General features: G+C 38.6%; 5 protein-coding genes, 1 long non-coding RNA gene and 1 pseudogene across 8 annotated transcripts in view; 3 read left to right on the forward strand and 4 right to left on the reverse strand.

The window, feature by feature from the left end:
* The first annotated feature begins 1,559 nt into the window (after nt 1-1,559).
* LOC146467532 (uncharacterized) lies at nt 1,560-7,370 on the forward strand. The gene is made up of 6 exons (XM_085125742.1): nt 1,560-1,917; nt 2,591-2,632; nt 4,840-4,910; nt 5,513-5,638; nt 6,116-6,322; nt 6,710-7,370. Exons 1-6 carry the CDS (start codon nt 1,664-1,666, stop codon nt 7,189-7,191), a joined length of 1,182 nt encoding a protein of 393 aa, XP_084981868.1. The 5' UTR covers nt 1,560-1,663; the 3' UTR covers nt 7,192-7,370.
* Nucleotides 7,371-8,009: 639 nt separating this feature from the next.
* LOC146467533 (uncharacterized) lies at nt 8,010-14,441 on the forward strand. Its single transcript, XM_085125808.1, has 3 exons — nt 8,010-9,192; nt 12,592-12,712; nt 13,652-14,441. Exons 1-3 carry the CDS (start codon nt 9,093-9,095, stop codon nt 13,908-13,910), a joined length of 480 nt encoding a protein of 159 aa, XP_084981934.1. The 5' UTR covers nt 8,010-9,092; the 3' UTR covers nt 13,911-14,441.
* Nucleotides 14,442-16,455: 2,014 nt separating this feature from the next.
* LOC146467534 (uncharacterized) lies at nt 16,456-26,282 on the forward strand. Of its 2 annotated transcripts, none has more exons than XM_085125822.1 (3): nt 16,456-16,985; nt 23,601-23,783; nt 25,188-26,282. In XM_085125822.1, the coding sequence occupies exons 1-3, from the start codon at nt 16,562-16,564 to the stop codon at nt 25,238-25,240; spliced, it is 660 nt and encodes a 219-aa protein (XP_084981948.1). In that variant the 5' UTR covers nt 16,456-16,561; the 3' UTR covers nt 25,241-26,282. The 2 variants fall into 2 exon arrangements, with proteins under 2 accessions (XP_084981948.1, XP_084981946.1); XM_085125820.1 differs by lacking the exon at nt 16,456-16,985 and adding an exon at nt 20,168-20,952.
* Nucleotides 26,283-30,183: 3,901 nt separating this feature from the next.
* On the reverse strand, nt 30,184-30,597 carry LOC146467535 (uncharacterized). The gene is made up of 2 exons (XR_014867712.1): nt 30,469-30,597; nt 30,184-30,407 (listed from the first exon to the last, which is right to left on the reverse strand). It is a non-coding gene; the product is annotated as an uncharacterized LOC146467535 (long non-coding RNA).
* Nucleotides 30,598-31,659: 1,062 nt separating this feature from the next.
* LOC146467536 (adenylosuccinate synthetase isozyme 2-like) lies at nt 31,660-45,189 on the reverse strand. The gene is made up of 16 exons (XM_085125794.1): nt 44,956-45,189; nt 42,830-42,897; nt 41,710-41,744; nt 40,413-40,475; nt 40,276-40,326; nt 40,100-40,151; nt 39,133-39,178; nt 38,406-38,467; nt 38,226-38,258; nt 37,648-37,696; nt 37,215-37,341; nt 36,487-36,641; nt 35,573-35,697; nt 34,758-34,855; nt 33,466-33,615; nt 31,660-32,773 (listed from the first exon to the last, which is right to left on the reverse strand). The coding sequence occupies exons 1-16, from the start codon at nt 45,103-45,105 to the stop codon at nt 32,721-32,723; spliced, it is 1,317 nt and encodes a 438-aa protein (XP_084981920.1). The 5' UTR covers nt 45,106-45,189; the 3' UTR covers nt 31,660-32,720.
* An 8,931-nt stretch (nt 45,190-54,120) lies between these two features.
* LOC146467537 (uncharacterized) lies at nt 54,121-63,785 on the reverse strand. Its single transcript, XM_085125834.1, has 5 exons — nt 63,306-63,785; nt 59,155-59,228; nt 56,190-56,306; nt 55,104-55,310; nt 54,121-54,786 (listed from the first exon to the last, which is right to left on the reverse strand). Exons 1-5 carry the CDS (start codon nt 63,605-63,607, stop codon nt 54,305-54,307), a joined length of 1,182 nt encoding a protein of 393 aa, XP_084981960.1. The 5' UTR covers nt 63,608-63,785; the 3' UTR covers nt 54,121-54,304.
* Nucleotides 63,786-70,114: 6,329 nt separating this feature from the next.
* LOC146467538 (uncharacterized) overlaps nt 70,115-70,954 on the reverse strand; it is a 10,053-nt pseudogene continuing 9,213 nt past the window's right edge. The window contains exon 5 of the transcript XR_014867719.1: nt 70,115-70,766. The product of XR_014867719.1 is annotated as an uncharacterized LOC146467538 (transcript). The remainder of the gene's footprint in view (nt 70,767-70,954) is intronic.

Genomic DNA, 70,954 nt, shown 5'->3' on the forward strand with positions numbered 1-70,954 from the left:
CAGCAAAACAGTTGGTCAAAGCAAGGAAAGAGTGAAGCCCGCATTCCACGAGGCGAAGAAAGCGGGAAAGAAAGCTGTTGGGGCGTCATATATCGTTCAATGTTTACACCTTTTATCTAACAACGTTTTTTGAATAGAGTGTACTCAGATTACAAAGGAATGTTCTGTTTTTAAAAATCTCGTTTTTCCTGCTTTTATACCCAGCCTTTAGATGGTGTCTAATCCTTTGACTCTAGCCTACTTAAATTCCAGGTAATTAAACCGAAGTTGTTCAGCAAGAGCCTTCACCTTCCACCAATTATTTTCGTCCGCCGTTGATCAAGATTAGCATACTGTTCAGCAATTTCGACCTCATTACAAATACGTCAAAAATTATGTTTGCGTTGAGCCGACGGAACAAACATAAGTTTCTTCATTATTTACTTTTAAATCATAACACAATGGTGTCATTGAATCTCCATCAAAATGAGATCGAAACGCGCTCCCAGCCATCAATTTTAGTTCCTTCCTACATCGCGCCGCAGCAGCCAGTGAATCGTCATTCTGATCCATCTTTGGTATAGTGTGTGTGTTACTGAACAACAGAGGCTCAATCGCATCTCGCAATTTATAACATCGTCCTTCATCTCTTCTTGCAACGAAAATGTCAATGGAAATATAACTTTATTCTGTTTATTCCATTTGTACTACATCGCATTTATTTCAACTCGTTCAACTTGTGCAAAAGTAAACAATCTACCAAGAAATGAAAATGTAGTGGTGGCGTTCAAGAGAACGAAAGAGAAGAAAGAAGTCACCATCGTGTGCCCACGTCCAGCTGTGAGTCCATTTCTCCAAAAAACCTTGAATTTGGTCATTTCGATTCGTGATGTTTTTTTCTAAAGAGGACGGCCAAAACGCTCGTGCACAGCTATTGTTTTCGTTCATTCTGAACCTTTTGTTATGAGACGTTTGCCGTCGTCGTCGTCTTTGCTTAAGAGAGACCTTTAGATTCTAGTACGAGTGAGTGCGACTGCGAGTTTTACCAACAGACAAAGAGCGCGCGCGAGTGAACCAGTGTCATTTCTACGGGAAAACGAGACAGCCGTCGTCATTTTACTATGACGGCTACCGAGTGAGAACGGCCTAGTGGCGAAAAGAAGTCCTCGAAACGTAGGCGATCTCGTCTTTTTGGAATCACGAAGGGCATAGTTATCATCAAAACAACTTGGTTATAAAGTTCGTCGCTCACACGGAGTAAAATAAAGCTTACTGGGATTTCTTCGCTAAAAACTTGAAATCAATTTCGCATTGGCACTCTACTTCTGATCTACTCGTACTAGAATCTAAAGTCTCTCGTTAGCATCCCGAATCCTGCTTCGACATGGGAACTCTTCCTGCCTCCTGCGGGCGAAACCTTGACGAATGAAAACTGCTTTCAAAATTGCAAATTCACCAACAGCCACGTATATTGTGACTATATTGACATTTGTCACGATAAATTTTTGTATTGTTCAAATGCTGAAACGTCACACTGAACGAGAAAAAATTCTCGCCCATGACTCTGTATCCTTCCACATCGACACAAAACAACTTTCTTGTGTTGGAGATTAGAGAAAGAAAGTTATTTTGTTTTTCTCGGCCTGAATCTCGTTCGAGTAACTGAAAGCCCATTCTGTTCGCAATGACATTGTCTGTGATTACACTTCGGGGCGGTCTGCGTTTCATGATTGTTTTAATGATGTGTTGTGCTATTCTGGCTCACATCTCTGCCATGGATGAAACTCTGGAAGGACAGCGTCGAGTAGAAGCTGATAGCGCCGCTGAAACAGGTGAACTGAAACAGTCCTTGTTGTACCGTGGACGAAGAGCAGTTCGCAAAAATTCGACCCCCAACCTGACGGAAGTTGAAAAACGATTGAAATCTATGGAAGAAAGGTACGTTGGATTAATTTCATAGTTTTCAAATTTTGAATGACCGTAAATTCTACCATCTGCCGAGCAGATCCCATTTCAAACACGAATAAAGATACATATAAAGCTAGGGCAATTTAAATTTATGTAGAGTATAAGCTAATTATCAACTACATTGATTCAGAGACATTCAAGCCTCTCGGTTTTGTTGAAAGAGATTTAGGTGAAATATCTGAAAATACCTTAGATGTAAAGGAGCGATATTTCCTTACTAAAGCGGCTGACATTGTGTATAAGTATGTTCGCAACATACTTTAACATAGAAAACTATTTCATGCATTTTCGGAAGCCAAGAATCCCAGCTAAGTTTTAACGTGGAGAGAAATTTCCGACCACATGTTCTACAATAGTCTTGGTTGCATTTCCTTAAGTAAATCCATCTCCTAATCAACTATTCAGCTAGTTATGAAATTCAAATATTCCCGAAAGAGGCTTCTAAATTTTGCAGGGAATGTCGACGATCTGTTAGGGCTGCATAGCCAACGTCCTTTTGCTATAATTCGATTAATCCATGTAGGCGTGTTTTGACAAAGTCAACGAGCTTTGCTAAAGGGTAAGCATTCATGAAACCAACATATGATGAAATTAATATTGAGGCAAGTAGAAATATCCTGACACCCTGATCTCTCTTTTAAAGGTACAACGAGAGTACCAAAAGATTGGAAGAAATGGAAAAAAGGTATGAAACTCATATCAATAAAAAGCTTGCTTCTTTATTTTCGGTTCTAAGGTGATTTTCGTACTGATGCTTATAAACTTTAATTTAAAAAGATGCTTTCTCGCCAAGCAAGTCTGAAGCGCATAAAATGAGTATGTGGTAAATATTACCAACATTTTATCTCCTCTCAACAAGCTCTACACTCCTACTGAAGCTTGTTTCCTCTTAGAATAACAAATCTGGCTTGCCAATGAGAGCGCGCTGATTAATTGCTGCCAAAATTCTGAAGTTTCTCGTTGATTTATCAACCCCTTTCTCCAATAGAACACCTAGGCTGTAAACTTGAAATCCAAAACATTAGTTTATTAATACAAAGAATCACCTTTCCGCAAAAGTTAGATTTACCCTGGAATATAGGGAACAGCAACACGTGCAGGAAATTTTTGTTAGAAAAGATTAAGGATTTATCCAGTCTCAAAGTACTGCTCATAAAAGTCCAGTTGATTAGTCACATTTAAGAATTTTACACAAAGATTGAAAATGTGTGGTAACACCAAAGGCTAAGGGAATTGCTGCTAAGATTTCATCCTCAGACTCAAAAAGTTATAATCACCTTGTACACCATAATAAACGGTACTGCCCAGTAGGTTTCATCCGAGGATTTCATCCGCAGACTTAGAAGCGAGAACCACCTAGTACTGACAGCAGAATAAAGGCACAGGCTTAAAACGGAAGGTACACCTTTTCAGGCATATGTAATTAAAAAGTTCACTGGGAAAAAGACTAGTACTGCTCACTTCACACATCCGATGAAGATTTGTAACATCTTATGATATACAGAAAATTACAGCTCGATAGGTTTCATTTGCATTCACTGAATTTTATCCACAGACTCAAACCTTAGAACCACTTCAAACGCATCATTGCCATTGGGCAACATCGCAGAAAATTTATATCCAAAGCTATTAAATAAATCCACAGACCCAGAAGGGGAACTATAAATTACTCCTCAATGGATTTCATGTTGGAATGGTCACATTTTAAGATTTCATCAACAGAGTAAAAAAGCCAGTACAGCATATAAAACAGCGCAACAGGAACGTACTGCTCAGTAGCTTTCATTTGGATCACACTTTAGGATTTCATCAACAGAGTAAAAAAGCTAGAACCACCCAGTACAGCATATAAAACAGCGCAACAGGAAAGTACTGCTCAGTAGCTTTCAGTTTGGTCACACGGCTTTAGGATTTCATCCTCAAAATCAAACGCTAGAACCACTTTGTACAGCATAATAAACAGCACCACAGAAAAGTACTGCTCAGTAGCTTTCATTTGGATCACACTTTAGGATTTCATCAACAGAGTAAAAATGCTAGAACCACCCAGTACAGCATATAAAACAGCGCAACAGGAAAATACTGCTCAGTAGCTTTCATTTTGGTCACACTTTAGGATTTCATCCTCAAACTCAAACGCTAAAACCACTTTGTACAGCATAATAAACAGCACCACAGAAAAGTACTGCTCAGTAGCTTTCATTTGGATCACGCTTTAGGATTTCATCCTCAAACTCAAACGTTAGAACCACTCTTCCATTATAATACTTTAGTCTTTGTTACTTAAAATTACTTTTCAATGGCTATCATTTAAAAGAAAAATCTTCGGATTTTATCCACAGAATTAGACATGCTCACAGCCACCCCTGTACACAAGATAATATTTAACAGCTGTGCAGGAAAGTACAAGTCAATGAAAGATTTCATACACAAACTCGAAAGCTAGAACCACCCTGTGTAGCACACCAAACATCAACCACAGGAAAGAAGTGTATAGTAACTTTAATTTTGTTGAATGATCACACATTAGAATTTCATCCAAAAAGTCAAACATTAGAGCCACAAATTCATCAAGAATTTCTTTCTACTTTAGAGTTTTGAACGATTTTAATTTGCCTTCCTGCCTAGCTAACGAATTAAAAAGACCTATGCCTAACGCGATTTTTAATAGGAATCTAAATAAATTTTATGTGACTTGTATTACGTTGGTGTGTATATTTTTATGGTAGATCCTAATTTTTATATCTTATTCTAGGGGATTTTTTAAACTTGTTTATGTTGCTTGTTTTTATTTTTATTGTAGAGGACCCCCCTGAAAGCCACTTTTTAGTGAGGAAGGCCTTCTCTTAAAAGATGTATTTTATTATTATTATAAACATGTTTTTTCTGCAGATTTGATGCCTTGCTGCGTTTGCCACCTCGATCAAGCGACTCTTATGGGTCCCTTCTGATCTACCTTCTAGGTTGGTATATATAACTTACCTAACTATGTCCTTCTTTTATTAGATAAGGAGATTAGTTTCTTGTGGGAACAATACTTTGATGAAGCCTGTGACTGAAAACATTTGAAAGCTTCATACTTCATTGCAAACTCATTGAAGCATCGCTGCAACTAAAAAATACTCTTCCAAGCACACAAAATGACCAAGTATACAGCACTTAGAAAATATGAAGAGGGTTGTAAAATGAATGATTTGTCGAAGTTAGTCACTCCCAGTCAGCCTTTAACTCATAAAAACAAACCTGCGAAAGAAGGAAGGAAAAAGAAAGAAAGAAATAAAAGAAAAGAAAAATAAAACAGAAGGGTAAACAAAGAGAACTAAAGAAAAAAGAAAGAAAGAAGGAAAGAGCAAAAGGAACAAGAGAATGGGAAGAAAACAAAAGAAAACAAAAAAGAAAGAAAGAAAGAAAGAAAAGAAACGCAATAAAAGAAAGTAACAAAGTACAGCAAAGAAACGAAAGAAAGAAAAGAAAAGTAAAAATCAAAAATAAAGAAAAAATAGACACACTATTTGGTGATCAGTTGTTGTTTTTGTGGTATGAAGTTTATTTCTTGTTGTGACAGGACAACATGGCCAAAACTCTGGAAACAAACAAATGGGACCACCTGGACCCCCTGGACCAAAAGGAGACCCTGGTCAGGCTGGAAAAACTGGCTCAAAAGGAGAAACTGGACTGACCGGTGCAAAAGGTACACGAAGGAAATCTATAATCTTAAAACAGGAGCTTTCAAAGAATAAATTTATCCCCAAAAGTAAGTTTTTGCAAACTAAACGTTGAAGGGCCTGATGAAGCAGTGACCTGTAATAATCACTACCAACACACCGAGTCAACTTCATTTTCAGCGCTGAAGAAAAATCCTGAACTAGTAGGTTGTTGAAATCAAAACAAACAAAAACTGAACCAAATAAAACTAAACCAGGAATAAAATAAAATAAAGCAGCCCAACCAGGCAAAAACCGACAGAAAAAAAAATACAGAAAGTTAAACAAACCAAACCAGACAAGACAAAACAACAACAAAAACAACGCAAATCAACAGGCAAACGAGAAAATCAGATTTTAAAATTATTGTTATGCGACTAGGTAAAAAAGCTGGTTTGAGTACATCATCAAAATTTGTTCCAAATCTACAAAATATTTAACCATCCAGTATGATTTGGTTACAGGAGAACCGGGAAATTCAGGTAGTGGCAAGCCGCGTCCAGGCCCCCCTGGGCCTAAAGGAGACCAGGGAGCTGCTGGTAGGAATGGTGCCCAGGGACCTCAAGGAGCAAAAGGAGAAAAGGGGAAAGACGGAACTGGGCAGTCTGGGGTGAAGTATGTTCGCTGGGGAAGGACCAAATGTCCCAGTGGTGCTGAAAAAGTCTATACAGGTAAGGCGATTAGCAATTGATTTCATTTCAAGAGTAAGGTTTTGCAACGCTGATTGTTAAGAACATTTTTTACCAATAACATTCGCTTTCATATTTTATAATACAGGGGCGTAGTGTTATTTCTTGCATGTTTTTCATTAAACTCATTCACTACCAAGCTCAAGAACTGGGGTATTAATTAAGGCCACCGGAAGTCATACTTTAATTCGAAATAGAGGATTCGAGATGACCGAGTTGAAAATAGCCATTATCAAATCACTGGTAAAATAGTAAGTTAATCCAAGAGAAGCTGGGGTTAGTTTACCGGAACAGTTCAATTCTCTCGAACATACTTTCCTTTAGTTCTTACTATCATGTCACGATGATTTTCTTTGACCTTGTTTGTAGGTATAATGGGTGGAGAATGGCACAGCCACTATGGTGGTGGAGCGAACTACCTTTGTCTTCCTAAGGATCCAATTTATGACAAGTACAAAGATGGCAGCCAAGGCGGGGCATTCATATACGGCACTGAGTATGAAGTCAGTGCTTACAATGGCGATCCTTTTCAGAGAACCATTCACGACCATGAAGCACCTTGTGTTGTCTGCTTCGTCAAGTCACGTGGCTCAATGCTGATGATGCCCGCTCGGAATGTCTGTCCATCTGGATGGACCGAAGAGTATCATGGGTACCTGATGGCTGAGCGACACAGCCACAAGCATTCAAGTGACTTCGTCTGTGTTGATGGCGACCCGGAGTATGTTCGTAATACATTTGCCAACAAGAATGGTGCCTTGCTGTACCCTGTGGAAGGCGTATGTGGGTCACTCCCATGCAAACCATATGTCGCTGGTCGTGAGTTGACATGCGCTGTGTGCACCAAGTGATGAGAGTCGACGACTCTTCAAAAGAAAGGATTAACTTGTGATTTAAAAAACAGTGTGATTTGTATTTGCAACATGGGACTTAAGTGAAGGAAGCAAGTGAAATAGAGAACTGACCATAGCAGCAGAAATGTAGAGTAAAGCGAAAACTGAATAAACGTAACATGAAATCAAAAAGATTAAAGTTTTCTTTCCTTGAAACGTTTTCTCCAGTCCTTAAAAGCCGTGTTCTGGTCAGCATTTCATGCATAATCGACACCTTCATCTTCTGTTGGTCGAATCTGATTAGACCACCTTTAACGGAAAAGGCAGATCACATTTGGACGCAATATCAAACAATCTACACCTAAGTGAAGATCTCAGTGACCAGTCCAAGCTTTAAAACTTCAAACACTGATCTCCCAGTCCAATTAACACCAAAAGCCAAGATTGTGTTGGCACTGATATGACCAACATCGTTTACGCAGCACTAGAGTAAGCCAAGTTTAAGCCAGTCAAGCATGTGATAGCATGATACGCTTTGATAGGTTTCTGGCCTCACGTGCGCTGTGTAGGGTACTATAACACTGATAACTTCCGTTTTTGGTGAACCCGCTGTTTTGACATTGTACCCCTCCGCCGCTTGTCGCACTCACCATACTGGGGGGGGGGGGGGGGGGGCGGAAATGGGTATACCTCTTCCTCTTAACACGTTTTTAGTAGGCCTGGAACAGGCTTCCTTTTTGGCTCCAAAGTTTGGGACATTTTCATTTGACATCTTGGCTAATCAGAGTGGCTCATATAAATTATTCGCAATTTATCATTTTGTCAATTTGTGGCAAGCTATCGTAAACATATGCATACATGATTATGTCGGCTAAGAGAATATGACCATAAAGGCTAAAAGCAACTAACTGCATCATTAAAACGAATTACGGAGTGATAAAAAATTCTCCCTCATGCAAATTCGCCAACACAAACTCGTCCACAGGAAAGATGTAAGCTTTTGGTTGCACACGATTAAAGAACGAGATACCTTTTAAACTTGTATTGGGGCCTTCAGTTACAAGTTGCGATAGGATGTCTGCATATGCAGGCGACTTTTTAAACAAAAATGGAGAGCATTTTTCCTTGCAGCCGAAGCATTCAAGGTCACGGTTGTTTAAAGCGCAGGTAACTCTATCCAGTCATTGGATCTGAATCGCTATCAATGGGTAAAATGTATTCCAAGCAATACATTTTATCCGCTGGATAGCAAATTATCCGCTGGATAAAGTTATCCGCCTCTTTTAACAACTGGCGGCAGGTGGAGAAGTCTTAGCAATCGGATTCTTATTTGAAATTTTCGTCTATGTTCTCTGAACCCGCTTTTCTCTCTGAGTTTGGCGGCTGGTACTACGTGTTGTTTCCTCAGTCACTGGTCCAAAACTGAGTCTTGCTCGACGAAAGTTGCCTCCTTAGACTGTAAACAGCGCTAGAGGGCAACTTGAGAACAAGAACAACTGATGACAGTTTCCCGGGCGGCTACATGAAATCCCTTCTAGCTGCCAAAGTAACTCCGTGCTGAGTTTGAAACACTTCCTTCAAAGTAGGTTCGGAAAATTTAGTTCTTAGCTGATAATTTCCAATCTTCATCTCACCTACTTGTTTTTCATGATCAAAGTCTTGATATTCCCGGGAGAAATCTTAAAACAGTTAATCATGTAGGCAGAGCTTGGATGAGGCGTTGATCCACCTGCTATCAGAAGTCAGAGGCTGAAATCATTTGACCGTTTTTTCCGACAGCAAAATAGTGAATTTTTAGTCTCTTGTGACAACAGACAATGAAATCATCGTCTGTTTTACTGAAAGTCGACAACGTGTACTTTACAAGGCAAAGATTTCAACGAGAAGCGTTTAACACTGAATTTCCCCAGTTATGAGCAATGGAAACAAATATTTTCAAAGTATTTTTTATCCTCTTCATCGTTGCTGGTGATGTGATTGTTCTCAGGGCTGGTTACCTTGGTAAGAGCCACTTAAAAGGTGAGAATTCTCCCACGCTTATTATTTCAGTTGTTTTAGAAACTTGAAAGTGCATAAACCGCATCAATGATCAGAATCAATCGTTTTACTTGAAAACTGAAGAATAATTCATCACTTAGTGGCGAATTGAAGACTTCGGGAATGGCTGCGTTTGTCAACAACTTCACTGTGTTATTGCAGTTACGCGCTGAAAAATTTTGTATCTTAACCAATTGTTTAAAATTATTCAACGAAATCAGAAAGTTAGTCCCTCTGGCCATTTGAAACCGTACCCGGCTTCTTTTTAGTGTAAAATAAAATCGTTATTACTTTATGATGACTGATCCAAGTTTCTGTAAAATGAAATCGTTACTTTTTTTAGATCACTGATCCGATCTTGAAAGCACATCTATAAGCGAATTAATTTAAACACTGATGGTCAGAGATCTTTTAATGTAACACCCACATTTTATTCGTCAGACGTCGTCATGTCTGTTGTTACATTTAACAAAACTGAACCAGTAGGAAGCGTACGCTTTTTTTTTTTACCATTCTTTAATATAAATTGTAGTTCCGAACATAGGAAAAGCTAAAAGTGTTACTTAGCCAGAATTTGCGTAAACAAAACCTAAAAAATTTTGCCCAGTTTTGTTATAAATCACTGCCAAGGGAGCAGTAATTTTTTATTGTTTATCCTTTATCCCCTGATTCCTCTTCAAGTATGCACCCCCAAATGGACACCCCAATTTCCAACCTCGTTCCCAAGGCTTTTTCCATGTAAAATTGGGGGAGCTCTGGGGACGAGGTTGCCCTAGCCTGTGAACAGGTTCCCAAGTAGGATACAATGCGAAAAGGAAAATTGGCGAGCCGGGGGTATGGGGCGAGAAGGGAAGAAAGGGTTATTGCTCCAGCGCCCCCCCCCCCCCCCCTCTCCGAGCTCGATTTTTGTCTTCACCTTATACCCCACTTGGGAAGCTTGTCCAATTTCCTGTACCTCTCCGCCCACCCCACCGTCTCCAACCCTTCTATCCTCAACACACAAATCATTTTCTCATATCGATAATTTTTTGTGTACTTGGGAGTGTGAAAAGGCTTAAAGTGCCCATATCGGAAAATTTTTTATTTTCTTATCTGAATCTAAACATCACCCTAAGAACTTCAGTGGAAAAATTTTTCGATTTGCATAAAACGCGAATTTTTTATGAATTTTACAAATCTTTAAAATCCTATTTTATTGCGGTCCACCCGCCCCGCTGATGAGAATGCCGACAGGCTCACAATAGGGCCACGTGACATGGTCTGTGACGTACATTCAGGAACTCTCGAGTCTATGCACTCACTTGACCTTCAGTAAAGTACATTCGCGGCAGAAAGAAAATCATCAGATTCACCGGTAGGAAGGAAAAACTTAGCTCCAAATAAGTATATTCCATGGCAGAAAACTTATCTGACACGGAAAGTGAGCAAACCGCTGAAGAAAGCAGCTAGGACGAATTTGAAAGCGTCGAAGTCGAGGCGATAGATGGCGTCCACGAGACAAGTAATACGTGTGAAGATGATGATACACTCGAACCGTACGCGGACGAGCCGATAGCAGACGAAGAATGGCTAAAAAGATATCGCAAGGAACAAGAGGAGAAGCGACGACTCGAGGAAGATTTAACGAAACGCTTGGAGAATAGAGTGCGTGTTTATAGTGGATGGTAAAGTTCTCACCTTGCATTTTGCATACGCGCTCTTCATTATCATCTGTCAAAACTATGGCCAAGTACTCACAAACATTCGAACGAATTATTTTCCATGTAGATGTACTTGTGGTAACTGTAGCCGTGATCTGCTAGCAAATATCAGCGAGTGCTACTGCTGCAAGGAACTCGAAGGCAATTGGGAAGCGCTGACTAGCGACATTGTTCTCGCGGAACTACAGGAAGGACACGTGTTGAACTGTGATAATAATAGCTTGTCTCGTTCTCTGAAATTTCGGCCGTAAATTTAATTGTAGGATGGAAGTTGTTAGCTTGTCCAATGAACAGGTTAATTTCCTTTTTGTCACTGTCCCACAGTTTAAAAAATTCATTGTATCTTTTAGGCGCATACGTCTTGCGAAATGTTCGAATTCTAACAAGAGTTGACGTCTAATGTAATTCGTGTCTGTCACCGGTGTCGGGACAAATTTGAGCCCTCTAGAAATAACGCTAACAGGCTGTCGCTAAGTTGTTTGTTTGAAAAATTCTTCATGAATTTCTCGTGTTTTTCTCTTTGTATCTCAATCCATTTTTTTGCCAATTTTTTTCTGCGCTCTTTGCGCTTGTTATTTGTTTTGTGCCCTTTTTTATTTTGAACCCCCGTTGTGGTGGTTAGGTTTTCAGAGATAAAGCTGTTATACTTTTCAACATTTTTATTGTTTGCAGAATTCTGCAACACATGTGTGTACAATATTTGTTTGAGCTCGTTGAATTCTTGCTGCAGTTTATCTACCTTATCTACATCGTGGTTTACAATGTTTTCTGTGTCCGCCGAGTGCGACCGTTCTCGCATCGATCTATTTACATCAGTGGTAGCATTTGTGCTAGTAGTTTTTGAGAGCTTGGTCTCAACGAAACTTCGCGGATCTCACGATCTATGAGAATATATACCAAAACAATTACGCTATATTTTATAAAACTTGCGACTGAGTTAACAGTGAGGTCAAACTATAAACCTCAGAAGGTTACAACGCTTAGAATGTCACAAGCGGGTGTGAATATTCAGCATCGAAAGCTTACCATTCGCTTTTCCCTGCTCCTCTTCGAAGGTGTCTCTCGGTCTTCGTCTTCCTTTCGCTTAGCTGTTTTAAAGGATAAACACAAACGCGATGTCATCCTACTTCAGTTCACGTTTTAAGTTTAAACCTGAATTCATCAGCCTTGTGAAATCTTCGTCATTGAAGTGCATCGAGCACAAGGACGAGGTCTTTCCAGGCGCGCGTCCACATCTTCCTCCGCTCCAGCATAAAATCGATCCATTTCTTTCGCCTCCTCAGTCTTTGCGGGCATGTAGTGCCAAAGAAAGGAATCCTGTGCATGCTTATTCCATTTGCTTCGTCTTTGATGTTTCCACATCTCGCTGCAACACATCTTTCCGGCATTTTCGAGAAACGTGCAGAAATACCGCGACTTGTTTTCAGTGAGATCCAGAGAAAGGCTGAAGTCACGTGTTCCTGAATCTACGTCACAGCTCTTGCTAAACCGAGAGGAGACTAATGCGAATCCTGGGCCAAAATGGCGGCAAATTTGAACGTCTTATAAAATTCATAAAAAATTCGCGTTTTATGCAAATCGAAAAATTTTTTCACTGAAGTTCTTAGGGTGATGTTTAGATTCAGATAAGAAAATAAAAAATTTTCCGATATGGGCACTTTAAAGAATCCTCTCTCCCCAGATCACCTGCGCGTTCGAAGAGGTTTCCGTTCATATTTCTACAATTACTTGGATGAAATTGCCATGGCAACGTGTGCAGCTATTCCAAGCAACGGACCAGGCCTCATATACGCAGTCAGACGGTAATGAATTCAACTTAGTACAATCATGTTTTTACCAAAAAAGGAGGTGTGCTTTCCTGTGACGCTGTTTCTTCAGTTTCAATGTTCCTTAGCTTGGTTCACAATGATTCACAATTTTCAGTATGGAAGAAAACTTAGACTAAATCTTAAAGTTGTATTATTCCAGTAAAAGGATGAGAGCACTACGTCCAAGATATTACATACATTTCAAAGTGGTTCGAGGCTTGGGTCAGTGGATGAAATCAGAATGTCCGTCATTTTCTGACCGATACACTTTGAAGCAGTACTTGCATGTGATATGGTTTCTTATTTATCTGTGCAAGGTGGCCCGTAACTTTCGAATCTATTTATTAAATCCGTAGTTGTGACCATTAAAAAGTGGCTATTACCTGTCTCTCAATAAAAGTTTAGTGTACTATGCACTCATATTTGTCAATTGAAGCTAAGTTTGATAATTACCCTCCTTGCTCTCAGTCCGGTCTTTGCCATGAGATATGGATCAAGTGATAAAGCGAGGGTCAGGAAATTTTAAATGTTGTTATGATCTTGTGATGTAAATACCCCGATGCCATTTCAATAACTTGTAATTATTGTAGTAGGTAAATTAGTTACTGATTTTATGATGATAATGATGGTAGTTTTGTATTTGTATCTTTTTCTTTTTGGCACGGCCCCATCAGCTTTCCAGCTTTAATTTCTGCCGTGGATTAATAAAGGTATTGGTTGATTGGTTGATCGAAATGAAGTGACGTCACACATCAAACTGATCGGAAGATCGCGCTCCCCTTAAATTGCAAACCTGCGATTCTCTTCGTTTGATAGTGTTATTGAGGGTAGCGAACGAGGCTGGTTCATTACACAAACCTTCAGAGCAATACGCAGGACGAAACGCGCACAAAGTACTTCCTTAAATTTCCTTTCCTTTTCGTTTTGTTTCAGAACCTGTGGCGAGAAGGACGATTGTAAGCACATCTGTACAGATCCCAAACTGCGTCAACAGGGACCAAAAGATGTGCAGGATCTCACTTGGGACTGCACTGAGTCCATACACGTTTACAAACGACAGCCGTCACTGGCAGATAATTTTGATGATTATACAGATTCTCACAAACTAGGCTTGGCTGTTTTCCGCCATCATTCATGCACCGTGTCCAAATGCGGTCCGAACTATTGCTGTTGTAGAGCTGTTGCGTTGTAAAAGCAACAAATTGGAAGAGTTCTTTCTGATTTTGTATTTCGTGAACAATCGCGTAGACTGATAGAATTTGAATATCGTTTTGGGTAAGCAATCAGACTGGAAGATCTCAAGCTTTTTGGAATACCTTCACTGGACTGGAGAAGGGAGGAGAATATCATCTATAAATGGAGTCTGGTAACTGCTCGACTTCACAGAAATACAGAAATCCATTACAGATATTCCTTTATTCCAATTAAATAGGAGAAGAAACGTTTTGCAACTAATTGTGCGTAATGAAACTCTGTAGCATAATATATGTCCACTTCTGATGACTTGATCATTCTACTTCAAACCGATTTGAACTTTCCTCGACGCCAATCTAGACTATCTACTGGCCACTACGTTAACGCAGGGACAGTGAACTGTGCACGCGGCTGGTCACATGACCTTCCTCCCCCCCAATGAGGAAGATCCCGATGTCTATACAAACACTGGCTAATTAACTTCGAAAAATATATTCGTTTCTTGACTTGTCACGTGACATGAAGACTGCTCAATTAAACAATATTAAATGCAGTACTGACAAACCTCGCAATTTTCTTTCCTTCCTCCAGACGTTTGTATATTCACTCTTTACTTCATAAATTTTCCCCCTGTTTTTTACAGAACAGAAATTCTATTACAAGTTACTGTCCAAAATCGTTCTGGATGATATCCATGAAATTAGCAAGTTTATCTTCCGTTTCGATCCGAATAAAACTGCTGTAAACATTTACCACTCTTCAGACCTGCTTCAAAAATGTGAGATAAGCACAATCATAAGCACAGGTCAATAAGAAAAATTGTTTACGAACCAGTGCAAGACGCTCAGAGCTTAGGACTTTTTGGCAGATACCGATACCAATGCAAATACTCGGGGTCTCGCTGAAAACGCAATATTTGCGAGAAATATCGGCTCCTTCGATCCCTTTCGATACTGTTCACGTGACCACTCACTTGAATACTGAAGACTATGGCCGCTTGGCCAATCAAATCCCCGAAATTGCATTATACAATGATCCAGTTTTTAATAAATAAATAATATGCCCTGGGGGTATCTAAATTATTAATATAAAGGACCACGTTGGGTCCACCCCTTGCACTTTACTCTAGACCGCCGTTTGGAATAGATCTAGCAACCCGCCCTCCCACCCAGCGAGGAATCATAGGGTTTTTTTGAGTGCATCCTTCAGACTCTTCGTCTGGTTTGGGCTTGTCCCAAGCCAGAGCGATTCCCCATACGTTATTTACATTTCATGAATAACAATACCCAGGGGCAGAATATTATATTATTTTAGTGCTGAAAATCCATGTTTTTCCGTTTGTGTATGTTTTGTTGTACTGAGGTATTGTACTGTTGTATTAAAGTAAGTATTACAGCCCTGCAACTTACTGTGGTCTCGGTAGCTCGTTTGTTACCTTGGTGACGACGTAAACGTTTGGCATGCCTACCATTTTTGGTGTGTAGGTGATACAGTCTTGGATGATGATCGACGTCACAATATTGGTATTGATAAAATGCCAAATATCTTATCGTACTCGTATCCGATCGATTTGCAAAATCTGGTATCGAAACACCCTTCTATGCTTACGCTTGTCTCACACCTGGTCTTTCTCTGCCTCGTCCCTGGTCAATCGCCAACGCATTTCGTGGAAAGAGCGGGAAAACAGCCGTACAAACTGAAGCTTAGCATGATATGATGAGAAGGACGTGAAATGTGCAGCCCCTGCCAAATGTTACATTCAAATGGCGCATGCCTCAGAACACCATGAGCTCCACGTTGGACTTAGGAGAGAGCCTAGGCACGAGTACGCGGCAGGGTTCGCAACACAGCCAGACGCAGCACCACCAAGCTCTTAAACCTGTCTACTGCCGCTGAGTTCTGATTAAACAAAACACTCATGTTGTTCTTGCTGCTTTCCTTTGATACGCTCTTTGAAACCAATTCCTTTCATCCAGTTTCTCCTGATAATATAAATATTTTCTTTCATATAAAACCCCCAATAATTATCAAGTCTTCGAGCTAAAATTCCTCTAAAACTACAGTTCATGTCCAAGTATGGGAATGAAATAAACGAACTCTTGTATGAAATGAGTGTAATTTGATATTAATATTTCCCATGCTCAGCGTCATATGCAGGGTAGCAAGCCTTCTGGCGCATCAATTTTGACACAAGTTTTATGATATTCAAACAAACTTCATAAAATAAACCCGTAAGGCAAAACAATAAATATTATATAGCATATCTTCTTTTACCTATTCCGTGTAGGGTCGATTTGATTTAATAACATTAAATGCGTGCTTGTCAACTCGCTTGTTATTTTCATTTTCGAATAAATATGTTATTGCTTTGCCAGCGCGCTGCTTTATTTATTTCATGCAAAGCACTTATTGAAAATTAAAAGGCAAAGCTGAAAGCAAACAGTTTAAACAAACAGAACGCTGTCGCCATGAAAAGAATAATTACTCATAAATGAAAATTTCTTTGAGCTGGTTCACGGCGATGAACGCAAATGTGACTTTCAGTAAACAAACCTTTTTGTTCTTTCAAATCAAGCTTCCGAGTGCAAAAAGAGGTCTTCAATGCTGTAAAGATGTCTGAGTGTATTTGAAGCAGATTGCAGCGGAAAAATGGCAAGTTTATTAATGGAGAACAATAATCGACCGCCCGCCTCAAAGAAACATCTTGTTAAACCATTGCTTCTTGCTCAAAACAGTTTTCATGTTCCAAGCCATGTTCTTTTGCCTCGTGGTTCGCTCTTTGCTCATCCTTTTCCCGAGTCTGTCCATCCTTTTGAAACACATGAGCAACTGGCCATAAGTGAGCTAACAGCTAAAACAATTACTGGGGAAAACCATTTGAGGTTAGATACAAAAACCTCTCGGAGAACAGAGGAAATAAGCAAACACGGAGGACCGCAGAATAATGTACACAAAAGTCACGGCGCTCGCGGTGAAAGGAGTTCTGGAGGTTTTGCTGTCAAGAATATTCCAGTTTTACCGTTTAAAGTTGCGGTTTTTTGTCTCATTCTTAACATCATCACGCCAGGAGCCGGTAAGTTGATTAAATACATGAGAAGTTCATTTGTATTCTGTCTTGACAGAGTTTGTCAGTTTCTTAACTACCAAGAACGGTCGCTTTAGAACAAAACAACAATAATCATTTGAAAATTTCATTTTGTAACTTTTTTTTAAAAACGTGCGGCAACAAAGGATATTTTAAAGATCCATTGAACAATTGAAGCTTTTAATTTTATCAGTTCAGAAAATGAAATTTTTATAGTGCCGGGCACGGTACGTACATCTCTAGCTTCGTTACTGTTTGAACTTTGGCTATACAATTAGCTTAAATAATCCCTGTCTTCAGAGCCGGGATCTATTCCATTGCATTGGCTAAACCGGCAGTCAATGTTGAGTTCCGGTTTTTAAGTGAATATTGCATGCGTTTATGTTAGGTTCCAAGATTTTAACTTTATAGTAATTCAAGCATACTAGCTGTTCGAATTAAAAATTCCGTCATAGGTCTGTACGCTAGCCACCTGATAGCACATTAGATGATTTTAGGAAATTCAGTGGGCCTGATAGGTCAGTTTGTGTAGCCTTAACTGCACCAGTATCGTATTGGTCATGGGTTCGAATCCCGTTCAAGCCTGAATGTTTAATATTCAGGGTTTCTTTTCGCAGCTGTTTATAAAGTTGCGTACATGTATAACGAGCGATGGCCTCAGATCATTTATTAATTCTTTCACTGATTTGCATTTCAAATATATGTAGGCATATACATTTCGCTTCAGTTTGTACGAAAACCTGTATGCTCTGGTTTGACCATTAAATTTGTCACCAGTTTTTGAAAAAGTGCAGTTGAAAAAGTGCAGTTCCAGCAGTTTGAACTCGTTCACAGAAGACGGGCTATTTATACAATGAGAATGACGTATTAATCGGTAAATGTCACAGGCATGCTCGGAAAAAAGAATCCGAGTGCTCCCATCAGGATGTATCAGGAATTCGAACCTAAAACCTTCCGGTTACTAGTTCGGATGCCAGGTACCACTGAGCTACAGGAGACTCGTAGGAGCTAAGGCCATTAAACTAGGTTCATGGGTCAAACATCCTGCACACTGCTAGGATTAGAATGTCAATGTGTGGCATATGCGCAACATTTGGCAATAATGTGATGGAATATGTTAAGCCCGGTGAATAAATGAGAATGATGTATTTTAATCAGTAAATGACACAAGCATACTCGGAAAAAAAAAAATCCTAGGTCCTGCTATCAGAGAGAAAGCCAGCCCTTTTTATTTAACAATTAGATTATGAGCTCGAGATTTCTATCGCGTGATAGTTGATGACGGCGAAGCCCGAATCAACTATCACGCATAGAAATCGAGAGCGAATAATCTAATTGTTTTAGTATAAATCTACTAGTCGTTCAAAACTGAACAAGTAAATTATCTATTTCCTCATCGCAGACACTTCGAAAACGCGAAGAAGCGAGCGCCATTTTGTTGAAAATCGCTACTCACTATCTATCACAGAATAGATAGCGAGTAGCGTAGCCAATCAGAGAACGGCATTCGTGATAGAACACTAGTAGATTTATACTAAGTTTCATTATTGGTCCAATTTTATTCAGTATAGGGGCTAAGTCGTGTCTTAACTACAATTACCTCGTAAGCCGCTAAGACCAAAAACGATCGGGATCATCAAGCTGCGCATGCGCTTTGCATTTAATTTCTGCTAATGGTAGAGGCACATACTCGGAGCCAAACTGCCTGTTTCCGAAGTTCATAAAGGAAGTGGGCCCTAGTTTACACATTCAGTGTTCAAATTGCGTCATTCGAAGAAATGAACCCCATCGCCAGAAAGATCACATAAAAAAATCAATAATAATAATAATAATAATAATAATAATAATAATAATAATAATAATAACAATAATAATAATAGTAATAATAATAATAGTAATAATAATGGTAATGGTAATGGTAATGGTAATGGTATTTATATACCGCATTTTCTATATGCATATATTCAAATGCGGTTTACATTACTACTTATAATGAAACAGCACAAAGACCAGACCAGCACACCGGGAACTCCATGCCCTACTCTTTAATAATAATATTAATAGAAAAAAAATTAAACAGAAATTTTGACATGTCATTGCGTAGTAACCTGTCAAAGGTCGCCCAAATGTCTCTAACTTCTGAGATGGGGTCCCCCAAATTCATACAAAGTCTCTAATTTTTTCAATTTTCTTAAAAAAACTCGTCCCCAGTCTCCATTTGAACACCGGAACGCGGGTAATATCACAGCAACAACCGGTGGCAAGTCGATGGAGAAAGGCCGGAAGGTTTAAAATACCCGAGAACGGAATCTTATCTGCCTAGATATTTACCGACTGAGGGATTTTTATTTATTCTTGAAGTATCTTTAGTTGTTCTGGTTTTAATTTCAGTGATTAATTTCAGTCGATTCCTGATCTGTGCATCAATTTGTGAACTATTGACAGGGTGTACTCATTGCCTTAAAAACCCGTGAAGTCAGCAAAGCCCTACTAACAGCTTTCAATTGTTGTTCACACATCCGTACTTGAAAAGCAAAAAAAGAGTAAAACAAAAAACAATACAACCGATATTGCAGTGAGGAAGTCAGACAATCAGTAGTCAACGAATATAAAAATACATTGTTTCCGACAAACTAAAGGATCGATTTGAAACCTCGTTTGAAAAGACCGGAATAACGGCTTGAACTGCATAATTCAGGCTTCAATTTTCGTTTGATAACTTCATTGGTCAAGTTTATTGTTAGTTTCTTTTGTTTTTGAACAGTATACGTACTGAAATGCAAATTGAAATACTCAACGCTTGAACACTAATCTTCTTCAGCTTTAAGAACTAGAAATTAATAATTAACTTGTACTGCTTTCTCTCTACAATTTTAGGTTGGTATTAATTAAAATCGGTAATATTTTACTTGAGAACACGGACTAAAATTAAGGAAAGCTGCACTTAAATTGAACTCGCAGGTGACTCTAGCCATCGCATCGTGAACGCTTATCGTACCATCCACTGATTTCCATGCCAGTGAAGTATTTATAATAATAATAATGATAATAATAAATAATTAGTGGGAAAAGTATCTTTGTCTGCGCTGAGCGGTATTTAAGTTCAATTTATTGAAGTTTTAGTGGGAGGCATTTCGTAACCGTTTGTTTTCCGGAAGGGACTTGAGATGATTGCGTAGTGTTACTTGCATAACAAAACAATGAGGTGTTGATGGATTTTTTGATGTAAATTGATCTGAAAATCGAGCCTTTATTGTGATGTCAAAGAGGCCCACACTTCTGCCTTCGGGTTTTCGACATGTTTACATTTCCTTTCTTCGCTTCTTCTGACATTCGTTTGTCCATAATGAATGCTAGTGGGAAACCAGCAAGCTTTCTGTAAATGTACTGACAAAGCTGTTGTTTTCGTGGCTAAAAACCCCGAAAACTTAACTTGATTTCATGCGCTGAAACCGGCGAGGCTTTTAAACGATTTACTTTGGTTTCACAATGAAGAAGAATGGAAGCTCATCGACTCAAGTATTAATCACAGATGGCGATAGTGAATATCGGGAAAAAAATGCGAAAGAAAGTCTGCCACATTTGGCTTTAAACGTGCCAGTTTTTACGGGAGACAACAGTCCACAATTAGGGGAATTGGCGCCTGGACTATCTCCGCCAAAAACTCTCGAGAATGGCAACTATCTGCAAAGGAGCTTTAGTCTTGAAACAGAGCAAAGTAATTCGTCGAGAATTGTCCCTCGTTCGGAGAGAATTTCTTGTTCATCGGTGGCCGCAACTCCGAACACACTTTTTCCAGGATTTCAAATTCCGACCGAAACGGTTATTCCAGGGGAAAAGGTGGCTGGAGTCGGCAAGAAGAAGAAAGGAATCACGGCACAGGAAGCCATACCAGTTCTTCCGCGGTCAGCAGCCATTTTATGTCTCATTTTGAACATTTTATTTCCAGGGTTAGGTAGGTTTGTCTGTCCTTATCCGTTCTTTATTTACCTTTGTAAAACATAGTGTGACAGTGCTTTCTTTAACTAAACATTTATTTATGCTGTAAATCAGTTTTCTCCATGGCGAAGAGTTTTTAGTTTACCATCTTGGTACGAAGCGCTTCGGTATAGAATCGATGGAAAATTTGCTGTATGTCCGTGATGAATTGATTCGAACAATCGAGATACGTTCACACTTGCAGAAAGAATTTGTATACCATATATCTTCGCACGCTTGTTGTATTTTGTGGGAATTGAAAGGGGCTAAACAATGTGTGTTTGCTGAAAGCTCACTATGGCATAAATAATTAGCTGGGGTATTTTTTTTCATCCAGCGAAAATCGTAAAATACAAACTAAAAATCCAATATACTACTTTTATTAAAAATTCTCTTCATTATTTAAACGCGGAGAAAAATAACCCGAGGTCATTTTAAAATTCCGTTAATTGGTTTCCTATTTCTTTTTGTTGACAAGATGATTGAAGTTAGACACCGCGAAGAAAATTAATTTTTATTTTCAATGCGGCAATTTCATCTTCTGTGACTCGTAAGGTAGCTGTTTCACTAACTAATCCTTATTTGGGTTTTGAGACGAAATCATAGTTAAAATCTTTCAGTCTCTTGATTTGTTTAGACTGATGAAGAATAGAAAAGAAGTCACATCTTTGCTCAATCCGACATATAAAAGTGACGATATTGCACTAATATAGACTTCAACTAATAGAGCTAGAGACAGTTTTCAAGGTGTAATTTATAATACTGTTCAAAAATGCAAATTCTTCAAGGATTTTTGTAGAATAATTACTTCAGGCCATTGCTAGTAACTAACGAATTTTTATAGCGACAAAGGAAACATGAAAGAGGAAAAATATTGCACGAAAGCAAATTTTAAAATCTTTTCGGTTTCCGCTAAGCGCTAATTGCGTGGTCATCATAGGATACTTCGTTCGCAAAATGGTTAATCCCCTGAAGAGGCATTAGTACAATCTTTGAAGCAACAATGTTATCATATATATTGCTATATATCTGGCAGATTCTGACTTTTTTTTTTTGACTGATTCTGTTTTGAGGCTTGGGAAATCTATTGGGTGAAACGCTTTATCTACTGCAGAAACGCATTCTAAAGAACAATAACAAAAAAAAATTATATAAATATCATCAACGTTCTGGCTATCTGAAACATCTTTTCTTCCGTGACTAGTCATATAACAAAGTATTCGTCCTTTATCTTGCAATTTAACAGGTTTTTAGACATTTATTAAACACCTCATTATGCGAGTATTAAATGTTCAAAAAAAAATTACTTGGGCTTCAGTAAATAAAGGTTAAAAACAGCGTAAGGCGGTTTAAAGTAGGGTTTTTTTGATAGAACACAAGTTAAAAACAACGCTTCCCCCTTGAGTTTAGTAGGATTTGCATCAAAATTAGCTGTTGACAGTTTTTACCCAACGCTATGAATTCTGCTCTGATCAGCTGAAGCAAAAATTCGGCTACGAACATTCGTTGACCGCAAATTTACCGAAATTTGAAGTTTAGCGAGGACGGTCATGATTGCCTTTGAGTGCATCTTTGAAAAGCAAGCGAACAAACAAACAAACCAAAGAAAGAAAACAAATCCTCTCTAAGAATATTTTTAAGAAGTTGCTGTCCCCCCAGTCTTTTGCAGGTCTTTATCACCTTTCAAGGTGGTGTTTCATACATTATTTAGTTCAATTTATGATGCGTATGTCTGCGCTAATTATCATTTCCTTGTCTCGTCTATTTCTACTTTAAATTCCCCTTTTATCAAAATGGAGTGTTTAATAGAATGAATATTGTCAAAATAAGTTTATAGCATCTAGCAAGAGCTACGTAGAGCCGTGGATTTGTTGTCGAACGAAGGACGTTCATGTCTTAGCCAATCAGATTGCGAGATTGGCAATGTGTTATCTGCTCAGTGATTAGGGTTAGTTTGAAACAGCTAACAAATTGTGGGGGGGGGGGGGGGGTTGGGTTGTTATTGGAAGGATTTTGTCGGCTGAGATTTGAGAGGGTGGTAGGGTGGGGGCTTACACTTCGGGAGCTGGGGGAGCGATTTATGGTATCCTGTGTTGAGCATATTAGAATTGAATTTCAGTAGGTCTGCACCTTTCAACAGCTCTAGTTTCACTGAACCCTGAAATCAATTTTGTTTCAAGGCTCTGTGGGAATGATTCAACGAACTAACGTGGAGAGACGAGAGGCTAGGATGGAAAGAGATGGCCTAAGGGAGGTGGTCAAAACTACTATACTCGAACAGGACCCACCACACGACAAAATAGATGGTGGTCTCTGCCTGCACCCTCCTTCCTCAACCTCCAAATATGGTGTCTTTATTGCATAACCAACCCTGTGTCCAGCAGTAAAAGATGGCAATGAGGTTCAATAGTCATGGCTGACTATTGCTAGATGAATATTTCTGTGTCAACTCAAATTTGTAAGCCAAGGAAATTTTGTCGGTAACGTTCATGAGATAGGTGAAGTCTTACAATAACCGCCCCCCCCCCCCCCCCCCCCCCCCCTTACCACAGACAAGGTGGGTTCTGTTCAAACAAAACTTGTTATGACCAGTTTTCTCAGCAGTTGTTGTGTTTGTCTTTACAGGGACAGTAATATCCGGAATGATCGCGTTTTTCTTGACCCGCCGAGAAATGTCGCTCATGAATCGGACTTCTATTTTGTGCGTCAATTGTTTCGTGGGGCTCTTACAGCTGTCAACCATTGTCTTCTTGCTGATTGGCTGGATATGGAGTATAGTCTGGGGCTGTGCATTTGTAGGGCTTTCAGGTGAGTCATCAATACTCGGTAAGACAATAGGCGAGTTTCGTTTATAACATAGCGCGCTTGCATCCTAATCTAATTCCTATTGGCGTCATCATGGTACATTTCTCAACATACGCACGGCCGTGCGTCCATCCGATGACGTGTGCAAGTCAGATGGCGGAAGAATGCGCGCGCTGTGTTTTTAAAAAAACTTTTATAGAAAGACAACACCATAAAAAATGGAAGCTTGATGAAACGTTAAGATTAAACCGATATGAGAAACCATTTTCGCCTTTTTTTTGTACAGAGAATTTTGTAATTTATCTGGAACAAAACCTGTTTTTCAGGAATCATTTACTTTATTTTCACTATGTTATAAAAGAATTGGTTCATGCTTATAGCTGTGCGTATATCGAGTTATGGATGCACTTGGGAAGTTTGGAGAGCACTCAAGAAGCTAGCAACTCTTACGCTTCTCTCGTGCTCTCCAAACTTTCCCGCGCGCATCCATATTTCGATATACGCACACTAGGCATGAACCAATTCTTAAATTCCCGGACATCCTGGGTCGAGCGAACAAAAGCGAGGCTAATGCGGGTGAGAATAGCAAGGTAGATAGAGGGAAGACCTGAGATAACAAGGACATAAACCAGATTTCAGAGCCCAGCGGTTTTCGCAAAAACATGGGTTTGGTGGGGGTGCCCATTCTCGCGGGCTCACAAACCTGGTTCCAGTCCTTGTTATTTAAGGATTTTCGTAGATAGAGGTGCTAGAGCCATAAGCGTTTTCAAAATACCCAGACAGAATTGTTGTGCTTACAAATTCTGTAATAGTGAACAGAAAAAAAAGACAGATTGAAAAATACCCAGAACTGCTTTAACTTCGGAACCTTCATACGATCAAAATGTGGCTAAGCGGTTAAAGGAAAGTCATCGAAAGTATCTTTGTCTAATCCCGCCATATTTTGTTTACATTCTCACCCGCATTAGCCACTCGGCCCAGGACATCCGGGAATACGAAACTCGCCAATTCGAAGAGAATTAAAAATAGATATGTAATAATCCATGTGAAGTGTGTCGTTGCTTCATTCGTGCATGAGACGGAAGATAGTACTAAATCTTCACTGCTACAACAACCACTCATTTGCAGATTAAAGTCATTTTAGGTTTATTTTAGTTTTAGGAGGAATAATTTTCCCACGCAATGAGGCGTACACCTTAACAAACATGAGGAGTAATCCTCGCCGAACGGGATGAGGGTGGGGCAAAAATTGAAGTAGCAGTTCCAATCGCCGTAAATTCAAGAAAGACAGAGAAAATGCAATACCAGGGGCCATGGGAAGCTGTACTCGCCCATCAAAGGCCCATAAAATAGAAAACTTCTTTTGGCTGTCCGTGACTTTTAACTATCGTTTTATATATTTTGCAGAAGGCTACGGTAAACAAGCCGAAAAAGTGGAGGGAGGTGAACTCGTTGCGTGACGTACTAAAAGAAAATTTCGTGACCTGCCAAGAACCGTGTTGCATGACAAAATATGGAACCAAGATATAGTGTTCATGTTGCAACCGACCCGATGGCGATCTGGGAGGAGCATATATTGCATGATGACGATTTGGATAAAGTCGGTCGATAAATGTTTTTTTTATTGTCTACATTCTTGTGGACAGCATTACAATGTATTACCCTCGGGCCAGTTAATACGCCCAATTCAGTTTTGGTATCCAAACAGAGGGTCAGATCCTGCTTCCCCTGTTGATTGGTGTCCCGTCCCGAAATCCTACAAATTCCTCACCACAGTTCCCGTTTTGGCTCCTGGTTTATTTTTCCTTATTTCATCCAGCTTCCCGATGGAATTGAAAACCCTCCAGAACGCCTTCCACAAAAGCTGTTAGGCCCCATCAGCATACATTCGTGGGCGTTCGAGAAAAAGACACAGTTCACAGTCTTTTCGTTCACAACACCACACCATAAAAGGAGTGTCTGATATATAACGTGCGACCCTTTGAACAGTGCCTTATCAGTATTTTTTTTTTCTATCCCAAAATCGGAGAATGTTTTTTTTTTTCAGCATTGCTGAACATATGTTTATTGATTTCTTACTGAAAGTTTTGTCAGTTATTGCTAATATACAATATTAATTTACCTTGAGGCGTAATATTCCTTGCGGCGTTTATCAAAAAGTGGGCTCAGCAAGGAGGCTTCAATTTACAAACTGAAGACCGAATTGAATTGTCTGAATAGATACGTTTTTCTAGCAATGCCTTGGGTCATTTTGAACTGTCGCGAGGGGGCGTTTTTTCAACTAAAAGATTTAGAATCTGGCTTTACATTGTCCATATCAGCATAGGGAAAGTGTTATGGAGATTTGGGGTCATTTCAAAAATCCAACAGTCAACAGAAAACTAAAAACAACTTCCAGTTTTACTATAAACTACCACCGCAGTGTACTAAAACTGGTGATGAGTCAACCTCGTTCCCAGGGTCCTCTCCTACTCGGGGGCCGAGTAGGAGAGGACCCTTGGAAGGAGGTTGGTGATGAGTTTCACTGGGCACAGATGGACTACGTTCGAACAGATTGCAATTTTTTTTCCCACGTTCTCGCATTTTCGTTTTAAAAAAATGCGCTAGGACAGAATTGTAAGAGAAGCCTTTGAATAGGGCGCCCAAGCAGAAGAAGAAGTGCACCTAAGAATGGTGCACATCCAGGTTCGCACTCCGCAAGTTCCCAGACAGTGCCAATATATACAGTGCTACAAAAATATACACACGAAAATATATCTGACTCTTAGAAGCTACGATTTTGCAAAAAACGTCATTATTATTATTATTATTATTATTATTATTATTATTATTATTATTTTTAATATATATATTATTTTTAATGGCAGCGATCCATTAATTAATCACAAAATGTATCTCCACCAACAAACTTTTAAGGTAAAGCGAGGCATTTTGTTCCGGTACATGCGAAGCTACGTTGTAAATAGAAAAACGTTCTTGTGAGTTCCAATAAATGTATTTTGCTAACATACTTTGTAGTTGCAAGTGTTTTTGTCAGGTGAACATTAAGTAAAACACTTCAAATGTTGTCTCCTGTGTTCCCATATCGTTTTGTAACTTTTTGTAGGTATATTTGCTGAAAATTTAAATCGCAGAAAGATTTAGGTAATGGAATGTTATTCCCCGAATTGACGAGCTGTTAGCCTAACGAAAATGCTAGCGGACCTTTTTTTCGCATTTTTAAATGCTGCACAATGTGATCTTGACGGGTAATTAAGGTTATTCCTGTGACTGAAGGTCAAAAATAACCAAAAACATTTTATTTGACCAAAATAAAGTTCAAAGTGAAATCTAAAATTTCGAGAAAACAAAACTTCGAAACTCCTTATTAAATTAATACAGCTCTTTTGAGGAAAAAGGAAAGCAACATGCAAAAGAAGAAATCACAAAGGTGTCATAATCTCCTAAACGGACCGATCATCAGGAGGGAATTTCGTGGCAATCCGGCTTAAATTGTCCGAAACACTTGGTTTAGCAACGGTGCTTAGCCATTTGAACAGATATCCCAATTTTTGCAGTGTAATTCTCATGTCTTTAACACTGTATATCGTAAAAAAGTGCTTTGTTTTTACAGTAATCTCACCCGTGTCTTGTCACACTTTGTAATAATCGTGGCGCTTTTTAATACCTGTTGAACTTTGTAATAAAAAAGCTGCCACACTTTGTAATACAAAAGGTGTCGTACTTTAATTTGTAATAACAGACCATCGCACTTTGTAGCAACCGTCATCGCACTTAAATAGAACTCGTCAGAGGGCAAGTGGACCTAATACTTAATAACTGCGGTTATACGAGAAAATTTTACCTTGGCTAATTTTATTACAAGTTTAGTACAAAGAGAAACAGCTCAGTTTATTACAAAGTTTATTACATAGTGCAATGGCGGTTATTTCGAAGTTGACTCAAAGTACTGTGACGGAAGGTTTTTCCACTCTAAGCGAACGCGAACGTTTCGGCTCAGTATTCTGTACTTCCACGGGAGAACTTCTGTGACAAACTCTTGGGGGAGATTAACTCAAGGAGAGATCGCTTGCGAGAAAGGGCCGTCACTCCCTTGAGGTACCAAGATCTAGCCGCAACTGGATGTAGAATTAACAGCGACAACTTCACTTTTGGTTCCATGTAATCACTTAGTGCTACATACAGAGTTGTATATATATGATTGTACAAGTATCCATTGTTAACAGAATACAAGGCGTGTGAATATGAAAAGTAATTACAGAGGACGCGGCAGTACTTTGAATAACGCGTAGAAGATTAAAAAGCCAAGTTTTAGCACCAAGACCTCAATATAAACTACGCTTATTGACCAAGGAGAACTTGCACTATTCAACTGTCCTAAATTAAAAGTTCTTAAGGTGCGCAACGTATAGCAAATGAGTTTTCCGAAGTGTTAGTGAACGGCTCAGTCGTGCCGCGTAATTACCGTTATCACAGTTCACAAAGAACTCACTTAGTATTCATAACTAAACGGTTGAGCTATTCATACACATGAGCAGAACAGGAACCGTAAAAGTTGTTGATTTATTCCTATTGAATTCTCTAGAAAACGCAATTACAGAACGGAGCTCATTTCAAGAGTATTCATTTTAAAAGAAACCAATTTACTTCAAGTAACACTTCTAGAACTTCCTGAAGTTGATTAACCTTATTCAGGTCAACGAAGGTAAATTGAAAAATACTTTCTTGCATAGCTACTGTTGGTTTTCTAATTATTTTCCCTTTAGTAACAAGCATTATAAGGTTTTCGAGAACATTTGCACAGCTCGGCAAATTACTGAAAGCTAAAACGGAAACTAAGGTTACCATTGCCTATACGATAAAGAACCAATAATAACAAAACCTTAAACCCCAAAATATACTTGGATAAATATGAAATATTCCTTATAAATTCGAATATGAGTACAATAAACATCGACCAAAGTTTCCCTAACATTCGCCTTCCCTTAAAACTCGACGTCCACGTTGAGCAAAATAAGTAACACTCACTAACTTGTTGTCGAACGGCAAACGATGTGATGATAACTGCCCGGTGGCGACGTGCTAATTTCTGCTTATTTCCTAGGTATATAACAATCCAAAACACATTTGTAAATTTAAACGAGAAAGGCCAAAATTAGAAAAATCGACCATTATTTGGGTTTACCTTCCTAACATAGAATACGACAGAGCTCTTTTTATTGCAAAGTTTATTACAAAGGGCGACAGCTTTATATTGCAAAGTTTATCAAAGTGCCGGACAGCTTTTTATTGCAAAGTTTATCAAAATGCGACAGCTTTTTATTGCAAAGTTTATTGCAAGGTGTAGTCACCATTATCTCAAAGCGCGACAGCTTTTTATTACAAACTGATTGGCACGATTTATACTAGAGACGGATCATCCGTCTTGGGCGAACTTGGGCAAAAAACGGTAGTGCGTCTGATAATTCGTCTGTGTATAAATACGGGCCTTCAGACGGATCATCCATCCAGACGAACTATCCCGGTACGACAGACGAACTACCGTGGATTATTCGTCTGGCCGGATGATCCGTCTGAAAGCCCGTATTTATACACAGACGAATTATCAGACGAACTCCCAGTTCGTCCCAGACAGATGGTCCGTCTCTAGTATTTATACCGAGACAGATGATTCGTTTTGACGGATGATCCGTCCCTGTATATATAAATCGAGCCATTATTACAAAGAGCGATGGCGGTTATTTCAAAGTTTTTAAAATACTCAAAGTACGACAGTTCTTTTTATACAAAGTTTGTTACAAACTGCAATGGCGGTTATTTCAAAGTGCGATGGATGGATCTGTGTTCTCAGATAGTTTTGTAACTTTTTGTAGGTATATCTGTGTAAGCTCATGCAATTTTTTCTGCAAAGGATGAATTTGCTGAGAATTTAAATCGCAGAGAGTTTTTGGTAATGGAATGTTATTCCCCGAATTAACGAGCTGTTGCCGAAATATTTTCTCTCCCGTGGAAAACGAGGGGGTCAAAAAAATTATCTTAGGTCGGTGGTAACCTTCGAGGGCGAGCAATAAAATTTTGAGTAAAATGATTGACTAACGTGCGAAGGTACACCCACTGCAGTCGCTTACAGTTAACCATTAATTCGCCCACATACCAAATAATCATTGTACTATTACATTCTTATATTTTCAAACTTAAATTTAGAAATTGTTATCGCTCAATAACAGCAACGATTCGAAGCAAAAACTAGTTGCTCATACTTGTGTCGATTTGAAAGCGTTTCATTTATTATTACACGTGTTAAACTGGCTGTTTTTCAATTTATTTCGCCCACATACCAAATAATCATTGTGCTATTACATTCTTATATTTTAAAGTTAAATTTACTCATGTACAAACCAAGTCTGTTCCACTCAAATTTATTTCTTCTAGTTTGTTGGCAAACTATTATTTTCCTTGTAAAGAACATGTCTGACAATTAATGAAGCAAAGCACTGTGTACAAGAAGGCGTGATTATAAACACTTGACATCCTAAACACATTTAATGTTTAGGCTGATTACACACGACAAACTCGTCTTTTCTTTGACAAGCTTTTTGACAATTTTGACGTGTTCGTGTGTATAAACTAAAAAAAAAAAAAAAAACCTCGGTGATCAGATACATATTGGGGAAGTGGTCAAAACTACTATACTCGAACAGGACCCACCAAACCATAAAATATGTGATGGTATCTGCCTGCAGCCCCCTTCCTCAACCTCAAAAAGATGGTCTTTTCCGTCATTGCATAGCCACCCCTCTATTCAGCAGTAAAAAAGTGACAATGAGATTCAAACCTCACTTTTATTGTTTATCTAGCAATGCCGACACTTGCTAGCTCAATATTTCTGGGACAACTCAAATTTTGAAGCCAATAAAATTTTGTTGGTATCTTCATGAGATAGGTGGTGTCTTCGATAAATCCCCTACCCCAAACAAGGTGGGTCCTCTTCGAACAAACTTGTTATGACGAGTTCCCTTATGTGATTGTTTCATACATACAGAACGAGTCAAAATTCGCCAACTTCGCGATATGTATAATTCAGCAACTTATATAATTATTATAGAACTGACTGTGACATTTATATGAAAAATCCTTGTCTATATAATCACAATCACAATCACGCAATCACATATGTGAAAGCATGTCCACCCTAAAAAGCTGGAACGCAGGTTTCGAGGAAAACCTTGACAAATCTTGTCGTACTCATGAGAATATTAAACTGGCCAAATGCAGAATTTCTAAGGAAAACTTGCTCGTGTAAAAACCGTCCAAGGGTCTATAAGGTCGACAGCACATGAGAAAACCAAAATTCCGTGAATCTTACCTGAAGTTCGTGTCTTACTTTCTAAAACGTCCTAACTTCGAAACTTTTATGAACTTTATATGGCCCATGTGACTTTTCCAAATCCCATTCAAATTTTACGGCTTTGTAAAAGTCAAAGCGCGTTGGAAAAATATATTTACTCACAAATACCCGGAAAACGCGTCATTACATAGCGGGAAAACCTTGTATTAATTCGCGATGTACTTCGAAGTTGGAACAATTCTTCGATTTCCTTATGAAGCGAATTGACAAAGTCTGACCCCAGTGATGCAAAGCACTCCAAAACACTGCCAAGTCGCGACACATTGCCATAACTGATTAAAAACTAGAGAATATTTTCCAAGCAGTAAGTTTAGTATCTCGTTCCACACGTTCAATTTAAGAGGTGCTAAGAAAATATGGAATGCAAAAAGAAAAATAAAATTAAACTGCGAGCAGAAAAAAGAAAGATGGCTTTTTGGATGGAGGGGTACCTCCCATGTAATCTTTCACAAATGCCCGCAATGTTTTCTTCCGACACTACTAATTTAATTCCCTTTCTACAATCTAAATGGCAGGAAAAGGTTGAAACTCTACTAGGATGCGACTTCCAGAAATAAATAATCTATAGCCTGCACTTCAAGCTAAGAGCACAATATTACAAATTTTAGAATTATGGAAATTGAACACACACTTTCTTCGACCAATACATTTAAAAAATACATACAATCATTGGTCCCCGCCTCAACCCACATTTATATAGCTGTTCAAACGTTTATCAGATTACTGATTGAAAGTTTTTCCTGTGTTGAACATTTACAAACATTACTTGCTAAAAAAGCTTTCTAAATATATTATGCGATGAAAATAAATTATTAAAACAATAAGACAAGCAAACACTGGCTTGGCTTTCACAAAGTTTACATTAAAGTATCCAAAGACATTATCCTTGTCTTATCACTGTCATTTGGGTCTTTTGGGAGGAATCTCAAGCATTGTAAAAGCTGGGCTTGCGAATGCAGCTGCCCCTATCATCACCTCTGCGCTACCCACAGTCTCTGAGGTTGATGAGTAACATTTCCACCGGTGTCACAACTTTAGCCTACAATTACAGTCGCTTCTAATTGCTGCAGTGGAACCTCGATTAAAGGGACCAAGGGACTAAGGAAGCTGGTTCGTTACATCGAGGTTTTGTTCCATACATTTTAAAAGCCAGGGCGGGCTGTAGAATATCGTTCGTTATACCGAGAACTTTATTGTATAGAGGTTCCACTGTATGTTGCCCATTCTGACTGGAAAGCGATGAAGGATGGTCCTATTTATAGAGTACATTGTATATGAAAGTTGTCACATCAATTGAAACGTTCCTTAAAAACTCAGAGACCGCACGTGTCTATTGTAGTTTGATTTGGAATCCTAATGGAGCCTGAAGTAGAAACTGAGGGCAGTCGTTTACCCTACTAATGAGTGCAAACTTGATCATCAACGTGGTTACATCTTAGTGCAAATAATAGTAAAAAAAGTGTCTAAAGACATTCCTGTAAGCTTATGGGAAGTCTGTAGCGATTATTTTGTTTTGACGATTGTTGATCTATCTAAAACAGAGATATCATGGCATCCCGTGCCTGTCCAACACCTACCCATTGGACTGAAAGAGAGAAAAAACAAAATACAATTAACGCAGAATGCAAATTGATTGATGTTATCTAGACCGTTTTTTTTCTTTCTTTCTTTTTTTTTCTGGGGGGAGGGGGAGGGGGGGCTACTAGTACTGCTAATATCCGCAAATCCACTGCCAATAGACAATGGGGCTACTGGTCGTAAATTAATTTTAGTTCAGAAACCTGGAACAGATTAGATCCCGCGATGAGGGAAGCAGAGTCACTGACTACTTTTAAACGTGAACTGTCAAAAGCCAATTTATGATCCTTTTAGTTCTACTTTTAACTTTTGTATGTATATTTTTTCATTTCTTGTTTCTATGATTAGGTTTTTATTTGTTCTTGGTAATTTTTTAGAGGACCCTTTGTAAACCACTTTTGTGATGTTGGCATCCTTATTAAAGATTACCCTCATAGAGCTTCTTTTCTACCTCCTTGTCAAATGGGGCGACATGCAACGCAACGTCTTACATGGTTGCTTGAGAGGACAACAGAACAATGTTCAATGCAGCTGCAGGTTTTAAGGGTTCAGTGAAAACAGAGCTTTTGAAAGGTCGGGGCTACTGAGTCAAAAACTTTCCACAAAATGCACATCTCTTCAGAGGCATGTTTTACCAATTTTTCTCTTATTGCCTTTGCTCTTCAATGATTATATCCACAACATGGTGTTGAACCTTACCTGGAATTTGCGCAATTTCTTCAATTTTCCTGATATAAGCTTGAGCGTTGGCTGGCAATTCACTGAACGTTCTACAGTGTGCAATACTAGTCATCCAACCAGGCAGGGTGATGTAATCAACTTCAACTTCATCCAAAACCTCCACAGAAGCTGCAATCATCAATACAAAATAGAAAACGTATTGCTTTGTGAAAGAGTGAAAGATGTCACATATGGAGCTCGGAAGATACAAGTACAGTAAGTTGGCTAATTATTTAAGACTTTTAACGGAAACTGAAAACAAACAGAGAGGCAAACAAAAACAAAATACACACACAAAAAAGGTTACCAATTTGTTAGAAGAGAGGGATCTTTGAAAGTGTCGAACTAATTGGGTCAGTCATTAGAAGACAGTTTAGACGGTATTTAACAAAACCAAGTTCTAAACCATTTTCAATTTTGCCAACAATCATAATTATCCAAACATTGTCTACTGCCGACGGTAATAAGAAGGCTTGCATCAAAGACTAGAAACTATTTACCTACTTAAAATAAACCACTTATAAACAGATTTGGAGGCCCACTGATTGTCTTAAGCCGGGGCCTAAGTTAGACTCTAACTATACTATAACTAGACTCTAACTAGACTCTAACTAGACTCTAACTATACTATAACTAGACTCTAACTAGACTATCACTAGACTATAACTGGCCCATTGAGTACAGTTTCTCCTTTTACTACCGCGCATCTCGAGATGGCCCGAGATACACAGGTTTCTCAAGGAAGATGCCTACTAGTACCAGTATCATTGAAGGTATTCAGCTCCTGACAACTACATACATGTGTGTCTTGGATATGAGTAATGAATGCCCTTATATTACTTGGCCGTATTCAGCTCTTCAAAAGTCATTAATCATTCATAAGCCCATCGACCTATCAAATGGTTGATAATACATCACGTGCAGTTGTTTTAAAACACGATAAAACCTCCTCCTTATTAGTATGCGGTGTTTAATGTTTTTACTCGTATGCTAATTTCCAACGTTCACAAGAGCATCATTGTTATGAACTCTCTTGACACACGCTTTTGAAGCCTTTTAAAAAACTCGTAGCGCGTGTTTTATCGGGTCTAAAACCACTCGGCTGCGCCTCGTGGTTTTAAATCCCGATAAAACACTGCTGCTCGTGTTTTAAACATTACATAATTTATCGTATGAGTGCTGAAGTCACAGGACAACCACAACACTGCCATCATCCTGTTGTGACTGATTAATTAAAAGAAAACAATGTGTTTAATAGATATGCTCCTTACCAGGAAAGGATTCTAGCACTTTCCCTTTGTGTTTGTATGACACTCCGATCTTCACTTCCTCAAAGGTATCCAAGACATCGAGCTTGGCTATCACAAGGCTGCCAAAACAAATTAAAAAATGTAGGTTAAATACTGTGCTCAGTTTTTTCAATGTCAAAAATTAATTCTAAATTTTAATTTAACTATAAAAGTTAACGTTAAAAAAAAAAAACGACGTTTCGACGGTCCGTCAGTCATTTTCAAGTTCAAGATAAGAAGTAAAATTAGCATATGCTTACATACAATAATTGTGAAAGGACTAATGAGATACTCCAAGACATCTACATGGAAACAATAGAAGAAAATAACAGTGTGAATGATAAAAAAAAAAAGGAACGCTAGAAACGATAAAGGTATTTAAAAGTGAAATAATTAAACAAAAAACTTCGCACGGATCGAGTCGCATTGCTTATTCAGTTTCGACTTTAGGTCGCGAATAAAAAAAACATCTCGAAGATCAAGCAGTCGAGTTTGCTCTGGCACATTTTTAGGATTTTAAAGTTGCTTGAACTTGAAAATGACCGTCGGACGGTCGATACGTCGTGCTTTTTTAACGTTAAATTTTATAGTTAAATCCGTTTCCAAAAAATTGTTGATTCGTAAATTTTAATTATACTTGTGCCCACATTTACACGTTACATTTATCCCAAAAATGTAAGCCCTTCTCACTTCTGATGATAAGCAGGCTTACTGAATTAGCATGTGTAGAACTCTTTCCTTTCTGAGAGTGTGGGAGGGGCAGATGACTTTTGAATAACAATATTGTTTAAATGTACCTTGTAAAATTGTTAATCATGTGAGAATACTTGATCATCACAAGATCAAGCCAGCCACATCGCCTTTTCCTGCCAGTCGTAACTCCAAACTCCTTTCCTATCTGTTGCATCTTTTCTCCAAGTTCCTAGATTGAAATAAAAAGCTCTCATCTATCATCATATAAGCCTTGTACAAAATTTTACAGATGTTGCCCTGACACGACAACCAGTCTCTGTGCCAAAATGGAGCTTATTTGGAGCAATTTTGATTTTAAGGAAAAAAAAATTCACTTACGCCACTCTTGATCCAACCCCTTAAATTACTTCCAGGCACATGTATGCACGTACACTGTACACTGCAGTTCTAAGCCCCTTCAGTATTAACGTACTAGTGTTCTATCACGAATGCCGTTCTCTGATTGGCTACGCTACTTGCTATCTATTCTGTGATAGATAGTGAGTAGCGGTTTTCAACAAAATGGCAGCCGCTTCCTCCCGTTTCCGAAGTGTCTGCGATAAGGATATACTTAGATAATTTACTTGTTTAGTTTTGAACGACAAGTAGATTTATACTGAAACAATTAGATTATTCGCTCTCGATTTCTATGCATGATAGCTGATTTGGGCTGTGCCCTCATCAGCTATCACGCGATAGAAATCTCGAGCTCATAATCTAATTGTTAAATGGACCTTTTTCATAAATGGCGGCCGATTTATTATTTTTTTCAATATATGTTAATTAGCCCTACTAACCTCATTTCAGCGTAAAAATTCTTTTGAATTTTGCCCATGCTGACGAGGCTAGTAAGGCTAATTTTCATGAAAACAAAAGAATAATTCATCGGCTGCCTTTTATGAAAAAGGTCTATTCCTCAGTTGGGGAGAAGGGAACGATGATGGCATGTACTTCTAAGAAATGCAAACACATAGCTTACATTCTTAAGCTCTGTTGGGAATCCTCCAAGGCCAACACGTGTCGTGTAAGCCTTAGTCACACCATAAACATTGCCAATTGCTGTTGGAGGAATGCCGAGCCCAGTACATACTGCACCCACTGCACAGTTGGAGGATGTAACATATGGATATGTACCTGGAAGAAAAAATTAAATTTAGCTACAATTAAAGGGGCTTTTTCTACATGTTACCATGACAACACCAAACTCGCCTCTAAAGGTAGTGTGTACCTTACCTGAACATGTATTTAGTGCTTACACATGTCTGAAAATTGTGACACATGAAACTAGAATCTAGAATTCTTGGGCTTAATATAATTATTTAATTAGTGACCATCCCAGAATTTTTGTGTTTATACGTGTTTTTACATGTACCATAATTAGTTATAAATTCTATGCAAGTTCAGAGACCACTTTGAATGCCATTATCACACAGAACACCTTTACTGTACATGTAGCTACAGTCATGAAGCACTTCGGCACTTTCCCAGCTCAAAATTACTAGCCTTGGATCTTGAATCTGGAGTTGAGGTACACCAAACAAGTGCATATGCAAGGCTTGGGTTTGAAGTTTTCAACAAGGGTCTTGGAGTCTTGGCAATTCTTGAATTTACTATTCTTGTCCCTAACCTTGAAGCAGGTATTTCAAGCTAGGAGTTACTGTCTTGAGTTTCCGACCAAACTGTCACAAATTACGCATTTCAACTCACCAAAGTCAATATCCAACATCAGTGCATTAGCACCCTCCACTATAATGTTTGCTGACTCATTCTGTAAGGCTTTGTGCATGTAACTCACTGTGTCACAAACAAGTGGACGAATCTTTTCTGCATAGTGCTACGAACAAAACGCAAAACATTATTTTAATACATAGATTTTTAATATATAAGATATTACAATAAAGTATTATTTACAGTATTTAATACTGTAAACTGTTAAAATTATAAATAGAAATAGAAATATTTATAGGTTACATTTATTTTTTTCATTTTTGCTCAGATTGACACTTTCTGCATAAATTATGGCCTGCAATAAATAATTATTTGACCCCATTTGAAACATTGACCCACATTTTTCCCTGTTTGGGCCATCAGCAGTGTTCAGCCTGGGTACCTGGTCTGAATAAAGCCTAAGAAAACCTACCTTGTATTTCTCAAGCTCTTCTTCAACATTTGTACTGAGGTCTGGATACCTGTTGGTAAATGGACGTTTTTAAAACCATTAAAATATGAAAGGTTTTCCAGTAAAGCCACTGACAATAAATTATTATACAGTACTGACTTTCCAAATTGTCAAGCACAAGGGATGTACATGGATTGTACATGTATGTACATGTACCAGTGTACCTAGGTTCAATTCCTGGACACAGCATCAGAATGTGGGTTGAGTTTGTTGTTGGTTCTCGTCCTTGCTCTGAGAGGTTTTTCTTCGGGTACTTCGGTTTCCCCCTCTCATAAAAAACCAACATTTCCAAATTCCAATTTGATCTGAAAAGTATTCCCAAACTGTAAATTGCATTGTTTTGATCATCTTGTCAATTGGAATTATGCCAATACAAATTTACAAAATTTTGTTAAACAGGATCTGTTGGTGTTCAGTTATTACTATATTTTTGAATTTCACAAAATTAAATTACAATGTTTTACATACATGTACAAGTACATGCACATACACATTGCAGTTAACTAATAAATTTTTATCAAACTTAGCAAAATACTCACAGTCTTTGAAAATGTGATACCAATCCTCTGAACCTGCCACATGAACAAAGAATCATAGATCAAAACTACAACTTAAATTAATGGCCTGAAATAACTAAATATATGATTTTTTTGGTGATATCAATTTACAATGCACAGTGCATATCTGTCAAAGAAATACATGTATTATACACTTCTCACCTTTTCTCAAAAATCTCGAAATCTCCAACCAAGTCACAAATTCTTAGACCAATCCTTTGTGCCTTATAATGAAAAGAAACAAAAATACTTAATAACTATCTCTTGTCTACTGCTCATCGAGAAGCAATAACTTGAAGTTACCTGTACTTACATTACATGCATAATTACCTGTACGCACATGTATTGTACAGTTTGTTCTTGTTAAGAATGACAATAATGCATTAAATCTGTACAAACCAACCAAACAAACCAATAGGTTGTTTTATCATTCGATCCAGTCATAATTTCAGCCACACAGTTTTCTTCCTCTACACACAAAAAGCAAATGAAGGACAGAAATCCCAAAACTAGTGATCATGTATTGACATCAAGGTCTTACTATCCCCTCATCTCCCATCTTGCACTGTCTTGTATTCAACGGGAATTAGACATTTTTATTTTTCAAACCCGTGGAAGAAAAAATAATCTGGGATTTTTTTTTCCAATTTCATACATGAAGAAGAAGATTTGATCAAGCAAATGCAAAATTAATTTTTGTCATATACACTTTTACAATACAAACTTGGTTTCCTCCCTGGAAATAAACATTATTATAGCACAGTAAGTCAAATTTTAAATTAGAAACATTTAATAACATTTATTGTAAATTACAGAATTCAAAATGTTGTACAGTACATGAAAATGAATAATTAAAGCTACATGTATCTATAAGTAATAACTTGAATACCTTTGAAGCATAGGTGGGTCCAATTCCCTTCTTTGTGGTACCCAAACTACAGTAAGGTAGATATGAAAAACAAAAAAAAAACAAAAAAATTGATACAGCTGTATCTGAAGATGAAGAGTGGTCCATCACTAAAATTACTTCACATGTGACTATTGCTTCTTCCAAGTTTACTTTGTTGTGTTTTTGAAAAACATGCAAATAATTCAGTTACTGAATAAAACAGATTTACAACTGTAACATGAATGAAGTTCAATCAAAAATTAAGAAAGACATACATGTACATGTACAGCTGTACCACTCAGCACATTAAATTAAAAGCTAGGAACAGAGAAACAATCTGGATTCTTTAGTCCTTGACGTGAGTCAAACCCATGACCATTGTCATAACCACTGAACTACAGTATAGAGAGACAAACACAAACCCTAACAAATCAATGACCTACATGTAGCTCACCCTACAGTGTACATGTATTTGTAATTCTGTTTGTAACTCAGTACTTAGTAACTGAGCATCTGATTATAGTATTCAATAAGACTTGAGCATGTGACAAGGAAAAAATCTGGGCTCCCAACAGCAAACAAACCCATGACCTTCGGCACAGAGCTCGGAAATATTTGCTTGAGCCATTTCTACTGCTTAGGGGAGCATATGGCTTTTCCCTAAAAACAGGGACTTGGTAGTTTTGGCTTTTAATCCACCACTACAGTGTAGTTTAGCCTTTGAAGCTTGACCCGAGCTCCATTACTGTTCATTTTTCAGGGTTCAAGACAGGCTTTCATCGCCACCATAGTGGCCACGGGGGATAAAGACCCCACTGCACCATGCCCTAGCTGGCAGAATTGCCCAGGATGAATGAGGGGGAACGTAAAGTTGGATGTTGAAGCCCTGGTCGTTATGTTGTTATGTATAAGTGCTATACTAATTTTTTGTCATCCCAGAACAAAAAGGATTTCTTATTTAACTTACCCTCCCTTGCCACCTTCTCTCAACTTGTCTGATTCCTGATGTAAGTCAAGCACTACAAGAACAAAACTTCTCACTCAACATAAATTTTCTGGGATAAAAGATTTATTTTATTTTATACAACAAAAATTAATAAGTAACAGAAAAAGAAGAAAGAGGTATATGGACAAATGTCTCACCTATATGAGCTCTGTCAGAGACTAGAAGTCTTCCGTGCCAGTCTGTCACTCCTGCAAATAGCGTTTTGCATTAAGATAGTGACTTTTTTTAATTCAATAGATTTTTCGGCTGCATTGAACAATGTTCCTGTTGTTACCTTTTGCTTCAAGTTCCTTTAGCTCTTCAAAAAACTGGGGTACGTGAATTACCACACCATTACCTAACAAATAAAAGAAAAACAAAGTACATGTACATTACCAATTGAGCTTTCAAAGACATACTCAAGGGCAAAAACTAAGTGGTACTGCAAAGAAAAGTTATATACTCATCAAAGCCATCTTGAAGAAGATACATGTACATTAGATAATAATTATTTATTTGTGTTAGTCTCATAACTAAGACGTACATGCAGTACTCTACCTCTCTTCAGCCATGAGCCAAATCAATACCAATATTAAAATTATTAATGTTGGTACAGTGTAACATCAAGTGCATTTTAATACGATAAATTAATATAACTTTATTTAATACTGACAACGATGATGACGATGACGATGTGATATATAGGTTCTTATTATTTATATAAAAACCAATGAAATACCAGGTGAGATTTTGTATGAAAACATGATATCTTCACAAGTGAAAATACAATGTAGCATGTTATCTTCACAAGTGAAAAGATCACCATTGCTATGGATACATAATAAATCATGCCTTTTGCAATTACATTTGGTAAATATTGCATTTGGTGCTTATATAAAACACAGAACATTACATGGCCATTTGGAGATAAGAAATTTCTCTTCTCGTCTTGAAAAGATAATATTTCACTCATTCGCTGCATTCACTTGTGAAATATAATTTTTTCAACGCTCGAAAGAGCAATTTTGTATCTCTGTGAGGTCATCTAATATCCTCTATTTCTAGCATGTTAAGGGTGGTGCCTACTAATACAGAAGTATTTTTACATAGCTTATGACTATTCAGGAAAAGCAGATCTCAGCAGGGGCCAGTGGAATCCAAAAAAAATTGGAGGTAACCATGCATTGTATAGAGATAATTAAGCAGAAATAATTTTAAAAAGTGATAAAATACAAAGCAATGTATGGCATTTTTTTCCATATTGAAGCTTAATAATCTCTGAAAAATGCATGGTTACCCCCAATTTTCTTTTTGGATACCAACAGCACTTGCTAAGTTCTGCTGTCTCCATCTGTAGTATTAAACCGCAAAAAACATCCCTGTATTAGTGGGCACCATCCATAGGAAACTTGAGTATCTCGAGATGCGCAGAATGTACGTGCAGTAACAAAAGTAAGCACCATCCTTACAACAGTCACAAAGAACTAACAATAAAAATTATCAAGATGAAAAATAAAGACTGTAGTTTATTAAAATATTAATGTCAGTTAAACTCAAAATTACTGCTGTCAATAGGAACTGTTACAACTTACCAATGACACTAACAGCCTTTGGTTGTATTAACCCACTGAAACCAGAAAAGAAACACAAAGATCATGCAGCTTTATATTGCATACAATATTAATGTCCATGTACATGTAAGATGTCTTCCTATTCAAGAAGTCCTTAGAGGTGCTTGACGTGTATATTGTGGTTTAAATTTTTTTTGGTTTAAAATTTTTTGTGTAGTATTCACTACCATAATCCGAGACATACATTGTAGGGAAATAAAAGTCAAACTGGTTTGAAAACGTTTAAACCAAAAGCAATTTTGAACCACAAACACATGTATAGAAACCTATATGGGTACAGCTGTACTCAGAAAATCAACTCATTGTAAATTGTTATTGTAATTCCCGATTATATTGAACTGTATTTTAATCCCCCCATCATTAGTTATTAAGTTACAGTAATTGTAGTTTTATTCTATTTAAATTTATGATAAATATAAGTTAATTAGAAACAAAATTACATGACTTGTGACTATTGATGGCTAGAAAGGAAAAAAAGCAAATAAATAGAACCTCTTAATCACTTAGATACTGCAAATGATTTGAACCCGGGAGTCAACTATTAAATAATTTATGATCATCCGGGTGAGTATAGTCCTGAGATCATAGCCCATGCTGGTTTTTGGACATAAAATTCAAGGAGTATTCAAGGAGTATTCAAGCACTAGCAAAAACTGAGTTTTCAAGGAGTATTCAAAGCAAGTTTACTTTGTCTTGCACTACATGTATGTTTCGAAATGTTTTGGTCAATAGCAACTTTAAAAAAGCTCTCCCGGATATAAAATGCATTTTAAGAGACAATCATAAATAGAACATATTAAATTTACTCATTTATTATCAAATCTGTAATAATTCACAAACAAGGAAGCATAACAATTTCAATTTTAAGGAGTTTTCATTTTCATTGCACTTTCAGCAAAAATTCTTCTTTTCGAGGACTTTTCAAGCGCCCTTGAAATCTTAAATTAAATTTCAGGGCTTTTCAAGGACTTCAAGGACTAGCTTAGTTTGTTAATACCAATTGAATATTTGCTGTACTACATGTTCATGTACATGCATGCATGAAGAGTCACTTGTTAATTTTTTTCCTCATAAATCTCACCTTGGAACCATATGAAAAAAATATTTCTTTGATCCAACAACAACTGTATGGCCAGCATTATTTCCACCCTAAAACAACAAAAAAATTTTTTTTATACACAAGCAATTGTAAACCCTCCAATCCAAACTAACTTATGCTGTGAGCAGAGACTGTTTCAAACTTCCCATTGTTTCTCTAGAAGAAGATTGAAGGGGACTCTTCTCACATGTAAACAAAAATGGGGCTCCCAGAAAAATTTAATAGCTCCTTTACAGGTATCTACAGCTAGCAAAAATATTAAAGCTTATATGTAATGAAATATTGCTGTTGTTGTCTGAGCTGAAAGAAAGGTGTAGTGCATGTACGACCATGAAAGAAATTAACAATGAAAAATCACAACAATTGGATTGCAAATGTCCAGAAACTTTGTATTACATGTACTACAGCTGTACCTAAAAAAACAAATAAGCCATAACATACCATTTTCTTCTTACTAACAATTAAACTTATTTTCTGCTCATTAAGAAAATAATTTAGGAGAAGGATGTTTATACAAGTGTAACAGCCTAACCCCATACTTAACTGGGGTTGAAAAATATCTCCACGGGTGATGATTTCCATTGTTTCACAGTATGTGATTGGCTGTACTTGTCACAAGAGTCAATGCCGATTGGTCTCTCTGGACAAAGGCAATTTGCTGACGAACGGAAATGGCTGTTCGAATCAGCAGATGTCATGGGGCAGGAATGTGTGATGAACCCTTAAGAACGTCTGCGTGAGAAGCTAGAACAGCACTCACTCTGATTCACTTTATGCTCGCCATAATAGACCCTTATCACTTGGCGGCCATGTTGAGTCTCGGGAGAATACATGTAAAAAGCTTTGTTTTTGCATGGTAAGCCTTGCACAAATGTGAATTGCCATGCAAAAACAAAGCTTTTTATTCTCCTGAGACTCAACATGGCCACTGTGTGATAAAGGTCTATAAGCATCTTTTGGGAATACAGGAATTGAATAATATATGCTTACCAAAACCTCTGGCCGGATGGCCAAGTCTATAGAAACTTAAATTATAAATTTTAACCAATTTTTGCCTTTCCTCATCATATATAAGAAGTCAATTTTAGCTCAACTAATTCTAACTCCAAGTAAGCATATAATAGGGCACAATTTAACTGGAACACCATTTGACTGCTTTGACGCTATCCCTCATGCATGCATTATGATCAGCAGGCATGCGTGGAACGGGTCAGAAACCTGTATGCATTTAATAATTGAATGGCATCTGAGATTAGATGCAATTATTACCATAGCAATAATAGTAGAACAATTAACCCAGCCATGTAAGAAAATTATACTTCTAGGCGCGTTCTATATTATGGAAATGAATGACGAAAGCGAAAGTGTCTTTATTGATTATACAATGTAAGCTTTATAAATCAGGATGTAACACACATCGACAATTCCAATACTCCATCAAAATTGATATGAATTAATTGATTAATATCGAAAATCGATAAAAATCGATTGCCAGATTATTTGTGATTATCGATATTGATCGATTTCATTAATCAAATTACTATTAGTATCGATTTTGTTTGACAATATCAGAGACGGAAAGCTACTGTTTTTCATTGGCATAAGTGTAAATGGGAAGATACGTAAGTTGTATCAAACCTGAGCTATACTTCGTTTGAACAATCGTTTGTCTGCTAGGTGTAACTCTTAACACTACTGTTTCGATCAAATTGCCTTCCTGGGTAGATTATGAGCGGTTGTTTCTCGCGGTATCCTTGGACAGTTTCTCAAAATCGATAGAAATCGATTTCTGATGCCCAAACGTCTGTGATTATCGATTTTGATCGATTACTTTGCTTAATCGATTGATTATTATCGAGTAATATCAATTTATCGATTAGGTTTCCGATGATCGATTTCGATCGATGTGTTACGTCCTGTATAAATAAACCTAATTTCCAACGATACGATCAGTAGTTACATGTACATCCACTGTTCCCGAAAACTTGAGACAGATCAAAAGTCTTGGCGTTTTAGGCCAAACATCTATCATGTAATACACAATATGAATTATAGACGCCTTTGTTTCAAAGGATCTGTGATAAGTAAGTTAGTTTTCGATTCCATACCTGACAACGGCACACCAAATCGGCGTTCGTCGACAAGATGTCCACCAACTTGCCCTTTCCTTCGTCACCCCACTGCGCTCCTAAAACTACCGTGACCTTCGCTCCTGATTTCCGTTGCGAGGTTCCAGGTCCATTGTGCAAGGCTGACATGGCGAAAAAGGACAGGATTTGACAAAACAAACCGAAGTTCTTGCACGTGCAAAGCGGTTTCGATTCCGCGCCAAATGGTTTTAGAAGTCGGCTTGGTAGCCAGGTCATAAGAATTGACTCGCCGGCTGAGAAGGTGGGGAGGGTGGGGAGAAGCACTCTCTTCTTGCCCCCAGTCCATTCTCAAACAAAAATTAATACGAAAAATGAAGAACTCAAGAACCGTTTGTTCTTTTCTGTTTGTAGCTTTGTTTCCTGGTTTAGATTACATTACTCACAAAGCGCCATTCACATTTCACTCATGTGAAACTGGTGAAGGGCATGTAAAGCGCGTTTTTTGGCTGTGAAACGGTTGCTCAAACCCGTAAGGAGTTAACCGTAACAGAGTCACTTTTCGTTTGCAAAAGTTCAGTTTGGAGCTAGTTAAATCATCTCAATTCTCGGAGTCAAGAACAGAAGTTAGTAACAGGTGCAAAACTTTCAGATTTATTTTTATCCCAGGGTCCGGTTGTGTAAATATCCAATGCAAAGTGGCCGTACTGGCCGAGCCTTCAGAAATCGTCCCTTGTACGTATACTACGAAGGATTTTCTGGCGCGCTATATTGGATCACTCCGTTGAAGGCAGTTTATTGAGGATACAGGGGGACGTAACAAGAACGCTAGGAAATCCTTCGGAAGGCAGGGAACGCATGCTGATGCTGAACTGGGAAACCCTGAAAGAAGACTAAGGACTCTTGGTTGTACTTGCAATTCTCTAGTTGAAGTAATGGTCTTGATAAAATTTGTCTTAATTTGCCAGAATGCCGGCTGTAGTATATTGATCAGTATACACTGAGTAACTAAGGCACTGTAGGAAAGTAAATCTACGGCATGATCAGTGAAAGAACTGGTCCTGAGTAAAAGTAAATTAAGTCTCTGTACATGATATAAGTATTTGTATTTTCAATAAAGATCATTATGCACATTGCAATCAATGAAGAGATGACTTAATTATAATTACCTCCCGAGTCGGTAGTAACATATGAGTACACCACAGCAGCAGTTGCAGTCAATCAACAATTTAATCAATGATAATCAAATGATAATCAATTTCAGACGAAAATGACAAAATCTACGTTTACTTTCAGACCAACACCTCACAAACCACACCCTTCAGGGCAGCATATACATGTAACTTACAAAGTACATCATGGATGGTGGAGTGCCAACTGATAAGTTGATTATATGAAAAATTATCACACTCCACATCTCAGCGTTCATCCTACTTTCTCATGATACGTGTAACCAGGCCTGTTGATGAAATTCTTAGGATCCTGGTCTTTAGTCACGCCATTTAGCTCGCACGCCTTTATTGGTATGTCTGTGGTATACTCAAAGTTGAACGAGAGGCACTGGTAGTCATCTTGGCACTTCTGAAAACACTGCATGACGTCACTGACCTCGTGTTGAGACCGAGGGTGACTGAAGAGTGCGTGATCTACATCGTCAAGTGTTGCTTGGAAAATCCCTGTTAAGAGGATAAAGTAACGAGTAAAGTCTAAGCAACAACCGGGGACGATAATCCTGCTGGTATACGTTGGATCAATTGTTGATCTGATCGGCTTAACAAATGCAAATGATAAGATAAGCAGAGAGAAATACAACGTAGAATTGCGTTTTAGAGCGTACTTTATTTCGGCTGGCCAAACCAGCCTTCTTCAGAATTTGCATTTGGACATACGCTTATATTACAAGTATTTGCGCAATAGTGGACTGAACTACGTAAAACTAAAGTGATTGACAGTATAAAAGATGAAGCAAATGAAATAATAATAATAATAATAATAATAATAATAATAATAATAATAATAATAAAAAGAAAAAAAAAAGAAAAAAGCTGGTAAATATCTTCGCGAATATTAAGGCCATGTGGAAGAAGTGTTCTGCCTTTTGAGATTGAAAAGGCTTCCCTGGCCTTACGGATTGAGTCTCGGTTAGAGTAGACTTTTTCTATGGGGATTAATTGCATGTCATTAGCGACAAGTAATGCTTGCTAGAGTCCAATTGCCAGAAACTCTTGATACTAGTAACTCCCGGGCTACTCCTGGTTGTTTTCGATGCAACAACAGAAACTGCACCACCTGTCCCCACACTGAACACGGCCGTAATCAGTATACCTAATTGTTCTACTGGTGAGAGTTACAAAATCAAATCTCATATAACATGTGATACTTTCAATGTTATCTACATGATTCGATGTCGGCTATGTAATCTACAGTATATTGAGGAGACCAAGCGTCGCCTTAAAGACCGTTTTAATGAACAAAGACGTCCTGTACTCAAATCTACTAGCAATTATATCCATACCGCGGTTTCATTTTCAGAATACTATAAACTTATATCTTACTTATTCCTATTGTAATATTAGTAATATTATATTATCTATTAGTAATTAATGAACGCAATTCTTTCAGAATCAAATCAGAATTCAAATCCTAGCAAATGCAGGATGTTTGTCCCATGAACCTTGTTTAATGGCCTTAACTCCCACGAGTCTCCTGTAGCTCAGTGGTAGAACATCCGAACTAGTAATCGGAAGGTCTTAGGTTCGACTCCTGATAGGAGCACTCGGATTTCTTTTTTCCGAGTATGCCTGCGTCACTTTCTAGAATAATACATCATTCTCATTTATTCACCAGGCTGGAAATATACCATTACATTTATTTCATAAACCTCATAAAACATACGTACCAACGCTAAACCTCACGCCGACGAAGAGTTATATTAGGCTTGGTCACGGAAATCAACATAGGCTAACAATGAAACATCACGAAAAATGAATAATACTCCTTACGTGGAGCAAAAGGCGAGCATTAATTTCATTAATTTTATCACTTCTGGACCAAATTCGTAAAATTTGCACAAACGTTTGTGCAAATTTTATGACTTTTAGCGCAACATTTTTTTTAGGGAGGAGGAAGAATGGCAGCCTGATTTGGCAACACTCCTGTCCAAGTACAATGGGTGTGGCTATATTTTCATTAGACCTCATTCCAGCAAGCACACCACAAGTACCCCATTTTTACATAACCTCGGTGACACAGGCGTCAATACCTACCATTTGATTTCACCCATTTTAGAGCCACCTCTGACAGCCTGTGTCTGCAGAACAACCTTGAATGATCTTCACTAGCGGTTGATATCCAGAATGCTTCGTCGCTAATATCCGGGACTTTTAGCCACGGACCCTCTTCTTTTCGGCTGGAGATGTTCGAGACGGCCTGGGCCCAGCGACTATCATCGAAATTGGGTTTTGTCCAACGACGATTAATCATTTGCTCTTCTTGTGGGAGACTGAAGCATTTCCATCGATTGCCTGTAACAAGCCCATTGCTCACACTTCCAATAATCCACGGCTTCCTTTTAAAATTACGACATCTCACGGCCAGGACTTGTGTACCCGGATTGACAGTAAAATTCATGGACATATTTGCTGGATTTTCTGACTCGTCTCTCCATACCTTCCTATCTTTCGTACCGAAAAACGTAATTTCTCCGTTACACGCAAACGTTGCTTGAAGTTCTTCCGTACTTTCAGCTAAAAGAAGATTTTCATAATTAGCATTTTGGTAAATAGTCTATTCGAGTTGAAAGAACAGTCCCGTAGCTGGGGGAGAGGGGGGGGGGGGGGTGGCTTGAGCCCCCCTTAGACTTTTTGGAAGTTATGAAACAATGTGTCAAAAAATATATAATTAAAACAAATTGATGTGCATCAATCAGTCTTGAACTCTGACGCTACAAGTGTCTTTTCACAACTTTCAATAATTTGTTTACTACCTGTCAGTTTCCTTCGCTGAAAGTTTGTTGTTTATACAACAGCAACAAAGGAAACGCACTCCTACCTTATGATATGGAAATAAGAACCAAAATGGATCGAATCAACCAATCCCAAGCCGTAAAAGCTGTTGAAATAAACTACTTGTTTCCTAAGACATCCGCTCATTGATAGCAATATAAATGACCCAGCCTTGGTTTATAACAATTTAGTGTTCACGCGTTGTCGACAGCCATGCAAATGTGTCCTTTTAAGAGCCAGAGGGAAAAAGTTCTCCTGTAGTCGGATTCTTACTACATGGTTCCAAATTTAAAAAGAGAAAGGAAAATTTGTCGTCGTTTGTTTACGTCCTCCTTCAAACGTGAACTAAGGAAATTTCACGTGGTAGTCCGCGTAAAAGAAACGGCAAAGAAATGTACCAAAAAGTGTGACGCAGGTGCAAAGTTATTGTTTTGCTTAATAAATCTACTGCTTTTTTGATGTTCTCGTTGCATCTTAAACTCCCTAATCTGTCTGTTTTTTGAGTGACAGGCCGGTGGAGGTAGTTTTGTTTAACAATTTTACTCGGGACCCCCCAGTTGTTTTACAGAGCCTTGCTACGGGCCTGAAGAATAAAATCTCGTCAGCTAGCGAAGGAAACGAGAAACCACTTAGGTCACACTGAAAGCATCAATTAAGATCAGTTAGAATTAAACAACAACAACAACAACTTTATCGGAATAAATAATAATATAATAAACAAAGATTTGTAAACCCGTAGGTAGTTATCAAGCTATTCGAGGCGGGCTCAAGAAAAGGAAGAAAAAAAAAAAAAAAAAAGAAAGAAATACAAAAGTATTGATCCTAAGACTCCTAGACACACCCTAGTGCTCAGCATAGTCACATGTCTATATTTGTATTTAAACAGATTACGACGCAGTGGTGATATGTTGTTTATATTTTAATTTCAGGATGCATCTTCCGGTTTCAAGAGTACACTTTTTTTAATTCGGATTTTAAATTTGCACGCTATCCCTCTCGTCTTAGACCATAGCCTGGGGGGGGGGGGGGGGGGGGGGAGTTGGGGCTTACCAAGAGAGGATGAAGGCCTCTCTTGGGCTTACTCAGTGCTGTTCAGTATGCATACATTCCCTGAACAGCTCTGCACACACTACTGATATATAGGTCTCTAGTAGGTAGCGGGGCTGTGAGGGAAAGAGCTGATGGTTTAAAATCCCAGACTGCGATACAAATCCCGAATCCAATACTGTTCTATTAAAACGTTTTGCTTTTATTGTTTATACTTCACGACTTCTCTCTCCTTTAACCAGCGAACATGCTGGCTAAGATCCAAGTCATTTATAAGCTACAATTCTTATTCAGTAATATAATCATTAAATCTCCATTAGTCTCGTTACGGAACAATGAAAAATAGTCACACAATTACTGGTGATAATTTTGGTTACAATTTAAGTCTGGATCATATTTGGCGATAATCACATTATCATTACCACGTTTACTCCAAAAAGCGCATCTCTCTATAAGCCCGGCGTCCCCCGAAAGGTCACACAAATGAGAGCAAAACAATTAAGCCTCAAACTTTTCTTTAAACCAACTGCAAAGGAAATGATAATGGCATTTGAAACTAAGTGTTGTTACATAAAATTTAAAGAAGTCGCTATTTGTGTGTTGTTCTTAAACGAGTTTTAATAAGCGGCTTTCCGAAATAAACGATATCCTCGAATAAGTGAGTCAAAACGTTATTTCCTCTTGAAACTGTCGACGCCATGTAATTAAAATTAGGGTGTTAATAGCCATTGTGTACTAGTAACGCAGCAAATATCCTTTTGGCGTTCGGCTTTAATCTTAGTTCAATATATTAGATTATTACGGTATGGACTACAATTTCTTGTTCAATGTATGTGAAAGGGATAACATTGAAGGTTATGAGGTTAAACTTCTTAAATACATATTATGAGATCGCTGAAGTTTGAGATAGCGGGGCTCCGCTGTAATAGATGAGTTTGCAACGATTTCAATAATGATAGAAAAAATGTGCGATGGTTTCAAATGTTGCGGATTTAAGGGTAGTATCGCGAAAATCTCGTTCATGTCAACCATTGTTGGCTGTTGGGACAAAGAGTTTTTTGGTTTTAATGGTTAGAAATTTAAATAACAGAAATAATGTTTGTAAACACATAGCTTCCTTATAACGAAAAGTGGTGTCAGGAATCGGCCGATTTTCATATCGTTTGTTTTCTTTGACATCTTTTAACAGTGTCCAACTGAAGTTTAGACTATTTTGAATTAAAATAAGGACTTACCTGAAGAAAAATCAACAAAAAACAGTAAACACAAAACGATCATCGCAGCTTTTTTATGGAGAAAATCTCGCCGAAAATACATCTTCAATGTGGACGTCAGGATAGATTGAAAGCATGTATTGATTCATCAAGTTTTCAATGTACACGGCTAATTGCTTATTGTTTGGCTGTCTTCAACTTCAAAGCCCTTTAATTTGTTTGCTTATTATATCGCCTGTAATGGCGTAGATAAGACTTCAATTTAACCAAGCTTATAAGCACCATTGAAGCCGGAAAAAAGCTACATCTCTTGTTTGTCTTTTTTAAAATTATATTTTCATGGCACTTCCCGTCCGGTATGAGTCTTAGTCTCAAGTGCGCGTGCGCAATTTGATACCAACTCGTTTCGATTTTAAATCTGTTGAAAATATTGGCAAAATGTACTTAAACTTGGTGCCAAATTTACTGGAGAAGTTATTTCAGTGAAGCTGAAAAGATCCCCACTAATTCAAGGAGGCTTTGAAATACCAATGGCCATTATAATTCTCGAACGGAGCGATTCAAGAAGTCTGGGCATTTTCCGTGGAGAAAGATTATACTACACTTACTTAATGACACCCTTCCATTCACTGCCTATAATTATCAATTTTGTGAACCAAAAATATTGTTAACGATTTACTCAACTTTATTTGTAAAAGATTCAAATAAAGTACGCGGGAAAATGAAAGCTATTGTTGTCAAAGTGTCAAGAATGTATTGATTGGGTCGAGAATTTGGGATTAAAATGATGGAAATTTAGATCGCGGAAATGAACGTTACACTGTCTTAAAGGCACTGTCAGGGCGATTTTGCTGTATGTTCATCAAAACTGATCAAATATTTGACAAAGAAACTGTTTTGTAACAAGAAAATGGCTCTTACAACACCTGGAAGAAAGTATTAAGGTTTTATTCCAACGAAGAACAAACCATGATAAATTTAAGTGACTTCTCTAAAATACACTCGAAGAACTTGACTAAATTTGCCAATTTTTTTCAAGTTGCAATACATTTCCATCCAGGCCAACCGCAGCCAAACATGATAAATGGTAGTTGCTGTGCACAAGCAGTGTTATTGTTAACAAAACTCAACCATTATTTTAACTAATCCATTGAAACAAATGTTTTTTGGCTATTCACAGTGACACTAAAATTAGGTGACACTGCCTCTTTAATTAACAGCACAGAAATTAACGCTCACAAGAATTAACGCAACTTAAAATACAATTCGTGTTAATTTCCTTAATAAAGGTAACACTAAGATCTCTAAAAAATTTCGTCAAGCCTTTCGCTGGGTCTTTTATAGAATGAATCGCGTATGTTTACAAAATGTCGAAATAAAAAAAATTACCACCTAATTTCAGTCAAAATATATGGGATAACTTAAGTTTTAACATCGGTTTCACCAATGTTTGGGGTTCTTCGTTGCAATATTTGCGACGTTCGGTTGGTAGTGACAGCTGCTTTTTGTCATCCCATTGTGCATCTTAAGAAAAGTTTTATCGTAACAGATGAAGACAGCAAGTACATGCAACTGTCGGGACAAACCAAACGTAGAAACTTGAGTCACTAGAAACTATCTATTTATTTCATTTCGCCAAGTGATAATTCAGATAAAAGAGAGAAAAGTAACTATTACACTAGAGAGTATACAAGTTAGATTAAGGCTCGTTTAAATAGGTTTCTACATTTCAGCCCAACATTCGTTCAACAAAAGTTGAACGGATGTTGAGCAAATGTTGGATGAACGGAGTGTTCAAACGGTTTCAACGCCATTCAACATTTTCAAGAACAAACGGAAAATGTTGAATCGATGATGAATGAAAGTTTGAACCAATTTAAATTTGATTCAACACGTTTTTAACAAGTAAGTTACGCTTCCAACAATGTTGATGAATGACCTGCTCAAACGTCCCGAAATTTGGTTCAACATCTGTGTTGAACTAGCCTCCCGCGCGGTCGGTTTTAGGGTACTCATATTTCCTCATAATACGAGCCCCCTAAAAACGACTGCGTGGGAGGCTAGTATTGAACGCATGTTGAAGCAAATGTTGAAACCGTTTAAACGCACCTTAACTAGCTACGTTTGTCTTTATCACCACATTGCCCAGTCCAAATATGTTTTTCCTTTCTAAAAGCCAAAGAAATGAAAAAAAAAAAAAGTAAATAAATGAATAAATAAATGCTGAAAGCAGAGAACCATGATTGACCAGAGAAGCCTAGGTGTCTCTGCGTTTTCCATCAGTATAATCAATATTGCATGGTACAAAACGTCTCCCAGTATTTTGACTTCTTACTGGCTGTTTCTCTGGTTCAAGGGATCAAGGGTAGCAGTGAATTAATTCGCGACCACGAGCAGCCTCGTTCCAAATCGCTCCTTTTAAACACATTGGCTTATGGGAAACACGGGCTTTTTTAATTCACTAAAAGATCGCTCGTGACTAAGGCCCATGACTCAGTACAATTTCGCCGGGATGCGCCTGATTCTCGTCCCCACATTTTTTAATTAAGCTGAATGCGAAATCTGGTCAAATATACCTTCTAAATCGGGACTGGGAAAAAGTTTGGAGAGTGTCTCAGATGGCAAACTAATTTGGCCAAAAAAAACAAAAAAAAAAAAAAAAAAAAAGAAAGAAAGAAAAATAACCGACAAAAGACAGTGAAATGAATCGGTCTTGGAACAGAAAAAGTGTCGTCGTCATTTCTCGTGCATGTTACAATAGTCACGACTTTCAGCTGTAAACTCACTAAATAATACCGCTCACAGGAGTGCGCATGATCAATGAATGTGATGCACTGTGCTTTCTGAAAGATTGCCTGGTGGTGATGGCGAAAGGTGTTTGGGAGAAGACTGACAGAAAGAAAAGAAAAGGAACGTTTATCAGTGATCTGATTTGACATTTATTGTTGTTACTGGGCTACATTGATTATTACATCGAGATCTTACAACTAACGAGTTTTCTTCTTTGCTAAGTTAAGACAAAGTTAAGACAGTCTATTTTTAAATCACTGCTGTTTTTCGGTCGTTAGGTTGTCAGACATAATTTAAAAACCTTGGGTGTTCCCGTCACTTGGTGCACACAGCGCATGTCAACTCTCGACCTGCAACGTATGGAAGACACGGAAGTGATCCGCATACGCCTTCCACGGGGTACAGCAAGGCGCCATTCTTGTTGGCGTGAGTACCGGGAACATACTCCGGGTCACCATCAATACAGACGAAGTCGCTTGAATGCTTGTGGGCGTAATACTCAGTCATCAGGTACCCATGATACTCCTCGGTCCATCCAGATGGACAGTCATTCCGTGCGGGCATCATCAGCATTGAACCACGTGACTTGACGAAACAGACAACGCAGGGGGCTTCATGATCGTGGATATTTCTCTTAAAAGGAACGCCACTGTACTGAGGGACTTCATACTCAGTGCCGTACATGTATCCCGCGTATTGATGTCCATCTTTGTACTTGTCATACTTTGGGTTGGGAGGAAGACAAAGGTAGTTTGCTCCGCCACCAGGATTAGTGTAATGTGCTCCACCCATCATACCTAAGTAAAATTAGTGAAAAAACCATGATATGTCTCTTAAAGCGCGCAGTTTTAAAGTATATGTTTTAATCTTGTTTAGAGTCATGGAAAAATGTAATCACAGCAGCTTTACCTTTATAACAAGGAGGTTTGAGGAAAATGTACTAAAAACGTAAGTATACCATCGATGGCTGAAAAAGTTAAAAGATCCGGCGACACGCGGATGTGGGCGGAAGCCAAGTTAGGTTAATAGATTCGTGAACCGTTTTTAAACAGCTTAATGTAACAAAGAAATCTTATTACGTTGCCAAATTATAACAATTCGTTAACTCCATTACCTTTATAAACTATCTGAGCACCGCTAGGACATGTGGTCCTTCCCCACCGAACATACTTCACCCCAGACTCCCCAGCTCCATCTTTTCCCTTTTCTCCTTTTGCTCCCTGAGGTCCCTGGGCACCAGTCTTACCAACAGCTCCCTGGTCTCCTTTAGGACCAGGAGGGCCTGGGAATGGCTTGTTGGTGCCAGGCTTTCCCGGTTCTCCTGCAATAAAACGAAACATGGCTATGAAGAAAAGGAGTTGTTTTAAACTCGCGCCAATTGATTTCCCCCGCACAGCAAGAGAATGAAGCAAGAAAGATTGCAAACATAACCTTTCAGTGACCAATGAAAACAAAGAGCGTATTTTCTTGGCCAACTGGACGCAAAGCAAAAGTGAAATCTCGATGAAACTGCTTTTCGGCGGGCTACGAGCTCTGACTACTAAATAACTTTAATCAGGGTGCTTAGTGTCTATTCTCGGTTTTCACTGTCACACCATGAAAGAAAAAAAAAATCGAAACCATTCCATGAATGAAGTCAAGAAATTGACATGGTATAGAGGATAAATAAATAAGGCATCTGTCCAAGTGTCAGGTCTGTGCGGCATTCCGTACTCGAGTTATTTGAAAAAATGTTCCACATAAATTTGTAGAGCTTAGTATGGAGACGCCATGTTTGTGTCCCTCTGAGGGGCACAAACATGTCGGCCGGAAATACGAAAAAAAATCTGGAGTTCACTTTTGCCAGAAAAGAGGTTTGTTTGCCCTTGTAAATTTTCGAATGTTTAGATTAATATTTCTCCTCAAACTTAATAAATTGTTTAGAATGCTGAAAATCACCCGAAGAGTCATTTTTAAGATACGGAAAAGCTCTGTCACGGCCGTCCTCCTTATGTCACGCACGATGTAAACTCGGAAATTGAAACTGTTCTATTTTCAAAAGGAAGCACGACATCGAGCTAAGAAATTGTGAACGGACATATTTTTAGGTAATCTTTCCTTGAATAAAGGTAAAAATTTTGTAGGCCTCCCAGTTTTGAATTGTAGAATTTGTTGACGTCACGTGAAAACCGAGATATTCCTTTAGCTCGACTTTGCTTACCTTTTGCACCAGTCAGTCCAGTTTTTCCTGCCATGCCAGTTTCTCCTTTTGGTCCAGGTTTTCCAGGAGGCCCGGGTGGTCCCCTTCTATCCTTTGCGCCATTTTGGCCATGTTGTCCTTTGAGAACAACAAAAGCATTTTATACTCAGTTTCCATAATTTTTTATTGCCACAAGCTGCAAACCAAAGTGACACAAGAAAGAAACTAACCTGAAAATGGACATTTATTAACCGTAACTTATGCCCGGTACAACGTTTTAAATCACTATCGCTGCCAATTTTAGAAAAAACTACGCACTTCTAACTGCAAGGTGCTGTGCGCTAATGGTTAGTGAGACCCGGGCCGGAGTTTAAGTCCTCCTTTCTGTTGCTAGTGCTTTTTGCTTGTCTATGCACTTGGATCAATTCGTTTTAGAGTAGTCCTGTGTTCAAATCTAGGCCCAATCTATTTAAAGGGACACACTCACTTGGTGCACATGCGCATTAGATATCATTTCTTAGCTGGTTTGCATATATCACACTTCATCCGCAAGTCTCGCGCTGAGAAGCGCATCCTTTGAAAAAATCTAAACAAACCTTGTGGAGTTGAAGTGTTTGCCAGTCAAAATTATTATGGTGATTATAGACCTAATGTCATATTAGAAGACTCATTTTCTTGATACCATGGAAAATTTACTGATGGACTTGTCCAGGGAAAGCCAAACGTCAACAAATACCTGTGAAGTCGAAGAATCATTTAATTGTTTATTTCGGTATCCGGTCGAGTGAAAAATTATCGTAGCTGTTTCTACGTTTCACAGTGTTTGCATAAGAAGCAAATTGAGTTTAAATATTAGAGAATATGTCAATTTTAAAAACGTAGCAAATCGCCTGAACTGCAGTGTAGCGAAACGACTTTGTAGCGAAACTACCGGTAAGCTTTATTTCTGCTTTCAATCGGCATATATTTTGCGTTTATAATTTCGTTTCTACAACTTCTCCGTTATCTAAATTTAGGAACCAAACCCATGTCTTTACAAGAACGCTTGCTCGACCCGTAGAAAACAAGGTTCTAAGCGAGGCTTTCCTTGTCGAGGAGATAATCGACTATGTACCGAAGCTTGTCTTCGTCTGAGCTCCAAACCAAGCAGCTATATATGACGCGAAGCTCGAATCGTTTACGAAGATTCCCTCCGCACGAACCTTTCGCCAGGTTGAGAAAATGCGATTTTCCAAATATACATAATGGAGATTTGTTCTCCAGTGTTTTTGATTGATTTCTCTCGTTATATTGGTTAACGCAGGCGACTTCTTTCGCCCGGCGCCTTCACGTTTCCCACCTCTTCTTTTCATGTTCCGTTGGAGACGCGATCCATACTGTTTTTAACCAAATATGATAAAATAATACCATAGGATGAGCAAAAGCATACTACAGAAACAGGTTTCCTGTAAAAGATTGAAAATCCAATAAAACACTGCGAAGATTGAAGCGGATTTCTAGCTCGTTCGACGCGTACTTTTGATTTCGGTTGGAGGTGGACGTTTTTCAAAATTGACAAAACTAGTGTCCAGGTCAGCGCGGTCACAAAGGTGACTGTGCCCAGTTTCACCCATTCGGCTTTGCGGCCGTTTGTTATTGTTTAAAAGCGCTTCTATTGTTTAGTCTTGCGATCTGATTGGTTTACCAGAATATTCCCGCTGGGATGAAAGTCCTGGCGCATTCAAAATAAATCAGACCACGCAAATCGGACTGGTTGATTTCGTTTCAGTCGCTCCGATTTATTTTAATTTCTATACCTATAAGAAATATGTACTCTCCAAAGCGCTCGAGTTCTTTGTGTAGAATTCTCGGCGAACGAAATTCGAGGTTTGGTTCGTTTTTCTGCATTCATTCCTTTGAGCGACGCGGCGAAACAGTCGAACAGTTAGAGCCGGCAGCCCTCAATATTAAAAAATTTTGTCCGAAGATTTTCATTCTATTGTTGTATAAGTTAGACAGTAATCTTAAAGTGTCCTTTCGATTATTATAAAAGCTGACATGAAATGAAATTAACAGTGCTGGACTCGTTAGCTCAGTTAATATCGCTTTCAAAATTATAGCGGGCTGCGCCGATCCGGTCTATCTTACTATCATGAGATTATTTCTACCTTTGATGATAAAGCAACGATGCTACGAATGAATCTGCAGCTTACTAAGCAAATGAGTATTTTAATTTATTTGCCTGTGCCGATAAGAAAAAACGAAGGAACGCCACCTAGAAAACCATACAGTTTATTACGTCTCTTCGCAACGCTGTTTACATGAATCGGGAGAATAAAATCGAATGGAGCTAAAAAACTTACGTGCTAAGGTCAGACATCCGTAGAAATCAGGAACATCGCTACAACAGATGCATGCATGGAGACAACAAATCCTCCCGCTTCTTTGTTTCAGAATAAAAGCGAGACAAATACATTCCTTTGGAATAACAATTGTACAACCACATTGTCAACGGCGAGATGTTACTTAGAAGCGACCGACGATTTTCCAATTTTCCTTTCCACACGAAGACTGTTCTTGAAAATATCCACATAAATAAAGCGAGAGGATATTATACAAAGCTTAGTGACACGAAAAATAGTGATATTCCAGGAAATGAGCGCGATGAATTGGATTACTTTCGCTATTTAGCGCTCACTGGTAATTTTCTGATTTTCGACTGTGCGAAATTCAGCTCGGCGCGCAATGTCTCTTGGGTGAACATGGGCCTTTAAATAATCAGCTAGCCGGCTAAATACTAGTTGGGATATTTAAAGATGTAAAATTTCTATTTGTTGTCTAATAGTTTTCTCTTATTTGGGGTGTTCCCAAAAAGTAATACCTTGCAGCATAAACAAACAAATCCATCTCTATCTTCATAATCATGAGGCGCAATCTTTATACCGAAATGATATCATATGTTTTGTTTCTTTATTTTGAAGTTGATGTTTGCCTTTAGCACACTAACCTAGAATGTAGCCAAAAAGAGATGCGTACAAAGAGTCACTTGATCTTGGTAGCAGACGCAGCAAGGTATTAAGCCTGTAGAAAGAATCATGAATCAGTGGAAAAGGAGGATTACATCAATAGTGAATGTTAAACCTAGGGGTTTAAAACATTAAACAATCAATCGTTTAAAAAAAAAAAAAAGAAAAAAAATTCTGTCTTCCGAAGCCTTAACTTTTGGTCTGAAATGCTTCCAGAATGCTGTAAAGCAGAATCTACAAAAATGTGAATTTTTCATTTGGGGAAGGGGGGTGGGGTTGCGCTCTCGCCAAAATTTTTTCGAAACCTCTTTCTGCATTTTAAGGATCCGCCTCTGCCATTTGTAACAAAGGGAAGCCCTTAATTCAAGTAATGTAGAACAACCTTTAGACGTCTTGTACATGAATACTGAATTAAGACCATTATATCATTTATGATAAAAAAAATGCACCAGCTAATAGTCCTAATAAAACGTGACCATTCATTAATAACGACATATGCATGGTAGAGTGTAGTTACTGTTGTTGGTTAAGTTGTGTACTTGATAAACAGGGTAGTCACTGTAGTGAGATAAGTTGAGTAATTGTTACTCAATGTAGTTGCTCTAGTTGGTGAAGTTGTGTACTTGTTACTCAGTGTAGTTGCTGTAGTTGATGAAATTGTGTACTTGTTACTCAATGTAGTTACTGTAGTTGGCGAAGTTGTGTAGTTGTAACTAAGTGTAGTTACTGTAGTTGGTGAAGTTGCGTACTTGCATGTTACTCAATGTAGTTACTGTAGTTGGTGAAGGTGTGTACTTGTTACTCAGTGTAGTTGCTGTAGTTGATGAAATTGTGTACTTGTTACTCAATGTAGTTACTGTAGTTGGCGAAGTTGTGTAGTTGTAACTAAGTGTAGTTACTGTAGTTGATGAAGTTGCGTACTTGCATGTTACTCAATGTAGTTACTGTAGTTGGTGAAGGTGTGTACTGGTTACTCAGTGTAGTTACTGTAGTTGGTGAAGTTGTGTAGTTGTTTACTCAATGTAGTTGCTGTAGTTGGTGAAGTTGTGTACTTGTTATCCAATGTATTTAATGTAGTTGGTGAACCGTGTGTAGCTGTTACTGTAGTTTGTGAAAATGTGTAGTTGTTACTTAACGTGGTTATTGTAGTTGGTGAAGTTGTGTAGTTGTTACTCAATGTAGTTACTGCAGTTGGTGAAGTTGTGTACCAATGTTACTCAGTGTAGTTACTGTATTTCGTGAACTTGTGTAGCTTTTACTCAATGTAGTTACTGTAGTTGGTGGCGTTTTGTACTTGTTACTCAAAGGACTTATTGTAGTTGGTGAAGTTGGTTATTTGTTACTCAATGTACTTACTGTAGTTGGTGAAGTTCAGTATCCTTGTTACTCACTGTAGTTATTGTTTTTGACGAAGTTGTGTAGGTTTTACTCTGTGTAGTTGTTTTTAGTTGTACTTGTTACCCAATGTAGTTACTTTAGCTGGTAAAGTTGTGTAGTTGTTATTTAATGTAGTTATATTACTGTATAGTTGGTGACGTTGTGTAGTTTTGTTACTCAATGTAGTTACTGTAGTTTGTGGAGTTGTGTATTTGTTTCTCAATGTAGTTATTGTAGTTCATGAAGTTGTGTAGTTGTTACTCAGTGTTCTTATTGTATTGGTGAAGTTGTGTACTTGTTCCTTAATGTAGTTACTTTAGTTGGTGAAGTTGTGTACTTGTTACTCAATGCTGTTACAGTAGTTGTTGAATTTGTGTACTTGTTACTTAACGTAGTTAATGTAGATGGGGAACTAGATTCATGCTAGGTGTTTTAATTTTTGAAGTCTGTGAATTAATACTAAAATGAAACTATTCAAATGAAATATCCTACCAAGAAAGCAGTAACTCTGACTGTGCAATGATTAATGTTCCTTATAATTATGTTACCCAAAATTGCTTTTAAGCAAGAAGGGTTAATGAAAAAGTTACTCCATTCTGGTTCCAATTATGATGCAGTAAAAGTATTTCTAATCCACTAAAAGGTAATCTACGTGAAATGTGGACTTCGTTAAGTTCATATACTTTTCGTAGTTAAAGTAGCTGCTGAAGTTGCTATAGTTGGTATAGCTGGTGCGGATGGTGTGGTTATTGAAGTTGGCAGGTTGGCTAATATAGCTGGTGTTGTTGTTATAGTGATACTGTAGGATTCTGGACTGGAGAAGCTCATGTGACTAGTGTTGGTGTAGTTGGTATATTTTCAATCAGTAGTCTAACTAGATGTTGTAGTTTAACTATAGTTTGTGTAGCTGGTTTCTCCTCAGATGCTGTTGTATTGTGGCTGGTGTAGTTACTTTAGCTCAGTTCTAAATAATGCTGGTGAAGTTGTAGAAGTTTTACTAAACTCAATATAGATTGTTTACTTTTTGAAGTAACAGTAACTGGTGCTGGATTTGTGAACTTATTGTAGCTCACATTGTTGGTATTTTGAGGTACAGCTTAACTTTAAATGAATTTACTTGCTTTGCAGTTAGTTTCACTGTAGTTAGTATAGTTGGTGTATGTGTGTTATTTTAAATGAAAGCTACTGTACAGTACTTTCCTGTGGTACTCGTGCAGCTAATGTCATGCTGTACAAGGTGGTTCTTATTTTGATTTTGAATGTGGACAGAATCCTAAACTGTGACCATTCAAATGAAAGCTGCCAACTTAACTAGTACTTTCCTGTGGAGTTGTTTATTTTTTTGTGAAAGATGGTTGTACGTTTTGAGTATGTGGATGAAAACTTTAAGTGTGACCATTCAAATGAAAGCTACTGAGCAGTACTTTCCTGTGGTGATGTTTATTATGCTGTACAATGTAGTTCTAAGTTTTGAGTTTGTGCACGAAATCCTAAGGTGTGACCATTCAAATGAAACCTACTACACAGTACTTTCCTGTGGTGTTGTTCATTCTGCTGTACAAGTCAGTTCTAAGATTTTAGTTTGTGGACAAAATCGTAAAGTGTGGCCATTCAAAGAAATGAAAGCTATTGAGCAGTATATTCCTGTGGTACTGTTTATTTTTCTTTATAAGGTAGTTGCAGCTCTTGGGTTTGTGGACGAAATCCTGAAAAGTGACCATTCAAATGAAAGCTACTGAACAGTACTTTTCTTTTGAGTCTGTGGATGAACTGCTAAAGCTAAATAAAGTGGCACTTTGAATGAAAGCTACTGCACAATACTTTCCTGTGAAGCTGTTTATTATGCTGCCCAAGGTGGTTCTAAGCTTTGAGCTTATGGACAAAATCCTCAAGTGTCACCAATCAAATGAAAGCTTAACTGAACAGTACTTTCCTGTGGTGCTGTTTATTCTGCTGTACAAGATGGTTCTAAGTTTTGAGTTTGTGGGTGAAATCCTCAAGTATATATAAACTGTGTCAATTAAAATGAAAACTACTGCACAATGCCTTTTCTCTGGAGCTTTTTATTATGCTGCATAAGATGATTCTAACTTTTGAGTTTGTGGATAAAATCCTAATGTTTGACCATTGAAATGAAAGCTACTGCGCAGTGCTTTCCTATGGTGCTGTTTATTATGCTGTACAAGGTGGTTCTAACTTTTGAGTCTGTGGATAAAACGCTCGAGTGCAGCCCTTCAAAGAAAAGCTATTTGGCAATACTTTCTTAGTGTGGTGTTGCCTATTATGCTTTAAAAGATGTTATAACTAATCCGGCATTCTGTGGATGAAATCCTAAAGTGAAGCATTTCACATAAAAAAACCGTGATTGAGCAGTCATGTATAAGGCTAATTTAATCGCTCAAAACGACTTAGCGATAAATACAAACAAACACATGTAAGCTAAACCGATAAGCTTTAAATTTTTAGACTTCACTTACTTATTACAGGTTTTCGAGGGAACATTTTAGGATTTTCTTCTATCGAATTTCAACTTTTGCCTCTCCCAGTTTTAAGATCTAAAAGAAGTCTTTTTACCTGTGCCCTTAAAAGTAGGGTCTAGGTAAATTAAATTGGTAGAATTAGAATAAGTACATGGAAGCACTAACATTTATTTAATTGTTCTTCGTGTGGGTAGATCCATTAGGTCCATTCCGTGCATGAGATGCTTATCTCGAACATTTAAATTAACATACGTAACTACAAAATCACAACGCACCTTTCTTCCACAGCTTTCAATCGTTTTTCAAAGTTTTGACGTCTAGGGGTCGTATTGGTCTTAGATGCCCTTCGTTCACGGTACAGCAAGGAATGTTTCAGTTCACCAGTTTCAGTGCCATCAGCAGAAACTCCGTTCAAGCCTTGATCTTCTCGACGCTGTCCGTCCAGAGTTTCAGGCATAGCAAAGATGTGAGCAAGAATGGCGCAACTCATCAGCAACAACGCCGCGAAACGCAGACTGCCGCGAGGAGTAATAACTGGAGATAACTTCATTGCGTACCGAATCGGCTTTCCGTTCATCGAATCGATTTGAATTTCACGCCGAAGTAAAGGAATAGCAACTTCTTTCTCTCCAACGCAAGACAGTTGTTATGCCGCAATCGATATCGCAGGGTACTACGTTGAAATCTGTGCGAGAAAATTTTCGCGTCCATGACGTGGCTCACACTGACTGATATGATGGTCAAATGTCCGCGACTGTTAATACTAAACGTTCCAAATCTATTTAAATTTTCTCTAAAAACTTTGCAAACACAAAAACTTTGTCCGATTTACTTCGAGTAGCAAAATAACCGAAAATGGGATCAAGCCGATGCAAGCAGCTAGTCAAAGCCTTGAAAATTTAGAGCAGTGGTCAGTGGATCTCGAAATTAATTAGAATACGTATTCGCGATCGCCTCTAGGCCAAATAAAACGCTTAAATTTACATCAGTGTTTAGTAAATCATAAGTATGTTCCGGTAGAACGGACTCTTTTGTATTCTGTTCGTCCGAGCAGAAATGATGACTTTCACGGTGATGCGGTTTAAATGGATACTTATGCGCCTTTGCGTTAGACACATTATCAAAACCTTGATCTTTGTAACCATTGCCTTGGTTTTGCTCCGTTTGCTGGGATGGAAGATGACACGACACCGTTTGGCATATTTTGGTCACACACGTGGCCGTTTATTGTTAGCAAAATATGACATAATGAGAGAACAATAACTCTAAATAAAACTGTACCCAGCAAAGGTGAGGGGATACCCGCCACCGACCTAACCATGCTTATAAATTCTGTGGCTTTTAAGGGAGCTAGGGAGGGAGGGAAGTGACGAATTTCCCTTGGATATGCGCCTTAGTTCACTGTTGTATGATCTAGGCCAAAGAGGACAAATGATGGACTAACCGAGCCTTATGTAGGGTGATGAACTAGAGTATCTCCTTACTAACACCCGAACGGAAGCCACAGAACAGATGCACTGATAAGGCGCATAAAATCATTTATTTGTTAAATAAATATCCTTTATGCGCCTTTGCGTTAGACACATTATCAAAACCTTGATCTTTGTAACCATTGCCTTGGTTTTGCTCCGTTTGCTGGGATGGAAGATGACACGACACCGTTTGGCATATTTTGGCCACACACGTGGCCGTTTATTGTTAGCAAAATATGACATAATGAGAGAACAATAACTCTAAATAAAACTGTACCCAGCAAAGGTGAGGGGATACCCGCCACCGACCTAGCACGATGAAAGAGTGGATTAGAACGCCCCCACCCAAAACCAAGGCAACTGGAAAATTTTATGTTGTTTAATAGTGGAAATGCTGTATCGCCCCTGCAAATGCAGCTACACGATAGTTACCTAGATATGTGAAGCGTTAAGTGGTATAGTATAGCAAAGTCAGGACGGTCTATAAATGTAACGATCATCTAAACGGCGGACAGTGCCAGAAGTTGTGTAGCCCCTGCGTACACTAGGAGGAACTGTTCGTGTAAAAGAGAGAGCCTATGTATGTAACAATTATCTGTCACGCCAAACAGTTCCATAAGGTGCGTAGCCCCTGCGTACGCCCGAAGGAACTGTTTGTTCGCCTAGCGCTACTGTAAAATGCACTGGGAATGTAAGAAATAAGTATTTATAACACCGAACAGGTCCTTACGGTGTGTAGCCCCTGCGTACACCACGGGGAACTATTCGGAGAAATGGTCTAAAAGAGGAATTAGTGTAGATATCGGAGAAAATCTACCAAATGGGCAGACTCACGTCGTAACGGAAGGGCCGATATGTGGCATCCGGATATACCGCAAAAAGGCGGTCGATTTCCATCTACCAAAAAGCCTGATTTGGGTGTCAGACATGCCTTTTGCTGCGGCCCATGAAGCCGCGCCTATGCGAAAGCTATGTGTTTTGTATCTGGTGAGATCTAAATCACAGAAACGGAGTGCATCCTTTAAGACGCGAGTGAAATAAGCCCTATGCACGGGAGTGTTATCAGGCCAACTGAATAATGGGCCAGCCGCGGTGCCTCGATCGAATAGCTAAAAATTCGAGTAAGTGAAAGACGGGGCAGACAGGTTTATCGCGGTAAACAAGAATATCTGCGGGTCGCGAGGGGTCACTGTGTTTGTAATTAACTAGTGATAATTTGATGGCCGTCAAGGTGTCGCGGTGGTCCTTCATAAAAGAGATCTGATGAAAATGAATGACATTACGAAGTGCCTGACCCGGGCGAATAGTAATTTCTCCAACACGTAAGGCGGCAAAAAAGGCCAATGAACACATAGCTTTGGCTAATTTCTGCTGAAAGTGCGAGGATTGCGTAACATCCAAAGCTTGTAAGATGCGTTCTAACAACGGTAAGGTGATTGGTAACCGTGAATCGGTGCCTGCTGGTTTAAGGTTGGAGTAACCTCGTAACATTAATTGGACTTGTTCTGATTTTGAAGGGTCTGGCAAATTGGCCAAACGATGGACGTAACCGATGGCCGACAGATATGTCAGAACCGTGAATGGGGAGTAATTAAGCTGATACAGATGAGCGATAAAAAGAACTAATGTGTCGGATTGTATGGGAAGGCTTAAATGGTGATTATTAAATCGAATTCGCTCAAATTCTTTAAACAGTGTCCATGGACGCCGGTACGTGCTCACTGATGATGGACTCAAGCTAGCCTCGAACAACTTGGTTAGTGTAGGACCCAATTCGCCGGCTGTAGCTCGGGTGGTATCGGTGTGGGGGCCTGATCCACGCCGTGAGAAAGGCGTGTGAATTTGTCCACTAGCGACAGGGCGTTCTTCTGTCTGTACTCCGCCATTTGCTAAGGACTGAATGACTTCTGAGGTTAAGGCTTGCACTAACTCCTGGACATCGCTTTGAGCAGACGCGGATGGCTGCCCCGGTGGTGCCGGGGGATCCGGAATGAACTGTACTGGAGGGCTTGAGGAGGCTGGTTGGTTTTCCATGGTCTGCAGTGCGTTCTTCACCGCTGTAGCGACACTCTGGGTTATTGTCTCTATAAGGTCTGGCGTTAGGCGAGCTGTATTGGAGGGTCCGGGAGCGGCTGGGCGATCTTCCCGCCTGCGCTTCGGCACTCCGCCTGTTGGTCCCTGGGTTGGGACAGGCCGTTTACGTGGCGGCATTCTGCATTAGTAAGATTACGTAGTCTACATGAAGTAATTTATACTTACTGGGTTTTAATGGAGAAGGGCTCGCAGCCCAAGATCTTACACCGTAAGGGAAAATGCGCTTCAGGTTACTGGTTGCATACTAACGAGGTTGTGTGACATTATATGTCTGCTCCCTGAATGAGATTAATACATGGGTGTGGCAACTCACTTGCAAACAGGCTCAGAACAAAACTACTGCCCAAATAGAGACAGCAGGTGTACAAAGTACACAGCGGTATTATACATGAATGGCACGGAGATGTATCTCTGGCCGCGAGGATCATGGTAGTAGTATACCGCGGAGCCTTTAACATAAAAGGTGGTCGAAAGAAACAGGTGAGTCCTGTTCCATACAACTAGTGCCTAATATACAAGGCAAATAACGACCGTAAACATACAGAAGTGCCATCCCAAACGTATAGGGAGTAAAGATGGGCAATCGCCTCTCCTGTACTCGTAAAATCTCTAAGTGACTTTTGTCTTGTAGAAGGGAAGCTAATCCCAAAATGGTTGGTTTGGAGTTGCAGATAAACGAAAACCACAGTGTCCGCAACAATCCTTTCTCGGATTAGAAAATTGTATAAAATGAAAGGTATTTCCGAGGTGTGAAATGCAGGCGAGCGCATGTTCCCTCATGATGCGTCAACAAAATTCCCATTGATGGGGCAACTGATATAGTACAAAGGACAAAAGCGATAATGAAGTACTTTCTCTATATATGTTAGCTAGCAAAGTAAGTCATTGGCCTCGCAAGGCCGCCAGGATTGCCCCTCGGTAACTGCGATAAAGGGCTTTGTTCCCGGAATCATTTAAATGGATCCCATCAGGAAGATAAATGTTGGTAGTAGGATGGTAAAGCCCGCGGTGACGCCAAACTCCTGCAAATGGGGCGTTGGCAAGAGCCTTCACTAAATAGCGGTTTAAGCTATCCACTTTGTCGTTGTAATAGGGAAAGGGTTGATTTGATCGCGGAATTACTTCACGCACCATGATGTAACGAACACTACATTGGTGGTACAATAGTTCCACAAACGCCTCTATTGCTAGTCCCGTGGTCTCAGCATCGCTTGTTGTATCACACAAGTCATTCGAACCGAGCTCGAGAATAACTATATCTGGAGCCATATCCCTAATAGTGGGGAGGTCTAGTCGGACCATTTTGTCCACCGTGCGACCACCAATACCCAGCATACAAACTGTACACACATCGGATACTTTGAAATCCAGGGCGAAGTCATTGTTATGACGAGCCTGTATGGTAATAAACTGCTTATGTCTTTGTACAAATGAATGGCCTAGAATGAGCACCCTTGGTGTACGCGATGTGACATTAGAGAAGGCCATATCCTCAAGTGGGGATGTTAAAAACGTCTAAAAATACTTAACTGAAGTGACGAATTTCCCTTGGATATGCGCCTTAGTTCACTGTTGTATGATCTAGACCAAAGAGGACAAATGATGGACTAACCGAGCCTTATGTAGGGTGATTAGCTAGAGTATCTCCTTACTAACACCCGAACGGAAACCACAGAACAGATGCACTGATAAGGCGCATAAAATCATTTATTTGTTAAATAAATATCCTTTAAGGATCAAGTTGTCAAGAGTGAGTTAAACTTTCAGCCTGTGTTTTATTATGATGTACAAGATGATTCTAACTTTTGAGTCTGTGGATGAAATCCCAAAGTGTGACCATTGAGCTAAAAGTTACTGAGCAGTACTTTCCTGTAGTGCTATTTATTCTGCTGTACAAGCTGGTTCCAAGTTTTGAGTTTATGGACGAAAAAATGGACCGAAACGAAAGCTATGGAAACGAAAGGAAACGAAAGCTATGGAGCAGTATGTAAGTATGTTCTTGTGATGCTGTTTATGATGATTTGTGAGGGGATCCTAACGTATGAGAGATCCTAACGTAAGATTCTGTTGATAAAATCTTTATGTGTAACCATTCAAATGGTCATGAGCAGTACTTGCTGGTGCTGTTTCTTCCTACGCTGTACAAAGTGGTTCTAACTTTTGAGTCTGTGGAGAGAATCCTAAGAGAATGACTGATTCCTCCCTTCCCGTTGTTTTTGTTATAAGATTTCTTCGAGACATTTGGAAAGTTTAGTATAGTTTAGGTAATTAGACTTAAAGGCTGACAAGCCCGGAATGTTAAAATGTTTGCTTCCGCAAGTGCTTCGTCAGGAAGAAATAGAATAATTTAACGGTGACAGTTTTTGAACGGAAATGAATCTTACGACGGAAAATTTTGCAAAACGACTTTAATCCAGTTTTAGACAACCAAAAATTTCAGGCAAATAGACAACTACCACGAGGTCAATCGGAGAGCGTCAAATGTTTTATCAAACTGCTCTGAAACCCATTTTGTTGTCCTTACTGAAATATAAAAAATTTGAAATAATAACACGTTCGACGTTTGTTGGGTCAATTGTTAAGACGGTTCAATTTAACTAATGTTTTGAGCCAATATTTAAAGACTTGTTAAAAAACAGGCAATCAACCACGGGCTGTGGATTGAGGTTCATCAATTGCATCATCAGAATATAATTCTCTGCTACAATTTGCACGACTGTAAAGGCTAATTTGCTCAAGTAGAGATAGCGCTACAAATCTTTTCAGTGAATCAGACCGATTTTGACCGACAAATTTTAATGTATAAATTGGCCAATGCCATTGAGCCTACTAATCGGGCCAGTAAAAAGGTAGTGTTTAGTTACAGAAATTTAATGTCAGTTGGTTATTTTGCTACAAGACGTTCACAGATGAGTGAAGGGAACATTACGATTAATAACTGTAATGGAGCAAGTCATTGTACAATATTAATTATCGACCATTATGACCACGAATATTAAATACCCTAATAAGGTCAGTAATGAATTCGTGAACAAGAGCGGCCTCGTTCTCAATTGCACTTTTTGACTACAATAGGTTTGGGAAGTACGATCTTTTCTTTTATAGAAGATCTCGGTAGCTCCTTTATATCGCCCAACATTTTTTGCTTAAGCCGAATGCGAAATCTGGCTAGTCAAATCCATCCCCTATATCCGGACTAGGAATAAGTTTGGAGTTTCATAGAAAACTATCCCCCCTCCCTAAGGAAGATGAAATGTATCAATCTTGCATCAAAAAATAGATAAGGGATGCTAAAGTGTGAGCTTGCCACAATAGTCACGACTTTTAGCTTTAATTTCACTGAATAGTACTGCGCATGATCAATGAATGTGATGCTCCTTGTTTACGAGGTTCAGCACTGAGAAGTCGTACTATCCTTAGTACAGTCCGTTGGCTTAAATTTCCGGTGGCCTGGTGTTTGCCGAATGGATCAAAGGTGCTTAGAAGAAGACTAGCAGCAAAGAAAAAAAGGGATTGTTTATTATTGATTTGAACTGACGTTTATTGATTATATCATCGAGATATTACAACTAACGAGTTTTCTCCTTTGCTACGTTCTACGGCAGGGCAAGGCAGTTTATTTTTAAATCACTGTTGTTTTTCCGTTGTTAGCTTTTCAGAGAGCATTAAAATCCCCAGGGTGTTCCCGTCACTTGGTGCACACAGCGCATGTCAACTCTCGACCAGCAACATATGGACGACAGGGAAGCGAGCCGCATACGCCTTCCACGGGGTACAGCAAGGCGCCATCATGGTTGACATGAGTACCGGGAACATACTCCGGGTCACCATCAACACAGATGAAGTCACGTGAATGCCTGTGGCCATGATGCTCAGTCATCAGGTACCCATGATACTCCTCGGTCCATCCAGATGGACAGTCATTTCGTGCGGGCATCATCAGCATTGAACCACGTGACTTGACGAAGCAGACAACGCAGGGAGCTTCATGATCGTGGATATTCCTCTTAAAAGGATCGCCGCTGTACTGATTGACTTGATACTCACTGCCGGATATGTACCCCGCGGCTTGATGTCCATTTTTGAACTTGTCATACTATGGATTGTGAGGAAGGCAAAGGTAGTTTGCTCCGCCACCAGGATGGTTGTACCATTCTCCTCCTATTAGGCCTAAAGCAAAATCAGTGAAACTAAGCGTGACATGTTTCTTAAAGAGTACAATTTTGAAGTGCATGTTTTGTTCTTGTTTAGAGGCGTGGGCAAATTAAGCAACAAATGTTTAACTATTTCCGTAAAGTCGGGTGACTTGAGCCAGAACGAAGAGGTGGAAAATTTACTAAAAAAAACGTAATTATACT

The sequence above is a fragment of the Pavona decussata genome, unplaced genomic scaffold, assembly GCF_977016875.1.
Source record: "Pavona decussata unplaced genomic scaffold, jaPavDecu1.1 SCAFFOLD_135, whole genome shotgun sequence".
In the NCBI taxonomy this organism is placed as follows: Eukaryota; Metazoa; Cnidaria; class Anthozoa; order Scleractinia; family Agariciidae; genus Pavona; species Pavona decussata.

Coding starts and splice junctions, on each gene's coding strand:
- LOC146467537 (XM_085125834.1), bottom strand. CDS start 63,607: ATGAACGGAAAGCCGATTCGGTACGCAATGAAGTTATCTCCAGTTATT. Junction 59,229..63,305: donor TTGAAAGCTGTGGAAGAAAG/GTGCGTTGTGAT, acceptor TTCTTTCTACAG/GCTTAATACCTTGCTGCGTC. Junction 55,311..56,189: donor TGGACTGACTGGTGCAAAAG/GTAAGCAAAGTC, acceptor GTTTTATTGCAG/GAGAACCGGGAAAGCCTGGC.
- LOC146467533 (XM_085125808.1), top strand. CDS start 9,093: ATGGAAACAAATATTTTCAAAGTATTTTTTATCCTCTTCATCGTTGCT. Junction 9,193..12,591: donor TGGTAAGAGCCACTTAAAAG/GTGAGAATTCTC, acceptor CTCTCTCCCCAG/ATCACCTGCGCGTTCGAAGA. Junction 12,713..13,651: donor CTCATATACGCAGTCAGACG/GTAATGAATTCA, acceptor GTTTTGTTTCAG/AACCTGTGGCGAGAAGGACG.
- LOC146467536 (XM_085125794.1), bottom strand. CDS start 45,105: ATGTCAGCCTTGCACAATGGACCTGGAACCTCGCAACGGAAATCAGGA. Junction 38,468..39,132: donor GACCCACCTATGCTTCAAAG/GTATTCAAGTTA, acceptor TTTCATTATAAG/GCACAAAGGATTGGTCTAAG. Junction 37,342..37,647: donor AAGAGCTTGAGAAATACAAG/GTAGGTTTTCTT, acceptor TTTTGTTCGTAG/CACTATGCAGAAAAGATTCG.
- LOC146467534 (XM_085125820.1), top strand. CDS start 20,487: ATGAAGAAGAATGGAAGCTCATCGACTCAAGTATTAATCACAGATGGC. Junction 20,953..23,600: donor CATTTTATTTCCAGGGTTAG/GTAGGTTTGTCT, acceptor TTGTCTTTACAG/GGACAGTAATATCCGGAATG. Junction 23,784..25,187: donor TGCATTTGTAGGGCTTTCAG/GTGAGTCATCAA, acceptor TATATTTTGCAG/AAGGCTACGGTAAACAAGCC.
- LOC146467532 (XM_085125742.1), top strand. CDS start 1,664: ATGACATTGTCTGTGATTACACTTCGGGGCGGTCTGCGTTTCATGATT. Junction 4,911..5,512: donor CCTTCTGATCTACCTTCTAG/GTTGGTATATAT, acceptor TTGTTGTGACAG/GACAACATGGCCAAAACTCT. Junction 6,323..6,709: donor TGCTGAAAAAGTCTATACAG/GTAAGGCGATTA, acceptor CCTTGTTTGTAG/GTATAATGGGTGGAGAATGG.